The 70,306-nt window shown below is 56.3% G+C and overlaps 1 protein-coding gene across 1 annotated transcript; it reads right to left on the minus strand.

The window, feature by feature from the left end:
* Positions 1-23,337: 23,337 nt before the first annotated feature.
* Positions 23,338-57,453, minus strand: HS3ST2 (heparan sulfate-glucosamine 3-sulfotransferase 2). The gene is made up of 2 exons (XM_044980887.1): positions 56,654-57,453; positions 23,338-24,747 (listed from the first exon to the last, which is right to left on the minus strand). The coding sequence occupies exons 1-2, from the start codon at positions 57,154-57,156 to the stop codon at positions 24,129-24,131; spliced, it is 1,122 nt and encodes a 373-aa protein (XP_044836822.1). The 5' UTR covers positions 57,157-57,453; the 3' UTR covers positions 23,338-24,128.
* Positions 57,454-70,306: the final 12,853 nt, after the last annotated feature.

Genomic DNA, 70,306 nt, shown 5'->3' on the forward strand with positions numbered 1-70,306 from the left:
TGGGCCTGGGGACGGTGTTGGTGATCAGTGCCTCCACCACAGTCCTGTCTAGCCAACTGTGACTAGGTCTGCGCTTCACCCCAAAGCCCTGCCAGTCCCGCCCATTCCCGTCTTCTTTGGCTTGGCAAAGGCTTGGAGTGCGGGACAGTGAATAAACCAGCCAGTGCTTGGGCTGGGAAGAAACGTCTCTTACAGGCAGGTTCTTCTAGAATTGCCTATTGGGGTTTTTTTTTGCAACTTCCGCTGAAGCACGGGGCACTGGCTGCTGCTGGAGGCAGGATACTGGCCTCGTCTGACCCCGAACAGCAGTTCCTGCCGTCCCACAGGGAGAACAGGAGAGGGCTAAGAACAGAGCCGTGGGCCTGACAGAGCAGAGGAGATTATGTCAAACTTCGGTGAGAAATGGAGCAAGGAGCAGGGTGAGAGATGTCAGAGCTGGAGCTGCCCTGGCTTCTGGCTCAGAAAGAACAAAGAGAGTGAGAATACCAAGCGCTGTGTGGAGATGAAACACGAGGCGGGAGAATGGGGTCTGTGATCAGGGGCAAAACCGCAGAGCCCTGTAGGTCGTTAGCCACCTGGCAAAGGCAGAGCCAGCCGGAGGACTGAGCAGGGTAATGTCTGAACTAACGATAGGCCGGTGCCGATGAGAACAGAAAGTCTGGGTGCTTATCTGCATTGTACAAGCCTCATTGCTCTGCTGAATGGGGCTGGGAATCCAGTGAGATTTCAGCCATTTCCTGCATCCAGCTGCACTAGAGATGCCTTGAGACCAGCCGTCCTTCTCAGAGGATTTTGTCACTTGCATTTCCAGTCTGACATCAATCGGGAAACAGGCAGCTGCAAAAATGAACCCTGGTAATAATTAATAACAAGTTAGTTGAACTTTTTCACAGCTTGGGGAGGCGCATTCCTGGCTTGGCTTGAGGGAGGAATGAAGCTGCTTATTCTATTGAAAATGCCCCAGTTTAGCCAACGTTTAGACCCAGACCCACAGTTAGTGTAAGCTGATGACGTTCCATTGATTGTTATATAGAGCTGAGCCAATACACTCCAGCTGAGGATCTGGGCCTTAGACTGAATTATTAATAATAATTGTATTGATATTTATTGGTCACTCTTTACAATTTTCTTTATAAACAGAGTATGAAAGATTAATAAATGGCTAATCAGAGTCAACCAGGTTTATAGGCTGCTTATCACCATCTAGAACATATACAACTCATGTTTATAACACACTTATAACACATATTAATAATTGGTGAACTCTTTATAAACCATTTATAAACAGAACTTTAATATAAAACCTGACCTATCTGTTTCCCTGGCGCTGTGGGCTGACACAGCCCCGCATAACAGGGGATCTTTCCCAGAGAAGTGCTGGTCTGACCCAATATGGCCATTCTTATGTTCCTTGTCCCCAAGACCTACAGTCTGAGGACCCGGCTGGGACAGAAAACCCCCCAGAGAAGTACACAGAAAAGGCACAGGGAGGGGTATTGCAGCGGGAATGAGCCATGGCAGGGTTTTCAGGCCTGTCTGGCAGGAGGAGCGATGGCTCTTGTGTTTTAGGAATTGGATTTTCTAGCTGTTCTCCAGGAGGAGTCACTGCACTGATTGCAGCAAGATGTTTAATTAGTTGATCCAAATGCTGCGGCTGGTGTGTTTGGAGACTTTGAAATTCCAAAGCTGCCGAGGTCACGGACGGTTCCTTGTCTGATAGTGAGAAGGGTCAAACTATGAGCCAAAGTGGAGCCTTTACAGTTCTGTTAAGAGTATTCAGAAGGGCCTGATCCTGCTGCCCTCGGTAGAGACGGCAGGATCAGGCCCTAAAAAGGCTCGCTTTGAACTGATCTGGCTCAAACTCTTACGGGATCAGAAACCACTTCAGTTTACATTTATGATGTTTAAGTATTCAGGAGATGATGAATATTAAAGAACTTCCCGCTGGGGGTTCAGGCTTGAATGAACCAGTCTAAACACGGTGCACGCAACGGCCCCGCACAAGCTGCTCCGCATGGCTCTGGGGAGTGTGGGGACGCTCCTGGCTGTGGGCTGGGAGAGTCCAGTGGGATGGATGGTGGTAGCTGATCCCAGCAGACACTGCCTGCCCTACCCCGAGGCAGCGGATAGCAAGCAGGTCACGCAATGCGCTGGCTCTCAGAGCCTGGGAGCTGCCACAAAGGCTCGATTTGGACTTTAACACTTGGGGCCGGATTCGTCCAGCTGATCAGGAGAGGGGAACAGACGCTTCGTTGTTCATGATTCAGTGCGTAGCAAGCGCTGCCTGCTGGTGGGACTGGGACACAGCAAAGAACCAACCCCCCCCAGTCACAGATACCGCCTAGCACGGTATGTCTGCCTAGGACACTGGTTCTCAACCAGGGGTCCGGGGCCCCGAGGGGCCGCAAGCAGGTTTCAGGGGGTTCTCCAAGCTGGGCCAGAGTTACACTTGCTGGGGCCTAGGGCAGAAAGCTGAAGCCGGGGGCCCTGAGCCCTGCCACCCGGGGCTGAAGCTGAAGCCTGAGCAATGTAGTTTGCGGGGGCCTCTGTGGCGTGGGGGCCCCCTTAACGCCAGCGCTGGTTTTTATATGCAGAAAACCAGCTATTGTGGCACAGGTGGGCTGTGGAGTTTTTATAGCATTTTTTTGGGGTGGGGGGAGGGAGAGGCTCAGAAAGAAATAGGTTGAGAACCTCTGCTCTAGGAAACCAGCACATCTAGCATCTCACTCAGGCTCCCGGCCCTCTCGTTAACAGCTGATGTTCTGTAAGTCATTAGAACAAACCATGACTCTGCTACAGAATCCCCTCTGTAGCAGTTAGGTGTGTTTTTCCCATTGTATATTTGTGTGGCTTGTCTAGCTACATGTGTCACTTGTTTTTGTGGTTGTCTCTGCTGGCCTCAGAATAACTCAGCAGAGTTTGACTGTAGCATCAAATCCAAGGGCTGTCGCTGGAACAACTGTTATAGTGGGAGTGATGAAACCCTTATTGCCACTGGGGCAGTTCTCTAACTCCAGCACCCCGAGAACTCCCTAGTTCCAGCACCCCGATCGAATCTGCCTCTGCTGCACTGTGGTTACCTACATGTTAACGCCACTCCTGATCTGTCTACCCATCCCCTGCTCCTGCTCCCCAAGACGGCTACCCCGGCTCCCTGGAATGTTTGCATTGTTGTTACTCCTGTGCAGGAGATGTCAGAACAAAGTTATTTTACTCAATGGTACAGTGAAGCAGAGCTGGCCCTTGTCCAGCGTGCAGGTCTTCACACAAGGCTCTAAAAGATCCAACCGTATCCAGCCAGCCGTGCTCCATCTGGGAGGTTTAAAGTCAGAGCTACTGTGGGTGAAAACTAAGCGACGTTTTGTGGGAGGAAGAAATAGCAAAAGGTCTCTGACTAATTGGAGCTGGCAAACATTTCCCAGGTCTGACTTGCGAACCTGAAAATATTTACATGGAGATCACATTTAATGTGCAGCCAGTGCCCTTGTTACGGAGGAGAGAAAACTTCTTCATTTAAACAAAATGCTGAGAGTCCGTCCCTTCCTGGCTCTCAGAATATTTCCTAATTATATGTCTCCTTCTCTAACCTTGTGTTCCAAGCGCCAGGTGGAGGAGAGCAGCATCATGAAAACCGTTAAAAATGCTCCGTTTCCTTTGCGAAGCAGCTCAGGGTCGCTGCGGTGGGCACCGACTGGAACAGGCGTGCCCCATGTGTGCTTTGGGTCAGGATGTTGGCATGCTGCTCTGTCTGTTCCAAAGGACTGCGTGGGGTGGAAGGAGAAACCATCCCCGGATGGGATGGCCCTTTCTTCTAGTGATGTTCTGGTGGCATAGAAGAATACGGTGGTGTCATCTGATGCTGGGGTACATAGATTTGTCAAGTCTTTGGTTTTATGTGTGCTGTAAAGCCTGTGTTAGGATGGTGCGGGATAGGTCGTAGGTAGCTCCGTTGTAGAGAGTAATGTTTTACTCGAAGCTAGTGTTAGAGCATATTGGGAATGGACCCTTTGAATAGAAAAGGGGAGCTGACTCTCTGCTGATCATTTTGTCCATCCCGCAAACACCTTGCAAGCTAACTTGCAAACCTAATGCAACGAGACGGGCCTACAAAGTAACCAGGAGGGGTTGAGGCAGCGTCCTTGCAGACCAGCTCAGGAAGGGTATTGCATGCTTAGGGGACAGCATGGCAGAAAGTACAGGGAGGGAGTGGGAGAGGTGGGCAGCACAAAGGATGGAGGCTGGCCGTGTGGGTGGAGAAGCAGGGAGTGACAAGGGACAAGGCTGGGAAAGTGGGAGGGGCAGGCCCTGGAGGTGAGCAGAAGATGCTTGAATTGGATGTGCTGGAAAAGGGGGAGCCAGCGAGTCTGCTGCAGGATTTGCACAGGACTCCTGAGCAATGTGTGCTCTGGGGCAGCCGAGTCCCAGTGCTGCCGTGGGGTAGATCAGAGGTCAGGGCCAGGCACACTGGAAGCAGGGGGAGTGAGCGCCTGGCTCTGCTCTCGGGAACCTCCCTCCCTCACAATCAGCCAGACCAGGGCTGGGCGCGAGAGCGTGTCTGGCGCGAGAGCCTTTGAAGAAGAGATGGCGTCTGCCTGGCCAAGAAGGGGAAGAGCATCTTCGTACACTGATTAGCCAACCTAGCGAGGAGGTTCAATAGGAGCAGGTGGCCAAAGCCCAAAGTACACAAGGGTGACCTGACAGAGGGTTAGATGTTGGGGGGGACACATGGGATACTCCAACAGGATCAAAGGAGCAACAAGAAGAAGATCAGTGGGGGAATCTGATCAACACTGTAGGTGTCTGTACACAAATGCAAGGAGAATGGGGACTAGGCAGGAAGAGCTGGACGTATTAGTCCATAAGCTAAAGTGGTTTAACTGGCATCCCAGAGACTCGGTGGGAAAAGTCTCATGACTGGAGTGCTGGCAGAGAGGGGGATAGCTTGTTCAGAAAGGCTAGGCAGGGGACAGGGGAGGAGGTGTGCGTTGTCCCTGAAGGATATAGACACTTCTGTGGTCCGGAAGGAGGTGGGAGACCATTTGAGGGTCTCTGGGTAAAGATAAAAGGGTTAAAGAGAGGGGTGAAATCAGGAAGTCTAAAACAAATAACAGAAATATCCGACTCACAAGACCTAGTAGTAGTGGGGAACTTGAACTACCCAGGCATCTGTTGGGAAGGTAACACGGCAAAACACAAACTTTCCAATCAGTTCTCGCGATGTGCCAGGGATGCCTTTTCGTTCCAGAAAGTGGAGGAAGTAACCAAGGGACGAGCATTTTAGACTGGATTCTGACCAACAGGGAGGAAGTGGTAGCGAATCTGAAGATGAAAGGCAATTTGAGAGACAGATCGTGAAATGAGAGATTTCATGATTCCTAAGGCAAGGAAGGTGTGAGAGCAGCAGAACAGGGATAATGGACTTCAGAAAAGCAGACTTCAACAAACTCGGAGAACTGGTCTGTAAGATCCTATGGGAAGAAAATCTAAGGGAATAAGGAGTTCAGGGGAGCTGGCAGCTCCTCAAGGAGGCAGTATTAAAGGTGCAACTGCAAGCTATTCCAGTGCAAAGGAAAGAGGAAGAACAGTAAGAGTCCAATATGGCTCCATCAGGAGCTCTTTAATGACCAGGAAATCAAAAAGGGATCGTACAAAAAGTGGAAACATGGTCAGATAGCTAAGGAGGAGTGCAAAAACCAGCACAAGCATGTAGGGACAAAATCAGAAACACCTGGCAGGGACATAAAGGCAATATGAAGAGGTTCTTTAAATACATTAGGAGCAAGAGAAAGACGAAGGAAAGTGTAGGTCCTCTACTTAGTGTGGAAGGAGAGCTAATAACTGATGACATCAAGAAAGCAGATACTTAATGCTTATTTGGCTTCAGTCTGCACCACAAAGGTTAATGACAACAACAGAGTATTAAGCGGGGGAAGGACTGCAAGCTAAAATAGGGAAAGAACAGGTCAAACAACATTTAGCTAAGTTAGAAGTATTTAAGTCAGCAGGGCCTGATGAAATTCATCCGAGGGTACTTAAGGAACTAGCTGAAGCAATCTCAAAGCCATTAGCAACTCCTGGCGGATGGGTGAGGTCCCAGAAGACTGGAGAAGGGCAGGCACAGCACCTATCTTTAACAAGGGGAACAAGGAGGACACAGGGAATTATAGACCAGTCAGCCTAACTCTAATACCTGGAAAGATACCGGAGCAAATTATTAAACAATCAATCTGTAAGCACCTGGACGATCATAGGATTACAAGGAATAGTTAGCAAGGATTTGTCAAGAACAAATCATGCCAAACCAACTTCATTTCCCTCCCTAGGGATTACTGCCCTAGTGGATGGAGGGACGCAGTAGACATGATATACTCTGATTTTACTAAGGCTTCTGACACAGTCCCAAATGACATTCTCATAAGCAAATTAGGGAATTGTGATCTAGATGAAATTACTATAAGGTGGGTGCATAACTGGTTGATAGATCATACTCCGAGAATAGTCATCACTGGTTTGCTATCAAACTGGGAGGGCGTATCTTGTGGGGTCGCACAGGGCTTAATCCTGGCTCTTCTACTAGTCAGTATTTGCTTATAAAATTTGCAGATGACACCAAGCTGGGAGGGGTTGCAAGCACCTTGTAGGACACGTTTAAAATTCAAAATGACCTTGACAAATGGGAGAATCGGCCTGAATTCAACAAGATGAAATTCAATAAAGACAAGTGCAAAGTACTTCATTCAGGAAGGACAAATCAAATGAACAGCTACGGAACGGGGAATAACTGGCCAAGGGGTCGTTCTGCTGACAAGGATCTGGGGGTTCCAGTGGATCACAAACTGAATACGAGTTATCAGTGTGCTGCAGCTGCAACAAAGGCTAATATGATTCTTGGGAGTATTGCCAGGAGTGTTGTATGTAAGACCCGGGAGGTAATTGTCCCGCCTTGCTCTGGTGAGGCCCCAGCAGGAGTACGGGTCCATTTCTCGGCACCACCATTTAGGAAAGATGTGGGCAAATTGGAAAGAGTCCAGAGGAGAGCAACAAAAATGATACAAGGTTTAGCAAACCTGAGATGAGGCATGTTTAGTCTTGAGAAAAGAAGTTTGAGGGGTGACCTGATAGCAGCCTCCCAATATCTTAGGGGCTGTTATGAAGAGGAGGGTGTTCAGTTGTTCTCCCATCCACTGAAGGTGGGACAGGAAGTACTGGGTTTACTCTGCAGCAAGGGAGAGGTAGGTGAGATATTAGGAAAAACTTTCAGACTCTAAAGGTAGCTAAGCTCTGGAACAGGCTTCCAAGGGAGGCTGTGGAGTCCCCATCATTGGAAGCTTTTAATAACAAGTTGACAAACATCGGTCAGGGATGGGCTCGGTTCACTTGGTCCTGACACAGTGCAAGGGGCTGGACGTGATGACTTCTTGAGGTCCCTTCCAGCCCTGCATTTCTATGATTCTATGAATACAGGAGACAAAATTGCAGAGGGTTCCGACCCAGCCCTCCCTTCCCTGATCCAGCCAAATGAGAGCATTTCCTTGGCCTTTGCTGCAGTTAAAGCATGGTAAATAAAACTGTTCTTGGTCATTTTCTGCCCTTCCTGCAGACAGCAACAATGGGACCTGACAATAGAAGCAGATGGTTTTGCAGGGGATGTCTGTTTCCCATCTAATTGACAATTAGCGAGAATCGCACCCTGCCTTGTCATTTGCATGTTGAAAAGGAACACCGATGATATGAAATCACACAATTCCTGTTCATCGCAGAGCCTATGTGTTGCTCCCTGTGTTATTCTGGTCGGAGCGCTGCCGTTTGGGCACAGCTGCAAATCCTTTATTTCAAATAACCCCCTGAAGTTGCAGCATTTCTTGGTGGCAGCCCTGGCTGTGACAGAAGTCTTTCCGAGCACTGTTACAATGCTGCGGCTCACCTTTTTGCAGTGCAGGCTATTTCTAGCTGGCGGAAGAGAGGCCAGTGTTTGTGAGACGTGGGTGCAGATGAGGGCCTCTGTTGGGATCTTGGACTCCAAGGCAAAGCAGGCATCTGATGGTTTCCAGTATAAGCCAGCTTTGCAGAGCCTTTGAAGCTGGCTCAGTGTAAAGTGACTCCAGGTAGGATCATAGAGCCACTGGGATAGCAGGGACCCCAAGGCTCATCTGGTCTCAGCGCCTGCCAAGATGCAGGATTTTTATTTCTAAAGCACCCAAGACAGATGCTATCCAGCCTCCTTTTGAAAACCTCTCATGAAGGAGCTTCCACGACCTCCAGAAGCGTCTGTTCCCTTGTCCCAGCTGTTCTTACAGTTAGGGAGTTTTCCCTGAGATTTAATCTAAATCTGCCGTGCTGTAGTGTGAACCCATCACCCCTTGTCCTGCCCTCCGTGTCAAGAGAGAACAACTTTTCTCCATCTTTTCAATGGCAGCCTTTCACGTATCTGAAGACGGCTCTCATGTCCCCCTTAATCTCTTCTTTTCCAGACTAAACAGCCTCGGTTCCTGCAGCCCTGGTACAGCTCTGGCTGTCAAGGGCCCACCAGGTAACTTTAGCATGTACCTGGGCAGTTCAGCATAGACTCATAGACTTTAAGGCCAGAAGGGACCATTGTGATCATCTAGTCCAGAGGTGGGCAAACTACGGCCTGCGGGCCATATCCGGCCTGCGGGCCCATCCTGCCCGGCCCCCGAGCTCCTGCCCTAGGAGGCCAGCCCCCAGCCCCTCCCCCACCGTCCCCCCTCCCCGACAGCCTGAGCCGCCGGCGCAATGCTCTGGGTGGCAGGGCTGTGAGCTCCTGGGGCAGCAGACCTGCAGAGCCCGGCCTGATCCGGTGCTCTGAGCTGCACAGTGGCTGTGACGGCAGGGGTGGCAGCGTGGCCCGGCTCCAGCAGGGTGGTGCTGCTTTAGCACTGCCAGCCACCGGTGACCCAGGCAGCGTGGTAAGGGGGCAGGGAGTGGGGGTGGGGGTTGGATAGAGGACAGGGGAGTTCATGGGGTGGTCGGGGGCAGGGGTGTGGATAGAGATTGGGGCAGTGGGGGGGGGGAACAAGGGGTTGGATGGGGCAGGGATCCCAGGGGGGTGGTCAGGAATGAGAGGAGGGGTTGGATGGTACGGCAGCGGGGTTCCAGAAGCAGTCAGGGGACAGGGAGCAGGGGTATGTGGATGGGACCATCCACCAGCCCAGCAGCTGCTGCAAATCTTTCTTACAGCTTGAACTGCTTGGTTTTTAAATGGGTATTTTCCTCCTCCGTTTAGCACCTATAACTACAGGTCAGAGTGAACTGGAGGAAATGTTAATCACATTAAGGGACTGATTTAACACTACAGGCAAATTAGCAACGGGGCTTAAAGTCTTCCCCCTCCTCCCAACAGTACCTGGCGACGATGTCTAGCTGTCTGCACCCCACAGCAGAATGAGCTAGGCTGGGGATGGTGTTTGAGTCTTTGCGCAGACATCCCCACTTTCTGGGCAGAGCCTTCACACACACCGTGCCTGTGGTTTGCTGAGGTTTCATGTAACTTATGGCCAGCGCAAGGTGGCTTTGTCAAATGCCAGCAGAGCATGTGTTCGTAGCCATGTGTGCGCCGGGCAGCCCCGCAGGGAGGTAGCTGGCTAGTCTATATTACGGGTACAAGGGCAGTGCTATTTCACTACAGGCTGAACTTTAGTTCTGACATCCTATTACTGAAATCTCGTCCCCCTCGCTGTGCAATCTGGGGTTAGCATTTTGGACTTGGCATGCACATTAATCACGGCACCGAAAGGTCTGCCTTGTCACCATCTTTGGACATTTTCATCAAGTCTTCACAGTATATTGGAGCAAAGTGCACCGTCTCCCTTAACAAGTACATAGACGGCTTCAATTATCAAAATTATACACTGGCCGTTACAATTTAGATGCTAGCTTATAAAATCCTCACTCAGAGAAAATATTTCCCCCCAAACTCTCCCGGTAGTTAAACAGCGGGGAAGCTGTGCCGGGCTGCAGTGTCCTAATGGAGGAAATATTGAACAATCAGAGATAATTGGCTTTGAAACAGGGAAGTCCAGCTCCCACTTAGGGGCACTGAGTCTTGTCTGAGAGCATGCAAATAACCTGAGACAAAAGCCATATTAGCTCAACTAGCCCATCCCCCTCACAACCTGGATTGGTCCCTACTCCACATTTCTAGCATTTCATCCAGTCCACTTTTCCATGTGCCAAATAACGGGGCTTCCACTGCTTCCCACGGGAAACTCTGCCACAGCCTGACACAGCTCACTCCCAGGAGGTTCCCTGCACACACCCAACCTGCAGCCCTTGCATTCCTGTCTGCAGAGCTTGGGAAATCCAGGATTCATTCCATTTCCATGGCCTCTGTCACAGGGATGGGGGGGCTCCCAAGGTACCAGCTGCCCCTAGTGTAAGGGGAGACTGAAATGACTGGGTGTGGGAGGTTCCTGGCGCCAGGGAGGGAGGGAGGAGCACATGGGGCCGGAGAGCCTCTGCTGATAGACAGAGGGGGCCGTTTGATACTCAAGTGAATCCAAGCCTCACTGAACAAACAGCAGGAACGGAGGGTGAAGCACATCTCATAACAATGCGTAACAAGCTCCCTCGGCCGCACCAGGACTATCAAGGACTGGCTGTGGGCATGCTGGGCTTTGCAGACTCATCCATGGACCAGGCAGTGACGTGCTGTGCAATAACCACAGCTCTGGAACCATTTAAATACGTGGCCTGGAAGATCTATGGCCAGAGAAGGCACTTTACTGAGGCTGGAACAATCCTACTTGAACTGCAGCTGAGCAATGGCTGGCACAAGGGTTCCAGCTCATTGGTGCGATGCACATTACAGGCTCGAGGCCTTTCTGGGATCGCAGAAAGTGCTGTGCGCGGATCTGTTGGAGCACAAAATAGCCCGAGCAGACGTTGACCTTCACTCACTGCAGCTTTGATTGCTCTTCTCCAACCATCGCAGGTGTTCCTGAAGGTGCAACTTTAACCCTTAGCGTCTGATCCATCCTTGCACGGGGAGGCCATGGGCAATAATGGATGACAGGCTTCTCTGTGTCTATCAGGTATTCTCTGTCAGATGGCATGCAGCCCCACAAAGCCCTACATGTCTGCACTGTGTCTGAGCCCGCTGGGGAGCTGCCCCCGTACCAGGCCATCACAGGCATCAAACAGGAGACAGCCAAAAAGCAACCACCACCCAGGCCTGCCCAGTTCCATGCTAAGCTCTTCATTTGAGCAAAGGAGGCGGCGAGGCCGGGCGGTTAAACCCTTGGCATGGTAGTCGCACTGAGCAGAGCAGTGTCCGGTAGCAACACTGCTTGATCCATGTCGGAGAGAAGAACTAAGTACAGGTTTGGAGCGTGATCCCTCCCACGTGGCTTTGGCTCATAGCCTGTCACCCCTCTGCATTCTGCTGCTCCCTTTCCCTTGCCTGGGGCGGGCCTGTGACTCCAAGGGGTTGGAAAAGTTCAGGGAAGTTTCCAAGCCTTTGGTTACGTATCCAAACGGCGTGTTTGCAATGTGTGAGGTGCCCCCCCCCAGTGTAGGCAGGCAGCTTGTCTAAGAGGGGTGGGGTGATCACACAGCCAAGACAAAAGGTGCAGAACTCCCCTCCCCTCCCTGGCAATGTGCGTTGGAATCCTTGTGCAAGAGCTTCTCATTGCCATGAGAGCCTCAGGACTCGGAGCTTTGTGCCTTGTGTGGATAGCGCTCAGGCGCTGAGCCCCTCTGAAGGCATCACTCAGCTGCCCCCTCCGGAGAGGAGCCAGGAGCAGAGGGGCATTTCTAGGTGACAGATCAGCATTGTGGAGGTGTCCCTGCATCCCATTACCCGTTGCTTAGGGAAACACCGAACGGCCCGACTAATCGGTTTCAGACGCCAGGCTGTGCTGGGGCTCTTACCTCTGACCTTGAAGACAGGGCTGAGGCGAGAGAACGATGCCGTTTGTGCCAGTACCTGCAGTGCTGCTTCTTGCTGTCCTTGGAACCTCCTTTGTGTTGGCCGAGTCTGGTAACAGTGTGAGCGCGGAGCAGAGAGAACGCAGCTCAGGCCACACGTAACGATTAGGTCGGATATTACTTGAAAGAAAGCGAAGTTCTCTTCTGAACTATCAGTAAACAGCTGGCAAAAGTGACTTCAGCAAGAATGACCCAGGAATGTGCTGTATCAGGCGCAGCTGAGGCTTTCTGTTTTCTCCTTGTGTGTGTGTCTGGCTAGCCCCGGCCGTGCTATATCACGCTTACCTGTCTGTCCCACCTCGTGTTCCCCTTGGAGACCGTTACCCGCTCCAGACCTGAGGAGCAGCACCAGTTTTGAAAATGGTTTTGTAACCGCCTTTAACGCCGCTATGGCCGCACGCACGCCACGTTAGCAAGGCGTACAGAGCGCTCGACTGCAGCCGGGGCTGTAGCGGAAGCTATTTAGCATGGCTCCTTTCTCTCAGACCCTGGCCGATAAGTCTGGCTGCCCATCCCGTGTTAGGTCAGTCTCTGCTCTGTCACCTCACAAGGGAGTTTCGTCTGCATGCAGTTACGGTTGCTCACCATATGGCAACGATGCATTAGGCCTGATTCTGAGCCACACCCAGATAACACTTGATTGATTGAGCTGGGCAGAGAAAGGTAATTCCATGTCATGGAGGATTTGGATATTTTGAAATCTGGTTTAACTCCAATTTGGAACAAAACCCAAAATGTCGTGCAAAAGGGAATGGGGCCCCAGTTTCAGGACAGTCTGCCTGCCGAGCTGCCCCAGACCCAAAGACCCTGGAAACTCGAGGGTTCTTGATGCTGAGACAGGCCAGTAGGTGGGCTGCAGAGGAGCTGGGGGGGTGAGCGAGCTGCCAGCAAGTTTCTGTTGGAACTTCGTAGAAATCAAACTGTTTCTGAAAAAGGTTTTGATTTTGACAAATCGGCAAATGCCAATGACAGAATGTGATGTATCCACTGCCTGATGTGGCGTTACTCCTGATTACAAAGGGTGTGTCAGAATCAGACTCACCTGTATAAACCCCAAGACAGCTCTCATTGGAATTCCTAAGTACCTGTGAGAATAACTGAGCTTCAATGTATAAATCAATAGCTAATTTGAAGAAAAAAAAGGAACAACACTATAATTTAATGCTTCAGCAAAGGCTAAAGGGATTGGAGCACAAAAAAACCTACTCTTCCATCTTTAGCTTGGCGTGATACTTTAAAACTCACACGGTACCTCCGTAGGAGCCATTTCATCATTGGGGGAAATTACATCAGAGAAGAAATTGACATTCTGCTCTCTGAGATCCCTCAGCCACCTGCATTAGGGCTAAACTAATTGGATCCAACCATCTCTTTCCATCTGGAGAATGAGCAGTTTCCTTCTAAGGCCTTTTGCATTTGGAACAAGAAAAAACACAAATAAGAATATTTTATGTTGTTCAGTCTGGAGGATCCGTTACAAAGGGTCAGATATTCAGAGGAGAGCACGACCCAGTTGTCACTATACATATAATAATTCCATCTACAACAAAACTGACATGAACAAGATGTTCGGGCTGCCTGGCTGAGTACTCAGCTCGGGAAGTGCTTGATTTAAAGCTGCGTGGCTAGTTTCTATGCATTACAATAGCACTTTCAGTCCCAGGATCCTCTATTGTTTCCCAGGTAAGGCACTAGTGTCTCACGCCCTCTCCTTGCACATGCTTCGTGTAGCACCGTGCACCACAGTGTGTCTGCTAAACCAGCTGTGAAAGTCACTTGTATGCATGAGGCCAGTGTGGCCGTGATCGAAAGCCATGGAGGTCCAGGGGAGTCTTTCCACTGACTTCAGTGCGGTTTGGTGGGGCTCATGTCACACCCGGCACCCTTCCCTGTGTGCCTTACAAGGCATGTCTCACCAGGAGGCGGACGACCCTGCATGGGATGATCGGATAAATGTCACTGGACGTGTTCTTTGGGAAGCAGCACATGGCCATGTACTACAGCCGGTGCCCTAAGACATCTAAGGGAGCGAGGCACAACTCACTCGGGCATTTCCTTGTCTTTTGGAGCTTTGCAGTCTTCATTTTTTTTAAATAAAGTTTTTTTGATGGAAATTCCTAGGTGTTTTTCCTTACTCCTCTCCCCCCAAATTAGAAAAAAGGAAAGATGCTTCTCCTGCTGAGGTTCATAGCAGGGAGCACCTGGCCAGTGCACGGAGTCTAACCTAGAAGACGCCTTCCCAGGGACAGTAAATTCTGTTCCCTGCTGCTTGTTGAATGAACTGCTGGTCCTGCTCTCTGCGCCGCAAGGCAACCCGCGGGCCGTGTGCCTCCACTTGGAATGCTCCTAGGTGTGTCAGGCAGAACTGTGGGCCGGTAAAAGTGGGCTGGGCTGGGCTGGGCTGGGCGGTCTCTCGTTCTGGGCGAGAATGGCTGGGAATGTCTGTGTCTGTCAGGTGGCAGCCGTAGCCTGCTATGAACCTCAGCGGGGGGTAGGGCTTGCTGTGCTCTTTTCTGAACTACCCCTCTGGGCACGTGGGCGAAGGCTGCATCGCATGAGCCAGGCAGGGCTCTCCTTGGCCCAGCTGGCTGGAGCAGTGCTGAGCTGGTCTCTAGCGTGATTCCCCTCCTCTGGCTGTGAGGGGCTCGTCCCAGCGGGAAGCCGCTCTGGCCGAGCCTCAGCAGCATCTCACTAGCTTTGCAACAGACCGTTAGCAACCCCGGCTCACTCTGTGCAAATGCCTCAGCTCGAGCCTCTTCCATTTCCGGCCCAGCTCTATCGTCTACACTAATGCTTTGGAGCTGCATTTTAAGAGCCCCTAATGTGATAAACATTTTCAGCTTTACAGCCCTTCCTGGGCCCTCATGTGCTTACCCTTTAGACATCTAACACTTGGTTGAAGCACGTCTACTCCCTCCGTTTGTAAGGCCAAAGGTAAAGTAACTGTCTGATATTGCAGCCCTTCCCTCATCCCCCCGCTCTATTTCCCACGCATACGCTATTGTCGGGAGGCTCAGCCTTGGGCCTCCTCTGCAGTAGGTTGGAAATGGCTTTTCTGCCAGGAGTGTGGGATTCGTGGGCCTCGTTGTCAATGTTTCTCCTTTTCTTTGAATCCTGTTTTCCTGTAGGAATTCTCAATCTTCCAACTGCCCCCAGCCCTGGCTTTGCATCACCTCGACACTCCTCTCCTGGCCACAGGGCCTTCGGCAGCTGCGCCTAACCAATAGATTTGTGTGGGAATAAATGCAGATAGGGCTCTCGTTAGATGTCCATTAATGACTTCTATTTTTCCCTATGGACAATAACCATTTCCCATGAGGTCTCTCAAACCCATTCCCTCAGGTTGCTGTATCTGCCTCATGTAATGCTAGTTACTTTGAAATATCCTCCCCCCTTTACCGTTGTGGCTGACACCCTGAGTGCACAGGACAGGGCAGTGCAGATGGGAGCATTGCTCCAGGGCAGGGAATTAGGACAGGGCCTGGCTTGCCAAGTTCATTGTCCTTTCCTGGCTCTGCACCTCTACTCAGACCTGCCTTGGGGTTCTTCAGGGGCTCCAGCCCCTGTATCAGGGGGTTGTTTTCTGGGACTTGGCAGATTGTTTTCCCATCAGTAGCAGTTCTACAGTGGCACTTCTGGCAGAGAAGTCGTTGATGCACCCATGACGCTTTGTACCTCAAAGCAGCACCCTGGAACCCCCGTATTCACCACTGTCCTATAATGATGATATGTTGTGTACAAAGTCTGCCTTGTGAGGTATCATTTTAAAAGTCTTGATCTGTTGAACGTTAATATCCTGGTGGATTGTATGTGCTGTCATTGTGTGTGAGGTTATGAAGTATTGCTGTATATGGTACTGAAATATGTTGCAAACACCCACAATCAGCCTTTCGGGTACAACAGTGGAGCACCCAGAGATCATTAATGGTTCAGCAACACCCATCAAGGAAAAATCCACTATCCCAGAGACTGCTTGACCAACGGGAACTGCCTGAGCCCCATGTCACAGCAAAGATCTTTCCAGCAAGCTGGAAGAAAGTATAAAAGAAGGGAAGTGACATCATCACTTGGCCTCTCTCACCCCCCCAACTCCACACCTGGAGGAGGACAAAGACTTTGAACTGGGGAAGGGTGGCCACAGGCTCGTCTGTGTGGTGAGGATCTGTAACCTGCTTGTATCATCTGTCAGGGTGACACTGCTTGATTCAAATCCTGCTTATTTGTAGAACTTAAACTGCAAATTTATTTTTATCAATAACTCTGACCTCTGTGCTTGCTCCTTATGATCACTTAAAATCTCTCTGTAGTTAATAATAAATCTGCTTTGCATTTTACCTCAAACAGTATGTCTTGGTTGGAGTGATTGAAAAATCTCAGCTCTGTTTACAAAGGCTGGTGTGTGTCCCTTCCACGCTGAGCGGGGGAGACCTAGGGAACAAGCTTACACTGGCCAGACTTCTGGCTTGTGCAGCAGGGTACAGTTCTGGGCTGCAAGGCTGGGGAGCCGGGCGGAATTAGCTGGAATCTCTCTATTGATGGTTGACGAGTGGCTGGGAGCTCATTCATGGAGCCAGTAGCGGGGATGTCTGTGTATGTGCAGTGCCTGTCAGAGGCTTGTAGATTGACGTCAGCATCACAGAGGGAGAGACAACCCAGTTGGTGGGAAATAAGGGCCCAGCAGTCCCACAGTCCAGGATGCACCCTGGGAACCCCGTCACAGCCCCCCAACAACTGCCTCTAGAGCACATACACAAGTCAGTGGAGGAGTCTATTTGTGGCCCAGGTGCAAGTGTGTTTACTTGTGTGCAAGAGCCTTGGGTGTGTGTGTGTGAGGGAGCACACCTGCATGAGTGTGCACATGCACACACATCTGTACAGCGTGGGTCAGGCTCTCTTGTTTCCTGTGCTGGCTGTTTGCTAAAAGCAAAGCAGGGCCCGACGATTCCATGGACGCAGACAGGCTCCTGCAGGGCCCTCCCTACGCGAGGCAGGATAGGAGGGCTCCTCCCCAGCTCCCTTCCCAGGCGCGTGTGGGGAGGAGCTGTCGCAGGGGTAGCGTCGGCCCAAGGAGGGGCCCTGCAGGCAGTTGGGGCCTGTTCTCTGGGCGTGTTTTCACTGAGTTCCCACGGAAGGCGGGACTAGCTGGGAGAGGGCAAAGCAGCCTGGGCTGTAACATGCCAACAAGCACGCGGCTCCTGCCTTCCTGCCAACCGTGGCACTGCCACGGGCACGTCATCCAGCCGTGGGCACAGGAGCAGCGTGAAGTGCTCATGGCCTCCCCTCGGGTGCTACTCGCAGCCGCCTCACAGTGGAGCCATCGGTTGGGTTACAGCCTGGAGCAGTGCCCCCCGTGCGGGGTATTGGCTGGGTCTGGCCCCACCAATAGAACGTGACCCCTGACACCTGCACCGTGACCCACGCAGCCTGGTGAGTGCGTGCTGTTACCTGCGACGCTGCAGCCCTGCTCTGCAAAGGGGGGGCAGGGAGGGAAGCCTCTGTAACCCGGCTGAAGGTGCCCTCAAAATGTCCCCGCAGCTTCACGGCGAGAGCTCCTTGGCATGTCCTGCCCTAGAGGGCTGGAGTGTTACTGCCGGTGTCACCGCGTGGTGCTGTTACAGTCTGCTCGCAGGAGAGCAAGGTTTGCTCCTTGGGGGGCACGGGGCTGCTAGCTTTCGTTACACGAGGGTGGCTTTGGAGGAGGGGAGCTGTGTGAGCAGCGGGACGGTTCTGGAGGCAGAGCTGCTCGCCGAGAGCTGGGCTGAGACTCCTGGAGGAAGGGGCTGCCCTGTGTGCCGTGGGCCGAGCTCCCCTCCGGACTGGTGTGTGTGTACATAAAGCAAGTGACACGTAGCATGCGCTCAGGTGGCTTCCTAGTGCTGGAGAAAATCTGCCAGGCCCCAGGGACCTGCTCCCCCTTGGCAGAGCAGGGGCAACAGGATTCTGCTGCTGAGAGCTGTTCTGCACCTGCTGCATTTCATGCCGGGGCGGAAGCACTGCGGGGGTGTGTAACTTAGCCTTGTGTGGTGTTTGTCTAGGTTAAGATCACGAGGTGCTTCTGAAGCCTTTGGGGATGAAGTGGCCGAGGGAAGCGTAAGCTCATTCTCACGTATTATCCGTTGTCGCTATTTACCGACCTAGCTGCAGATGGACCCATTGGGTCTCCAGTACCATTTTCCAGCCTGCTCCCCTCGTCACCAGCTGCCCTCTGAATCCCATCTGACTGGCAGTTCTGGGGAGGGTGCTGCAGGCAGCCGGACCAGTGCCACTTGCAAGCAGGAATAAGCAGCCTGAGGTGGGCATGGGAAGGCAGCTTTCTCCCCAGTCTCTTGTGACTGCTCGGCTCTGTCCTTACCAATGGCAGTTTAACAGCTGGTGGGAGCATCTTGCTGCTACCTGGTTAGGCATTTTGGGAGGGGCTGGGGACTGGAGCAGAGGTTTTTACATGCTAATGCTGCGCTTCCTTTGGCACCAGGAGACCAGTTCAGCTGGGCGTTTCCTGGCCTCCTTTGACTCCCCCTCAGCCCCCCAGGGGAGAGCGGCTCAGTGGTTTACAAAATGGTACTTTAAACTTTTTTACACTCACATGGAGGAGGCTGGAAGCAGCGGCCACTCCACTGTGATTTAGATGCGAGTGGTAAATTGTAACCTTTGACAGAAATAGCTGAGATTTACTACAGAAATCAATAGACAATTCACACAGGCCAGCACTTGATGAGGCAAATAACAGTTCACCACCGTGCCGGCAGGCGTCCTCCTTGACAGTGCGTGAAAGGGGCCACTCGGCCCAGCAGCTGGGCACAGGCTAGTGAGATGGGTTGCTGCAGGAGAGGCTTGGGCCAGGAGTGTGTAATTACACAACCCCCTCTCCCTTGCCTAGCTTTCCTGAACACACACGCAGTCACTGACAGCAGGTGGGAGAAGACTTAAGCCAGCGGTAATACTGCCCAGCGCTTAGAGATGGGGGCTTCTATTGCCAAAACACCCTACAGACATTCATCAGGAGCCTGGAGACCCCGGTGACGGGTGTGGTCTAATGACCTGAATAGACTGGACTGGAATACACCAGCCCCATGAGGCTGGAATTTGTTCTGAATCCCAGTTTTGCAGATGGGGAAAGCGAGGCAGGGCTTGGTCAAGGCCACCCCAAGGGCGGTGGTAGAGGTGGGGTTAAAACTGAGGCGTTCCTGGCCCCCCCGCTTGTGCTCAGCCCTCTCCTCTATTTATGAGCACCCCATAAAGGAAGTTGGGGGATTCTCTGGGCACGACTGGCTCATACAGGCATGTGCCTAGCTGGAGAGGAGAGGAGAGGTTATCTCCATTTGCAGGCTGGGCTGCTGGAAACCCTGCTGCAGTGACCCCCAGGTAGCGGTGTAATGTGGCCAAATCAATGAGCCTCTGTGTGATGGGAGGGGCCCCAGGTGTGACTGGTTAGGCATTTTGGGAGAGGCTGGAGACCCTGGTCACCTGCAAGCGGGATCGAACCTGGGACCTCTGGAGCTAAATGTCTGAGCCTCTACTGCATGGGCTAAAAGCCACGTGGCCCTTAGCTCAGGCTGTAGCAGACGCATTAATCTCGATGTGGTCTCAGGGCCGCTAGAGGGAACAGACACCACACCCAGGGGGTGTGCACTGGTTGTGGCTCTGGGGTGCCAGCATATCTGTGAACCCACGTGAGCCGCCCGGAAACACAGAACAATCTGGAGCCCGATCTGTCACTGTATTTAGAGAGGGTGGTGTGACGGCCCTGGAGAACAGCGTCCTCTCCTGACGCAGCCTGGGCAGTGGCAGCACTAGCTTCCCCCATTTGCTGCCCCTGCCCTGTCCATGGCCCATTTGATTGGTGGCCTGTGATGAGAGGCTGCCAGCCGTGGCACCTGGAGCCCGTGGTGATGGGTGCGTCACAACGGTCAGGCTGTGGAACTCCTTGCCAGGAGATGTTGTGAAGGCCAAAAGTATAACTGGGTTCAAAAAAGAGCTAGATCCATTCATGGAGGACAAGGCCTTCAATGGCTGTTAGCCAGGCCGGTCAGGGACGTGACCCCCAGGCTCTGGGTGTCCCTAAACCTCCAACTGTCAGAAGCTGAGAGTGAACATCAGGAGATGGATCACTTGATGGTTACCTGATCTGTTCATTCCCTCTGGGGCACCTGGCACTGGCCATTGTCAGAAGACAGGATACTGGGCTAAATGGACCTTTGATCTGCCCCAGTCTGGCCGTTCTTATGTTCTTAGGGTTTAAAAGACGGAGGTGGCCAGCGTGCCAGTTTAATACCAGTTGGGGTCTGGACACTGGGCCAGGCCACCAAGCAGGTTTCACTCAGCGCATCGGAGCCGCTGGGCAGTGACTACTGACCTGCTGGAAGCAGCGACCCAGGGTGCAGATGGGAGCTCCTCTCCTGCCTCTCACTTTATAGGTCACAGGTAGCGCATCTTCCTAGTGGCCCTTTGCCCAGGGGGGAGGAGAGGGGGCATCTTTCCGGCAGGGGCCTCGTTACAGGAAGGGTTGTCTGGGCGGGGCCTATGCCCGGGAGAAGCACAGACTCCTCCCAGGTAAAACAGAGGGTGTCTGGGGCGTTCGCTGGACGGGGAATGAGGTGCTAAACCAGGGATGTGGCAGGTTGTTCACGCTAGCGGGCGCGTTTTATCCCTGCCCTGCTCTAGGCCCCAGGCACAGCTCTACCAAATTCAGGGCCTGTGACATCGGGTCTCCCCCATGACAGCTGGCTATTGCCGGGGGTCACGGTATTGCCACCCTTTCTGCTGTGCTGCCAGAGCTGGGCGGCCGGAGAGCGGAGGGTGCTGGCCGGGCGCCCAGCTCTGAAGGCAGCGCTGCCACCAGCAGCAGCGCCGACGTACGGATGGCAATATCCGGCCCCCCTTACAATAGCCTTGCAGCCCCCCCGCACCCTCTTTTGAGTCGAGACCCCCACGGTTACAACACCGAGATCTGATCATGTGAAATTTAAGATTTTAAAAATCCTACGACAGTGAAATTGATCAAAATGGACGGTAAGTGTGGTAGGGCCCCTGCCATTGGGGCAGTGTTAGGGGCTTTGTCACATTGGCCCTTGTCTCGCCAGAGCTGAGGGCATCGCGAGCCTCTTCCGTGGGTTCTGCATCCTTCTGCCACAGCAGGGCAGGAGCCGGGGGAGCCGGCGGGACAGTGCTCACTGCAGAGGGAATTTCTGCCAAGTCCCTCGGGCCATGTTAAACGATTGGGGAAAACAAACCATCTGGTCCTGGCTCTAGCTGACAAATTAATTAGGAAAACACAGACGTCAGTGTCTGTGCTGCGGCGTCTCCTGAGGCAGGCAATTCCGAGGCACCAGGACGCTCCATCACCCACTGCACGTGCTCAGCTGGATCAGTGCATGGTTTGTTTGAATGCACTAATTCAGCAACTGCCCGGAGCGGGGGTGTAACTTTCCTCCGTCCCCGCCACCCCGGGGATAGTTACGCACGGCGACGTGTGGGAGATTTGACTCCGCTTCTCTTTGCAGTGAGAGCAAGGGGCCTGGCCCAGCCCAAATGGGCTGCGTGGGCCACGGGGAGGAGAAGGCGGGGAGAGGATTTGAATTAAAGAATTAAGATGAGAAAATGACCTACGTGGTGTGAATGGTTTGGAGCCACCATCCAGCCAGAGTCATGGCCCTCTTCTAAACCATCCCACTAAGTGTGGCCGTAACGTACCATTGCGTGTGACGCCCCAGTCAGTAGCTAGTACCTGGCCTAAGGAGAAGGTGCTACCAATCGGACCCGGGCCATGGGCTCGTTTATTCGCTGTAGGGCTGCTCATGGACGCCCTGCGGGTAGGAGCAGGGCTCTGGCTGGGGCAAAGGCCGTGTCACCTCTAGGCCGGCATTGGGCTTGGCCTGAGGATGGGGCACGGCGAGCCCTGCCTTGACCCAGCGCTGGCTCTGTTCAGCCTAGGCCAGGCAAAGCGAATAATTTCCCTCTGCCGGTGCCCCCCCGATCGCCCATGTCTGAGCTAGTCCAGCGCCGGGAACGGGTGGGCTGAGTGGAGCTGGGCGGGGCTAAGTGTGAGGATGGCATGTGAGGTGCAAAACTCACCCCCACAACTCTGCCAATGCCCCTCGATCCTGCCCCTTAGCCCCCCTGTGCTATGCCAGGCCTGGGCACTACCCCATCCCCCTGTCAGCTCTGCTGGTGCCCCTCAATCCTGCCCCACGGCTCCCTGCTCTCCCAGCACTGGGCTCCCTCTTCCCCCTTGGCTCTGCTGCTGATCCTGAGTCCCCACCCCACACCCCCCGCTCGTCTGGCGCTGGGCGCCCCTCCACACGGCTGTCACAGCACCGCGAGCCTTTCCAGTAACCTCCGGCCACGCCTCAGCTGGGGCCTTTGGGGGTTGGGAGCCTCCCTCAGCCAGGCCTTTCCCTCCCAGCGCATGGAAACCCCTTATTGCTCGCTGGGCTAGTCATGGCTTGTCCCACTCAAGGAGCAACTTGTCCCCAAATGACAAGGCCGGCCTGGGTGAGGCGCGGGGCTGGGAGCGGCTCACTGGCACTGCCGTGTGCCCTGCTGCCTGTGGGACTGTTTGCATGAGACTCAGCTCTGCCTGGCGCGTGGGTCACTCTCCTGACTGCTCAGGCCAAAGGATGGGGGCCTCGGGCTAGCCCCAGGTGACGTCCCGTCTTCCCTTTGGGGAAATATGGTCACCCCAGGCCAGCAAGAATCTCCTCTGCCAGAGCCACAGAAAAGCCTTGAACGAACCTGCAGATTTCTGCGTCAGCCAAGTTCCCCACAACCCCCCCCGACAGGCGCGAGGGACCAGGCTCATAAATGTGCTGGGTGCGCCTCAGGCAGAGCCCATCCGTCATGCTAAGAGCAGGCCAGGCACAGAGAGGGCCCGGGCCTGATGAAAGGAGAGTTTCACACCTGTTATCAGTTGGGCTCATTCAGTGCCTCATAAGTGTGGAAAACGGCAGCTCCAGCAATTCCCCCCCGACCATGGCAACCTGTCACCTTTATAGCCTGAAAATGCCGACTTTCCTCTGACTCCCCGCCACCCCGGGATACCTGGGGACTGCTCCCCCGGCGCCCATCCAGTGGGTGACACATCTCAATCCATCCTGGGTTGGACAGTTGGTATCTGTCCCCTACTACGTGCTCTGAGAGCACTGGTCCATATGGCCTGGTTTTCTCTCCCTCCTTTCTTCTCTGGCAACCGTCACTGCAGAATCTGGCCAGCGCCTGATGCATTGGCAGTTTTGCATAGTGTATGAGGGGGTGTTTGAGCACAGACCCCATGCTGGGTGCAGGGCGAACCCAGCTGTGGAAAGACCATTCCTAAGAAAAGTACCTCAATAAGGACCAGTTCTATTCATCTTTATTTCACAGGAAGTCACATGCTGAACAAGAAAACTAGTGGCAACAGAGTACCCGTACCAGCAGAAATCTGTGCTTTATTCACAGGACAAAGTATCATCACAATGTGGTTGGAAACATTTTTTTTCAAGCATACACATCACCATCGTCATGGGTACATACTTCGCTCAGGTGACAAAGGCAAAATGGAGAGGCCCACCCCAGCCTCAGAGGCATGGCTTCCCATGGGTCATAGAGCCCCATGCCGGCCCCAGCCCCTGCGGGCGTGGGACATTCATCCTAGTCCTGGTAAACTGGACTGCGCAGCGAGAGAGACTGACCCACCCAGAGCCCGGGAAGCTTTAGCCAGGGATTGCTCCAATTGGTGGTTATTTTCGGAACATGCACAAGGTACATGCCAGGTAGACGCTTGAGCCAGTTTGCGCATGGGCAGCAGTGTGTATCGACCAGCCATTATTAAAAATCAGATGGCCCGTGGCCTCCACACGGCCCATCAGGCCCTTTTCTGGCTGCTCAGGGTGTGCCCCCGTCACAGTATAAAAACCAAATGCAAAACAAGCCTCCCCCAGCCGCTGACAGAATCTGGTGAGGGCTTGGCTGTGTCCAGCGGTCTCTGCCTGGCACATGCTGGGCTGGGGACAGAACTCCACATCCTCCTTGGCCTTTGGCCTGGAAAAGCCTGGCCTCCCACAGGGTCCGGAAAGCCGCTCTCACCAGCACCCGCGAGGAAGGACAAGATGGCCGACGGAGGGGGCGGCTTGCACGTTGGCCTCCAGTTTGAACCCTCATGGAAGACTGCGGCATGCTGGCCTCACCACCACTCTGGGCCTGGACATTTATTCCCACCTGAAATCCTGCCCAACGGTTTCATAGAATTTAATATTATATGGTCTATAAAAGTCCCGGAGCTGCTCTATCACCTCAGGGTCTATCTGCACATGAGTTCTCCCTTTGGACTTGCCCAGGCAGCGTGGTAAAGTGCTGCTCTCTGTTTTTTTCAGGCAAGGAAACCCTTTTGTTTTGTTGAAGTAGAAGTGCTTGTCCGTGATCACCCGCTTGATGCCCAGGAAGTCCTGCACTTTGCCCATCTCCCCTGCCGGGTCTGTGATCAGCTTTTCCCCACTGACAAAGTGGATCTGGGAGAGGGGGAAGTACTGGAGCCAGCTCTGCAGGTGTACCACGTACATCCCAATGCGGATGGCGTTCCACGAGGTGTCCACCAGCCCCAGGCTGCGGTTCTGGAAGGACAGCCCTTCGAAGGTGGGGATGTCGGGCTTCTTGGAGAGCGTCTGCGTGTAGTCCGAGATGGCCCTGGTGACCGGGTTCCGCACCACCACGATCAGCTTGGTGTCTCTGGACATGTTGAAGATCCGCCGTGGGGCCTCCTTGGTGACAAAGTAACTGGGTGTCTTTTCCATTGTGATTTGGCTGCTGAGTGTCCTGGGCATCAAGCTTCTGTAAGCAAAGAAATGCACAGGTGAGGACAGGAGCTGGGACCCACACAAGGCGCTTGCAAACACAGCTCAGGTGTCCCAGGCAGACAGATGGACATTTAGAACATCTGTCTCAGAAATAGATCGAGCCCAGCTCAACGTCCCCACCGGGAGGTGGGTCACAGGGACACTAACCAGGCAAGTGCAGGAACTGAAAACAAGACGGTGCCTGATTGAAACTTCCAGAGGGATTGAGAGACGCCCAGTGGACTTGGCCAAGACTCGGGTTATCACCCCTACTCCTGTGAAGTCTGAAAGTGCCTTTGAATGACCAGGCCCTCAGACCTCCAGCTCAGCAGTGCACCTCCAGCACCACACTGCCCCTACTACCAAGTGGAGTGTCAGCATCAGCAGTAACGCGAAGAGGGGAGTGCGACCTACCGACTCACCCACATCATTTCCTGCTGCACCGGCGTAGGTAGTTCCTCTGCACCCCGCGCATGGACTCGAGCAGGATTAGGCCTTCACAGCAAGACCGGAACCTGGCCTCCCGTGCCTGACAAACATGCCCCCCCTTCCTCACTTGGCCAGCAGGGAGGGGCTCTGGCAGAGCCATGGGGCATGCAGAGCAGCAGTCATAGGGGGCTGCAGGTCAGGCCCGAGGGGGGGCATGGGCAGCGCTGCAGAAGGAAGCCTGTGTTGTGCCGGGACCGTTCTTCCTTCATCTTAAAGCAGGAAGTTCCTTTGCCGTTTTAAAAGAAAGCAGCTTGATGAGCCCAGAGCTGCCAGCGCAGCCATTCTGCTCACAGCCCCCTCTCCATTCACAAGCCTGGCTCCCCGGGAGCTGCAGGTCAAGCTTTTCCCCTTTGTTACTACAGCTCTTTTGCCATTTGCAAACCAAATTGCAGCTGGCGCCTTCCGGAATGCTGACCATTGCATTGTTTCACTGTGCCCTGACTGCATTAACGCGCGAACAAAGCCAGAGCACTGACCCCGGAGCCTGCCCTTACCTGGGGCACAGCGCCAAAGACAAACCAACCGGCCTCGAAGGGAGCCACAAGCCAGCCCTTAGCGGGGGGCCGCACAGCTACTGGCCGTGCTCTCTAATGGGTCCCCCAACACCACGCGGGCAGCCTGGCTCCAGCCCGGGTGCCCAGCTGCCTCGGGGCGAAAGCAGAGCTGCTACTCCAGTCTCCTCAGCCCTGGGCCAAGCCGGGACAGCTGTGCCGGCGGGGGAGAGTGAGAGGCAGCATGAATGGGCAGGGCCTGGCCTCAATGGGCCGCTCCTCGGAACCCGGCACCTGCTCCCAATTACCCCCCCCCCCCGACAAACTCAAGCCAGGCCTTGGTCTGACCCTGGGCCCGCGGTGGGTTTCCTCCTTTCCACGGCTGCTCCCGGCACCCCTCCACAGCGACAGCCCTGCCCTGGCCCAAGCTGCAGCATGTGTATCTGGCTGGGCTTGACCCTGCAGGGGCAGCTGATAGTGCTTTGCCCCCCGCAGCCCCTTTCCCAGTTGGGCTCATGGGGGCGGGGGCCCAGCAGCACCAGCACAGCCAAGTCGCAGGCCAGGCGTTGTAACCAACGGGCGCCTGTGCCAGCGGGGCAGGAGGGGGCCAAGACCCTCGGAGGAGCCCAGTGTCCTGCTGGCGACGAAGGGGCAGCCCCCGGCTCGCGATGGAGCATGACTCCGTTCCACGGGCCATGGGAGGGCTGCACAGCACCTGACGCCTGCACTCGCTGCCCTGCCCTGGAGACACGCTGCACCGGACCGGCAGGGACCCGGGACCCCCATCCTGCACATGTGCCGCTGACGCCCCTGCCTGCAGCAGCACTGCGCCTGATTTACACCGGGGCCCGGGCGTGGCGACTCCAGCCCCATGTCTGGCCCCCAGCTCAGGCTCCAGCTGTGCACCCAGCAGGTGCGAGAGCAGCTGCCCCACAGCTGTGCTCAGCGCCCTGGCAACGGTTTCCTAGGAACGCTCGCTAAGCACAAGAGCCGTATCTCTAGTGCCGTCGGGCCACGCGCTGGCTCCTTGGGGCGGCCGCTGCCTGCCTCCTGCGGCGCCGGAGGGGGGAGACCGGCAGCTCCCCGACACAAGCTAAAAACAGCGTGAAAGAAGCCAGCCCGCGAGCACTGGGGCCAAGCTCCTGGCTGCTGGGACGCTGCTGGTTTCCGCGGCGCATTTGGCCTGGGCTGTTGAAAGCAAAGTGCTGAGCAGTTCAGGAGCCAGCGTGGGGCTGGCTCTGGAGCCACTGGCCAGGTCGGGTGGAGGGGGCCATGCCCTGTGCAAACTGCACCTGCCTTCCCAGTGTGAGGCTATTGAAATCATGGGCTTGGACGGCTGAGCAGCGCAATCAAAGAAACCCATTGGCAGGGCAGATTTATCCCTCAATCTGGCGTATTATGAATAAAGGATTAACTCAATCAGGCCTGGACTTATTACCGGGTGGGTCGCTCCCAGTTCGAGCTGGGCAGAGCCTGCAAACCGTGCCGTGCCGGTGGGTGCCTGGCTGAAAGCCACCAGGCCGCCAGGTTTGCAGCCTGTCGTATTTGCTTTGCCACATGAGCGGGAATGGCCTGGGGGAGCGGGAGGACCAGGGCTCTGCACTGGTGCAGGCGTTTGCACCAAGGAGTTCCAGGCCACCACATGGGCGCCTCCCTGGCAGGGGGCAGGTGTGCCACCGTGTGAGATGGATGCCCCATGATGCCAGGGGCTGAAAGTGGCTCCTACCAGCCTCCTCCAACCACACCGATTGCTCAGCACTGAAGGCCACAAGCCAGTGAGGGTGCAACCGTGCGTCCATTGCTGGCTGAGCCCGGCTCGCCCAGCCCTGCTCCAGACAGACTAAGCACTCCCGCAGCTGCCAAAGCTGGCGATGGCAGCAGGGCGAGGGAGGCTGCTGATGCCCACTGCAGCCAACCCTATTTCCCACCCATGAGGCCTGGGAGCGAGAGGAAATGTGGGGACGATGCCTGACTGCTGTGTGCGCCATGGGGCCCTGCTGCTGTCAGAGAATGAGGGGATTTGGGGGAACGAGATCCTTGGGGTGGGGAGGGGAGCCCCAAGGGATGGGCCCACAAGGTCTGATCGCTCTCTGGGCTGCCCTGGGCTCACACCTCCGGGACCATGGAGATAATCCTGCCGTGGGCAGTGGCCCAGCCCTGGAGCTGTACTCAGAGACTGACCCCGTGTGACAGCACAGTGCAGGCCAAAGAACCACCATTTGGAGCACCGCTGGGTCAGCTCAGCGAGACTCACAGATTAATTCAACCTAATTATGTGCTCCAGGGAAAGTCTACAAGTGCTGGGGAGGAACAGTGGAGGTTCTCAGGCCCTCCTGGTGTGAGACCCCTCTGGGAGGGAGCCCATGGAGCAGGGTGGAGAAGGACCCAGCGCACGAGTCATTTTAATAGACAAGATCAGGTGCTGTGCAGTCTGACCCAGATTGAGGCAGACAGGGAAAGCAACGGCAGCCGTGCCGCCCGCGGTGATTCGGCGGGAGAGGGTCACACACTGATCTTACAGCCATGCCCTGGGTGGCCAGCAGCTAGAAAGCAAAGCATTTCTAGGAGCTACAGCCCAGGGTGGGGGCTAAGGGCTTGATCCTGGGAGGTGCTGAGGGCTCCTGGGACAGACAGGCACCATCAGCTCCACGGAACGGATGGGAGTTCAGAACACTTAGAACATCGCAGAACTCAGCTCTCCGCAGACAGGCCCATGAGCACTGGGTTTTCACAAGGGGCATCTCAGCAAAGCGCCCAGGGAAACTCAGGTTTAGAAAAGGCTTCTGCTGCAGGGACCAAAATTCCCAAAGGGAATATGGGCCACTGTGGGGGGCTGGCCAGAGCCCTCCTCCCCAGGCAGGGCGGGCCTGACCCACTAACCCAAGCCCTGCCTGCCCCCTGCGTGAGGCTGGGGTCGCTGGAGCCCGAGCTGAGCCCTCCCTCACTGCTCAGCCCCTGCCACCTCCACCTCCTACTCTTTTGGCAAAAGTGGGCATTTGTCCCATTTGCTCTTGTCAGCTGACCAAGTCAGCAAGAGAAAACGGACAAATGCTCCCTATTGCCACAGAAAGTCAGGATGGCCGGGACAAGGCTTGAAAACGGGATTGTCCCGCGCAAACGGGACGTATGGTCACCCTAGCATCTGCCCCAGAGTCTGCCCTGGGTGTCCTCCTGTGAGCAGTCCTGCTACAGGAGAGCAGCACTAGGGTCACGTGAAATTACTGCCAATAAACCAACCTGCTCCTCGTGCACAACTGGAACGTTCTCACCTACGGGCCAGGAAGTGACATTTCATCTTGTTTGCAAAATTCTGCAGAAAATGTAAATTGCTCAAGCCCAGAGTCGGTTTCGGTGGAAATGGACCCGTTACCTACCCAAGTGGGCAAAGCAGAGCATAGCAAGCTGGGTGCCCCCACCGGGACCCCACCCCACCACCCCATGCAGCCAGGCGGGTGCAGGGGCTTTTGACGGAGAAACACCAGTTGGTGAAAAGACGACATTTTGCAGGTGGGTGAACTGCCAAGATTGAAAAGGTGTAGATTTCTGTGAGAAAAGTCCCTCTCTGGGCCTTTCCCTCCTTTGATTCCCCGTGCATTGCAGGCATTATTACAGCTCAGAGGGGCCAGACGCGGCGCAGCCATTAACAGTTTACAAATAAGTGGTGGGGGGCAGCCCGCCAGCTGAGCAACCCCTGCACTAGGATCCCCTCTCAGCCCTTGAGGCAGGGTTCTCGGGCACCTGGCATGTGGGGGGTCTCTAAGTGCTGCCAACATCTAGTTGATTTCACTAAGTACGTCCCGTGACTGCATCTCCGTCAAGCAGCCTGCAGCCATGTGGCCAGCACACTGAAAGCGCCGCCCGCCCGCCCCAGTCAGCAATTACTGGCCCCCATAGTGCAGACACTCCTCCTCATTCCTGCCCCACGGGGTAGGGCCCGGGGAGTGCAGAAGCAGGGTGGGGACCCTGCTGTGCCACCACTCGTGGGGCCCTGGCAGCGCCACTGTGGCATTCAAGCATCTTTCACCAACACTGAAAAGGAAAGAGCTGCATGGGATGCTGCAGTGCCCACCCGGCCCCTGTGCATCAGGGACAGTTAAAGTGCTGGCATAACCTGCCGAGCCCCGCTTGGAGGGCAAGGATGCTAGGGATTGAACTTGGGGCCTCCAGAGCTGACAGCACGAGCCAGAGCTCCAGGGTGAAAGCTCGCAGCTGTAACAAACTCCCATCCTCTGGGGCCTGGGCCTGCAGAGGGACCCAGCCCATGCCAACCCGTGGGCTCCGCTCGGCCACGCGCCCAGCTGGGCAGGGCCATGCCATCACCTCGAGCGAGGCGGATCGGCCTAGCAGGAAGCTGAATAGCACTCAAGGCACAGGGCACGGGGGCATTCCTGCTCAGCTGCTGTCCCGCGTGCCCCTGCACATACCCACTGCAGGGGCTGCGAGCTCCTCTGAGCTTCCCCAGCCCTGCACAACCCCCTTGCCAGGGACACGGATCCGCCAGCGCATCCTGGAGAGCCTTCTGTTTGCATTGAGCGGGCAGGAGCACGAGGCTGGAGCCGGAACTCCGGAGCTTCGGACTCTTAACCCCTCTTCGTTCTTGCCATTAGCCCCACAGCTGCTGTCAGCATTTCCATCAGCCCCGAGCGTTGCCTTTGCCTTGCGACAGGCATGGCACCATAGCCCCACCCCCCCAGCAGGGATGGCAGGTGCCTTCCGCGGGTTGCAGTATTTCTATGGGTGTGTGCAGTGCCCATTCGCTCTACCAAATTTCTCATGCGAAAGAGAGCCAAGTAATTAGTTTGCATAAATTAACAGGCGTGTTCTACATCGGTACCAGAGCCTGGGCCTGGCTTAATGGGCCTGTCCCCCTGCCCTGCTTTAGCCCCCCTAAAATCCAGGTTATGATTCCTATTGTTTAATGACTGCCAGGAAATGCTAATTTAGTGCCAGGCCCCACTGCCGCTCTCGCTCACTCACAAACAAGTTTGTGCCGTAAATCAGGGCAGGGCAGCTTGAGAAGCGATTCACCATTACAAGCTATTGGCAGAGAATCATCAAACTGCTGTTTCATTAATGGCCCATCGTCAGGCTTGTTAGAGTTTCATTACGTGAGCTATTAGGTCTATGTATTTAAAAATGAAATTACACGTTCTAATCAATTATGAAAAATACAAAATAACTGCATAGTAAATTACTGAAATGAGACAAGGATTTTTTTTTTAAGCGGACGCCCAGTGCTTGCTGCAACGGAGATTGCTGAGACAACAAAACACAGCCTGACAAGAGGCATAAATCACCTCGGAAAGCAGGCAAGGGGGAGAAGCGTTATCCAGACTTCATCGTTACGGTAACGGTGGGATCCCAGGCCTGCAGCAGCTGGAACACGCATTGCAAACTTAATTACAGTTGACTTTAAAATGATCACTCTGGACTTCTGCACTGGCAGAGTGATTTGCATGCATGTAGCACGTCATAGTCTTCAGCTTTATTGTTCACAGGTAGTTTAGATTTGAAACCTGTCCGTGTCCTGCTCCTTGTGGAGCACACCAAGGGCTCACAGCAGAGCTCCAGCTTATGGGGATTGTGTGTGGGAGTGTGCTACTGTGTCAACAATCCCCTGTGCGTTCCCCTGTGTTACCCGGGCTCGTGCTAAATGAGCCACTCACAGGAGCGGGTCTGAGCTAAGGGCAAACATGGTTATGTCTTAACGACACTGAAGGGGGTGATCAGGGAGACGCGTTAGCCAGGCAGGGGGCTGCGCAAGGGAAGGAGAGGAGGAGGGGCTGAGCCTGCGGTTTGTGAAGCAGGACAGGTCGGGGTAAAAGGTTCCACCATGAGAGGTGGCCAGGGGAGCTACGTTCCTCTTCCTGCGCTATTGCTCCGCACTGAGGCTGGAGTGCAGGGAGAACGTTCAAAAGATGCTGCTCCTGCCAGACCCTGCAGTCAAGGGCAGCCCCAGGGAAAGAGGTTTCTCATGGTTCTCACTTGGGTCAATGCACTGGCCAAGAGCAACGGGTCCGATCCTGCTCTGGCTGCCCTCCCTGTGCCAGCCGGGCTGCTGGAGACTGAAGGCAGGACGGTGCAGGGTGACGGCCCATGCAGGTTCCTAAGGAGTTCAGAACCGGCCCGGGAGGGGCGGAGATCCTGATTTCAGCTGCTCCTGCGGAAAGTTAGGCCCAAATACAATTATGCGTCAATTGTGGAGCTGTATGTAACTGTCACCATGGAAATGTCCAGGTCCAATCAGACTCCTCTCCAGGAGCCTCAGACACCCCAAAAGCTCTGGGACAGCAGGTGCACAAGTGCCAGGGGGATGGGCCTGGAAGAGGAAGGACTGAAACATAAACACATCAAGCAGCACAGCAGCAAGTGCAGCACCTTGATCCACCTTGGAGCCGATTTGAGAGGCGGGGGGCCGCCGTCCAGCCCCAGCAGTGCCGCGGGAAAGGTCGAGGACACCCGGAGAGGAGCCACAGCGGATGCGCTGTTCGCCTGGGGCCCAAGTGCCCTGCCAAGAGGTTTGAGCCATTTAGACGCCTCTAGTCCTGGCCCGTCCCGAGTGAATAGCTTGTTCCCTTCCCCAAGCCGTTTCCTGCAGTCTCTGATTTTCTCACGTCATGAAGCACCCAGCGGTGCCTGTTAATCGTCACCTGGCTCACAAGGGTAGTTCCAAGTATTCGCTAGCCACATTCTGGGCTGTGAACAGACACACGCGTCACAAGATGCTGCCTCTCTGCCGTGACTGTTAGCAGAACTGCCACCATTCAGCTTCTGCATCAAACACCGGATGTATGAAATCCAGTGGGGCTCTCTGGGAGCATTCGCTCTACACCTGCCGTGTCCTTGACTGCTGCTGACAGCAAAGGCCTTTGCTAGAGTGCTCATGGAAAGTGAACATGCAAGGCCATGAATGCAGCACAAGCCACTGCATTGTTTTAATGGCGTGAATATTCCTGGTGTATTTCCCCAGCATTAGTGTTGGGAACGCAGTTTATTTGCTACTCCTGGCACCTGCTTTTCAGCATCTCCAGACATTCTGCTTCGTTTGCTTCTCATCATTCTTCCCAAGAGGCTAAAACGCAGCCCCCCAGAGGTATTTTAAGTGTCTGAAGTACCAGCGCAGTCCAGGCCAATCAAACTCTCTGTCTAGGCTACTGTGGATGTGTCCAATGGCACATGTGCCACACACGGTTAGAACACATGCTGCGTGCATGCGTTTCCTCATGCCTGCCTGTGCAGAGACATCCCAGGTCTGCACACACTGGGTCCTGGCAGGGGAAGCAGCGGGCTCCTGCCCTCACAGGGTGCATGCACTTGAGGACTGGAGCTGGGACTAAGGCACAGCACTAACAACCACAACACACCGGGGTATCACCCGAGATCACCCAGTCACAGCTGGACAGGCCTCTCCCAGAGAGATTGGAGGTTCTCAAAGTGCAGAGACAGGGACTAGCTGCCTGATGGGCTCCCCTCCAGCCTGAATGTGTCAGCTTCCTGAAAGCCCACTTGCTGGCACTGCCCAGCACTGCCCCCTCGCTTGCTCCTAGCACGGCCCCAGCTGTGCCTCCAGCCTCAGCACGCCAGGTGCTACAGCAGCCATTCAATCCCACCAGCCCACGGACTGCAGGGGACTCACGGGGAAGAGCCCACGTGGTTTCCCTCATGGGTTTGTTACTAACCCGGGGAGGGGGGATTTTCTAACACTGGCTAAAGGGCTGATTAGACACATGAACCTGGCAGCAGGTGCAGCACGAATTCCTCTTGAACGAGAGATTCTTTTTTATGATAGTTACGAAGCTTCTAAAGCCTTTTGGTGCCAGACACGAGCAGTAAAACTCACTTCAAGCTTTGAGACGTCAGGACGGTGTTTGGCCAGGTTACTGGAATGAGCAGAAGAGACGCCCTCCAGCCCAGTTAAGAGTAATCAGAGAGAAGCTGCCCCTGGTGAAGATACCTGGGGTGGACGGGAGTCTCCACTGAACTCACTGGGGCAAAGATTTCACCCTTGGTGGCCCCAAATCAGCTGTCAGGAGCACCTGCCCCAGACTGTATCGTGCAACCCAATAAAACCCAACATATTGCATGGACAAGCCAGACCCAGGGCTCGTGGGCAGGCACCTTCTCCACCTGCTCTAGAAGGAAGCCACACGCTGCACAGAGTGAAGGGCTCAACCCCCTCCTGGGGCCTGGCTTTAGAACAAACACGTCAAGTCAGCTCACACTCCTCCCCAGGCTTGGCTGCTCTTAGGGTTCCTTGCCAGGAATGCTCAGCCCGCCCCCTAGGTCCTCTACCTCTAGAGAGAGACTCCCACCTCCCCCTTACAGCCAGGTGGGGTAAGAGCCACCTGCCTTAACGAGTCCACACAGGATCAATACCTGCTAACAGGTCTGAGGTGTCGCAGGTTAACCTGCTAGCCGGGAACAGGCCTGCTTCACTGCACTGCACAGATGACAACACAGATACACAAGTCGATTCTATTTATTACCTTCTACGGAAAGCATAGACACTAAAGCTGGTATATTCTATCACGCAGGCTAAGCAGTGTTCACGCAGCTCTACCTCCTGCCTGGGAGCATGCGGGAAAGGAGGCTGAAGGAATGAAACGCCGAACAGGTGACTCAGCAGGACGGGATAATTCCCTATGCATCCACCGTATGGCAATTCTCTGCAATCTCTGGGGCTCCGTCAAAGCAGCTGCTCTATCCCCGGTCTCTCCACAGGCAGGGACTGGAGCAGCATGGAGAGGACCCAGCCCAGCACACGTGCTCACGTCACAGAGTGCCCTGAAAAATGGGTTCCTCAGCAAGAGGCTCTGGATCCACCGAGAGAGGAGCCGGGCGGGGGGGTCCCTACTGCAGTATCCCCAGCTCTGCACACACACATCGTGTCGGCCAGTTAAAACAGCCCAGCCCAGCCCAGCCCAGCCCAGCCGTGCATCGCTGCTCTGCTCCGGGAAGCCTGGCGGGGGCTGGGGGAGAAGCGGGCTGGGGGAGGGAGGGAATAGATCTAGGCTACAGCAGAGGGGTAAAGGGCCCAGCCTGTCTTGGTTCCTGCCTTTCCTGTGCCCTCAGGTTGAGCTAAAGAGGGCTGCTTCCAGCCAGAGAGGGGCCAGGGTTTCAAAGGCTCCTACCCGACTTCTAACCATGCATATATACACAACCCCACCCCCCTTTCCTGGGCTTGGCGAGCAGAGGGGACGCTGCATTCCATGCAGTCCCAGGGAGTAAGATCCCACATCTACCTGTCGGCAGCAAGCCTGGCTCCTCGGCCTCCCCATGCGGCTTACGGCCAGGCTGGCAGTCCATCAGCGCACGGCTGGAGCCACCCGTACAGCGGGCAGACTGCCTCCCGCAGTGCCCTGCCACCTTCCGCTGTGCTCAGGGGCACTGCTGAGCCCTGGAAGCTCTGAGCCGGGGGCTGCTGTTTGTATAATCACACCCCATGTCTGCATTATCAGGAGAGCACATCAAACATGGACGCACCCTGCCAGAAATCACGGAGCCAGGCCGAGTGCTTGGGCCAGACCTGGCACCGTGGCTCAAGGACGTCTCATTTATACCCTGTAAAAGTGCAGTTGACACAGCGGTGGCACTCGCGCTGTGAAAAATCCCCCCAGAGCATCACAGCCAGGCTGACCTAACCCCTGGGGCAGACAACGGACGAATGGTTCTGCCTGCCTAGGTACCGGCACCAGGGAGCAATGGAGAACTCCCCGCCGTCGCTGTGGGAATGTTTACACTCGGTGCGGCCGTGGCATAGCCAGGGCAGCGTGGCTGTGCCGCTCTAGCGTAGCCATGGCCTGACACCGTTATCCATGACAGCAGCACAACAGGCTTTGCTGATGGAAAGTCAGAGACTCAAGCAGTATTAACAACGCCCTGCACCCGTCTGCCATGGGGCCTGGTTTTTCATGCACCAGACAACGCTGATTCCTAGTGTGTCTAAGGCCACCAGACCGTGAGCTCCTGCTTGCTGTTATCCAGCACTGGGGGGAGCCCCTTGGACCAAGGCATGGCACGTCTCCAGCTGTTTAGTCTGGTGCTCACACAGCCTGTAGCATCAGTCCCCGAGGGGCTGGGCATGCTTGGGGAAAGCGGAGGTGGGCTTGGGAGGAGGAGCTGCCTACCGTTCCCTCCCAAACCTGCATCCTGAGCCACGCTGCTAACCTGGCCACGCTGCTCCGAGCAAGGCTTTTGCAGCCTGCCTATTGTGTGGCTTTTGCTAGGCACGTGGCATTGCAGCCCAGCGAGTGCTCCCACTTGGGCACTGTCAGGACTGGGGTGCCAGGGTTCTGGGCACTTTGCCAGGCTGCCTACACGGCAATGAACATTGCTGTTTGCCCACAGGTAGCAGCACCGGGCTGCGTGGTCGTCTTTCAGCAGCCCCAAAGCCAGGCTGCAACTGCACAGGATCCGAACACACAGCGGTTCAGACCAGACCCGTCACCCTTCCTAGCAGCAGAGCGCTGCTGTCCAGCTCACTGGCTGCGGGCAGAAGAGGGGACGGGCGCAGGGAGGTGGAACCAGCACTGCTTCCTTTCAGCGTGGCGTTGGTGCTCGCTGCTTTGTGCTACTGGGGAGAGCTGGGCCAAGGGGCAGGGCCAGGAGGCTGGGAACACAGGCCCTCGGGGGAGCGTCCCACAAGATGAAGGCTGTTGTTTCTGTCAGTGGCTAGGAAGTCACTTACCCATCAGGCTCCTGCGGCAGCTTTGTGCTGAAAGACTCACGGGGAGCGTTCCTGGCCTAACAGTCGCTGCTCCGCCCGGCTAGGTCACCCAGGCTGGGGGTGATGTGCCAGAACGTAACCACGCGCGTCTTGGGCCTGTCTCAGGCAGATCCTCCCGTGACCTGCCAACTCCTCCAAGTGGGCAAGGGGCACACACTGTGCACAGCAATCAGTGCCCCATGCTGCAGCAGAGAGAACACAGCCCTTGGCCAGCTGCAGTCCCGCAGCCCAATGGCCACAATCTAACTCCAGCATCGCCACCTCCCCCGCTGGAGACGTGACACTGGGATTCGCGAGGGGAAGAGAAGAGGCAGTCGCTACAGGTATTGAAAGTCAGCCCCATGTTCGTTAAACTGGCTTTGTTTTAATTACATGGGCTGCAGAGCTCAGGAAGAGTTAATTCCCCAGCAGCACCTTTCTGAGACCTGAATTATTAATTTCTTTCTAATTTGCCTTCAGGCTCCCTGTGGCCTGTACAACATTCCCACATTAAAGAAACACACGCGCCCTTACTGGCTGCAGTGCTTGGATGTCAAACATGCTCCAAACACCCTCCTAGGAATCAACTTGTACAAAAATTCATGGGCTGACGGAGATATTGCTGATAAGTATGTGCCTGTAACGACACATTACATCATGGCTTCCTTCCGCGGGGCTAACCACGCAGAACGATGTTGGGGGAGGCTCTTGAGTAAATATTTGCTCGTGTAGCTCGTTGTGTACAGAGGATTCACAGGGCTGAAGTTGACTCTTCTCACTGAAGTGTGTGTAATCCTGGGGTTTAGCCACATGCAGGTATAAAAACGAACCGTTTAGTTTAGCAAAACAGCGAAGGTGAGCTCCCCTGGTGGTGACCTGCTCCCTCCAGCTGCTGGCACAGCTCCGTTGCTGGTGTCTAAGAGATCTTCCAGGCAAGTGGAGCTGGGGAACATGGAGACAGCCAGGGCTAGTACCGAAGAGACAAATTTCTTCCCAATACAAGATGAGGAAGGTGCTGACATCCCCTTGAGACCTGCACCATGGGGTGCTGGGCCTCTGAAAGCCAAGGCTGGGAGGCAGCAGGACTGAGATGGAGCTTGCAAAACCTGCATGGAAAAGAAATAACCTACAAAAGACAAAATATGAACTCTGGAGACTTTAACATCTGAGACGACAACAAACACCTTCTGAAATGTACCTGTGCCTCACTGCAGCTAGACTGCTATGAATGCTGCTCAAGGTAGTACCCACGCGCACAGCGGGAGAAGAGACAGACACCGCTGGAGTGAACTGGAGATCATTCCCTACTGCACGTGTGACAGCAGTGCCCCTTGCCCAGGCTATTGCATAGGCGAGAGCATGCCCGTTCCCACGCTCCACGCAGCAGCTTGCACTGGCAGAAAGCAATAGTGATGGATGGCCTGAAGAAAGAAAGATCCCAGTGAGCAAGCCAGCGGTTACTGCCAACAGCCTCCCTCCCGCTCATCCCCTTAGCTCTCCAGTGCACTCTGCCTTCTCTGCTTCAGTTTTCAAGGCCACAGCTCCACACAGGGACCTGGGCTTTCTACTAACCTTTCAGGACAGGGGCTGCCTTCAAGTTGGGCCATGCTGGGTGCATCAGCCCTGCTTCCCAGCCGGTGCACTCGCCGACCCCTCCCACAGTCGCTAAGGCCGGGTCACAGCAGTCAGGCCATGCCCATGTTTTCAGTCATTCCGAACCTGACATTCAGGCTGACATTTCCCATACTCAGACTCTGCCCAAAGAATTGTTTTGTTTTTTAAATGAAAGTTTGAGCAGTGCTGGGCCAGGCCTCTGGAAGTCTGAGCTGTGGTTGGGGGCGGGGGGAGAAGAGGGGAACTTTCCCCAGCAGAACCCTGCGATACAGGAATTGATAAATAAATAGCAAGCGTTCATGCAGTTAGAGACTAATTGTGATGTGTTCACACATGCAACCTTACCAGACTCCTGGGCGCACGGACCTGTGCTGTCGTAGTGCCCTCCCAATGGGGGTGGGGTGGGTTTATAATGGAATAAAGCGAGCCAGGTTTCGTCCACCTATAGGTTGGAGGCTTTGGGGACTGTGATTTTGGTTTGACCCATGGTGGACATAAGGCCCATCTGTGGAGCTGAGGCCCAGATCCAGGTTAGGATGTGCAGGGAGATTCTGTTCCAGGGCTTTGCTGTGGCTCTGATTCTAGATTAAGAATCTCAGGCCTCTGTGCTAAGAGAGGTTGGAGTTGTTACCAAAGGATTAACTCCCTTTAATAAATGTTTATGTTCAAAGAATTTACGAGCGTGCTCACAGACAGATAATTAGGGACATTTCGATGCATGCCAGCAGTGCGAACACGGTAATTAACTTAGTTGCCGATTCATTTTTAATCATTTCAATGCTCTGGAGATGTCTAAGTGTCCTTTGAGCCAATAACTTCTCTTCCGCGGGGCCCACGTCCTTCATGCAGTGCAGACGCCTAATTCCGCTCTTTCTAAACAGCTGGTCACCGTGAAATTAAACCAAACCTGACAAAACAACACAGCAGCAGCGAGAGGAACCTGGCAGGCAGAACCAGCCTGGAAACGGGGTGTCTGCTGGCAGCTGTGCTTACGTTACATCACACTGCACAAGCTATACTGACAGCGTTCCAAGGACAGGCATTGCTAACACCCCCGTCTGGGAAAACACAGGCCTGCAAACAAACTGCTAATCTGCATATTTCTAGGGCCATCGCAGCCATGGGTTGATCCATGGAAGCCAGCAGCGCTCACAGGAGGGTGCGCAGGGAGAGGCACATGTTGAATGACCTGATTCACATCAGAATCGAGTCAAGAAGAAAGAAACAAGTACCAAGAGTAGAGGAGCCCTCCTACCCGCCACAAGCTGGGGACGTCCCACACCAAAGATGCCCTGGAAAACGTGGACAAGTCAGGCTTCATCTGAAGGCCAAGCAGGGCAGCAGGGAGCAACCAGGGCTGGGACAAATTCCCTTGGCTTGGCATCATCCTCTAATTCAGTTTCATTCCCTGTTGCTGTCGGCTCCCTTCCCTGTGGGAGGCTCTCTCAAGCCTTCGGCTCCAGCCTTCTCAGAGACAGCTCCAGCGAGCCAGGCTGGGGAGATGAACCTGGCTGGCGCAGGCCGTGCTTTGGGGAGCACCAGGTTACACAAGGACCTACGGTTTTGTAGCTGATGGACTCCGAGTGACGCATGGGCAGTCATGTGGCTGAGAAGTCCCTTGGAAAGGGCAGTGTTTGTCTTCTGGGGCTCCCACAGGAACGTTTCCTTGCCTGCCAATCCGGCTCCCCCAGAATTGCTCCATTTTCGCCAGCAGGGGAAGGTTTTGGTCTCTCAAAGTCACTAATAAACTTGCTGTCTGGCTGCTGTGCTGATCCATACGCTGCTTCCTGGGGAGCTCTTGGCCCTGCTGCCTTCAGAGCACTGCTGCCAGCACCGAATCGGAGGGCCCTCCTGATGGGAGCCTCTGCAAAGATACAGCTGGGACTTGCTGACAGCTGCCCTGTTCCATCAATCCCACCAAGCAAACGAGGGGCCTGCATCTCAGCTCCAGCAGCTCCCACATCCTCCTCACTGCGAATACAGCCTAACTCGATATTCTACCCCCGGGGGAATTCTGCGCCACTGCGCACACGCAGAATTCATGTCTTCCACGGAAAAGACATTGTGCCAGCGAGGCAATGCGGTTACGCCTTTTGTCCACCAGGGGCTGCTGTGGTGCCAGGCCAAAGGGCAGCCGGCTCAGCCAGCCGCAGCCAATGGGGGGAAGAGACTGAGTTCTGCACAGGGTGGGGGGTGTCACAGATGGGCTCAGAAGGGCTAGTGGGGAGGACAGACTTGGGCAGGGGCTGAATGGGAGTGGGGGTGCAGGGCCACATGGGGACAGGGGTACAAGGCCACATGGGGGTGCAGGAACACATGGGGATGGGCAGATGTGCCTGAATGGGAGAGGCTAGGGGTCAACCAGGGTCTGCCTGGGGGAAGCTTCCCAACAATACACCCCCCCCCCCACAAAAAAACCCAACTGTTCCATACCCAACAACCCTCCAGGTTCACTCCCAGGCTCCTTCCCAGCAATTACCCTCTCCATCACCCCGCCCCCGCCAAGCCTTCGCGCTGCTTCTGAGGGGTGCAGGAAATAGATTTCTGTAGTGCACTTTAAATGAATTATTACTCAGAGTTCTGTATTAATATGCCTAGTAAGGAATCGATTTGTCAAAAAAACATTTCCTGAATCCTTTTTGTTGTCTGTTGAAATAAATTACCAAAATAATTGAAACTGGTGTGATTATATTGTTATTTTGACAAATAAACTATGCACAATTTTAAAATATTGTAGGCAGAATTTGTATGTTTTTGGCATAGAATTTTTAGGCACAGAATTCCCCCAGGAGTAAGATTTCCCTTGTAGGGATTCAGGCTTTTCTCATGCCACAGCCTCCTGGACCCAGCATGTTGTGCGGCCACACGCGCTCCCAATGCACTACTGGTCAGCCACTGCCCCCTCCTCGCCTTCCCTAGCCCGGTCTGCTGGGCCCTGGCCTCTCCTCACTGAGCCTCCGCTCCCCACCCTGACCCCAGCTCTGGCCTCTGGCCCGTCACACGTGTAAATCCAGAGAGTGACTCCAAGTGGCACGCGGGATCGGAGGCAGGGTTCTGAGGGTGAGTGATGAATGGAGGGGCCCATCTACGGGGCTCTCTCTGCTGTACTTCCCCCGCCCCTCCCCGACCTAGCTGCCTTCACTGCGTTGAGCCTCATGGAGACTAGAGCTCCTTGGGACCGAGCCTTGCCATGCACGCTGCAGGGCACCACGCACAGAGACACCCAGGCAGGTACGTCACGCCCTGTAGGGAAAGGAGACCCGGTGATGCCCGAGCCCATTGGCGCTGTCAGAGCCGGAATCCCCTCCCCCGAGCGGCCCAGCTCCTGTGCCCGCATTGCTGCTTCGGCGTCAGCTCCCCCAGGCCGCTCCCCAGTCCCTCGTTGCTCTGGGTTTGTCAGAGACCAGGGAAGCTCTAGGGAGGGTAAATCGGTGCTGGGCTGTTCCCAAGAAATGGCTGCAAGGCTGCAGCCTTGTGCTCCTGCCCAGCACCACGGTCGGTGCGGATGGAGGACAGCGAAGCAGCCCTTGCCAGGCCCCCCAGGCTAAGCCGTCCCAGGGCTCCCAGGCAGGTGCAGCAGGGTGAGCTACGCTCTGCTGGAAACGTTCACCAGACACACGGACAACAGGGGAGTAGCTACACCAGAGCTGGCTGCAGCAGCGGGCAGGACGGGATGCAGCCTTCTCGGGGGAGGAAAGCACTAGGTCAGTTCATTGTTAGGGTGGCAGGGATGGGGCGCAAACGAACTCCAATTTGAGCAGCCGGGGGAGGGGGCCAGAGGGCAGAGAATAGCAGAAACCTCTGGCATTGGGAAGCACCAACACCAAGCCTCATATTGCCAGCGTGCTCCTGGCCCCTGCCTGCTGGGGTGGCCGGAGGCGGCTGCTGCGGAGCAGGCTGGGGGGGATGGAGCAGTGCCTGGCTTTCTGCCCTCGTTTCGTAGCTCAGCTGAGCCGTCGCTGGTGTGTTCCCTGCTGCCTTGCCAGCCAAGCGAGGGGCCAGCTCCTGAGGCAGCCATGAGCCGTGCCGTCCCCCCTGCCCCCCAGGAGGATAGACAGGGAAAGCTGTGCCCCACGCTCCCCAGCACAGCCGGTCGCCCTCGCTGACAGGCTCAGTGCTGGCCTCCTGGCTCCAGGCCGTGTCCCCAGCTGGGCAGCAATCGGGACCCCTGCACCGTAGGGCTGCCTGGCACCGTGACCGCCCCATTGCACTGGGTCTATTTTCTCTTAACAGCGTTTCCCAGCGGTGGGCCCAAGCCCTGGCACAAGGAAACGTCCTATCCCTGTGCGGCTTCCCCCATCTTCACGGCTTCCCAGCAAGCAGGAAAACAATTCCCAGTCGACGCTCATGGAAGAGAGAGCAGTTCTGGACGATACACACAGCGCTGTGTGTAAGAGGCCACAGCCCAGAGCTGGCGCCTGGGACAGAGCGAGAGGATTCAAAGCCAGCCCAGACAGGCAGGCAGACGCTGATCTGAGTAACGGTTTCCAAGAGAGCTGCTGGGCACGGCTTGTCATGGGGCATTCACTCCCTGCACTGCCAGCCCTGGCAGATTCCCTTCATTAACCAAACAGCCCAATGACAATAATAAGGGGCATTCCCGTCCCCAGGGGCTCTGCTCTGCTCGGCTGGGAGCCCACGTGCTCCTAATTAGGCTACTGTCAGGTTTGAAGCACTAAAACCAGGAATCAATTAAAGTTCACAAGGTCGGTGTCGGACAGAATGTCACTGAGCCCTCCAGGCGCCAGAGCTGCCAGCCGAAGGATGGGCAGCTCCCAAGGGTATCCGGGGGGCCTGTGCATGGCTACGGGGCCCCTAGGGCCAGGCTGCCCTTGGGCTCGGTTTTGCCAGAGCAGCCCTTGGCTTAGCATGCTGCTGCTGCCTCTGCTCCCAGCGACTCAGGCAGGGCGAGCACTGGAGTGAGACGTAACCCCTGGGGTACCCCCCCCACACGGCCCCAGCTGCAGGAGTGAGAAAAGGGGCCCCCAGCCTCAGCAATTGGAGTCTCTCTGCCCCCTTTTGAGCTGCTGAGAGGCCCAGTAAAATCTCCAGCCACGTGTCCCCTTTCTGCTCCGCACGCTCTGTACAATCCCCCTCTCCCAAACCCTGGTCTACTGGCCTGCGACCTGCCCCCCACCCAAAGAGCCGTTCCCCACTTTGCCGCTGAGCGGCGCCTAACCTGGGCTGGAGGCGTCCGGCCGGGACGTTCCCATGCGTGAATATCCTATAAACAAAACCACCAAAGTGCCACCCCCGCTCCCGCCAACGCTGGAGTGGGTGAGCTTCGCTCCCACCATACCTGTCAGAAGCCAACAGGAGCAGCACCAATGCGGGCTCCCAGCGGGGGCTGAAAAGCTTTTTACTAGTCACACAAACACTCATCAGACAAAGGGTCATGGACACTCTGTAAAAGCAGCAAAGAATCCTGTGGCACCTTATAGACTAACAGACGTTTTGCAGCATGAGCTTTCGTGGGTGAATACCCACTTCTTCAGATGCAAGTGGTGGAAATTTCCAGGGGCAGGTATATATAAGCAAGCAAGAAGCAAGCTAGAGATAACGAGGTTAGATCAATCAGGGAGGATGAGGCCCTGTTCTAGCAGTTGAAGTGTGAAAACCAAGGGAGGAGAAACTGGTTCTGTAATTGGCAAGCCATTCACAGTCTTCGTTTAGTCCTGAGCTGATGGTGTCAAATTTGCAGATGAACTGGAGCTCAGCAGTTTCTCTTTGAAGTCTGGTCCTAAAGTTTTTTTGCTGTAGGATGGCCACCTTAAGATCTGCTGTTGTGTGGCCAGGGAGGTTGAAGTGTTCTCCTACAGGTTTTTGTATATTGCCATTCCTAATGTCTGATTTGTGTCCATTTATCCTTTTCCTTAGAGACTGTCCAGTTTGGCCGATGTACATAGCAGAGGGGCATTGCTGGCATATATTACATTGGTGGAAGTGCAGGTGACTGAACCGGTGATGTTGTGGCTGATCTGGTTTGGTCCTGTGATGGTGTTGCTGGTGTAGATATGTGGGCAGAGTTGGCATCGAGGTTTGTTGCATGGATTGGTTCCTGAGCTAGAGTTACTATGGTGCGGTGTGCAGTTGCTGGTGAGAATATGCTTCAGGTTGGCAGGTTGTCTGTGGGCGAGGACTGCCACTTTCACAGGCCTTGGGTGGCAGACCAGTCCTCGCCCACAGACAACCTGCCAACCTGAAGCATATTCTCACCAGCAACTGCACACCGCACCATAGTAACTCTAGCTCAGGAACCAATCCATGCAACAAACCTCGATGCCAACTCTGCCCACATATCTACACCAGCAACACCATCACAGGACCAAACCAGATCAGCCACAACATCACCGGTTCAGTCACCTGCACTTCCACCAATGTAATATATGCCAGCAATGCCCCTCTGCTATGTACATCGGCCAAACTGGACAGTCTCTAAGGAAAAGGATAAATGGACACAAATCAGACATTAGGAATGGCAATATACAAAAACCTGTAGGAGAACACTTCAACCTCCCTGGCCACACAACAGCAGATCTTAAGGTGGCCATCCTACAGCAAAAAAACTTTAGGACCAGACTTCAAAGAGAAACTGCTGAGCTCCAGTTCATCTGCAAATTTGACACCATCAGCTCAGGACTAAACGAAGACTGTGAATGGCTTGCCAATTACAGAACCAGTTTCTCCTCCCTTGGTTTTCACACTTCAACTGCTAGAACAGGGCCTCATCCTCCCTGATTGATCTAACCTCGTTATCTCTAGCTTGCTTCTTGCTTGCTTATATATACCTGCCCCAGGAAATTTCCACCACTTGCATCTGAAGAAGTGGGTATTCACCCACGAAAGCTCATGCTGCAAAACGTCTGTTAGTCTATAAGGTGCCACAGGATTCTTTGCTGCTTTTACAGAACCAGACTAACACGGCTCCCCCTCTGATACTTTATAAACAGACGTCCCTTTTCCAGTTCACAGAGGTCATCCACGAGGGAGCAGGAACAATGCCAGTCACGTGGTTCAAACTGTAGCAATATTTACGGAAGAGCAAACGAAAGAGGAAAACTCTGGACCAGCCTGTGGGTAGTTTCACTACAGATCTCTCCTTCCGCCCCAGCTCCTGCTCCATTGAGTGCTGGGCAAGGCTCGCAGGCGCTTTGCCCAGCCAGAACCCCACGGCGGGGACGTGGCCGGCAACGAGGAGGGTCTCCACTTCCCAGTGGTTTGGGTGCTGGGGGTAGGAGAGCAGCAGCCGTTTGCCTCGTTGTCACTGGGCCAACATCTGGGAGATTCCCTTGGTTCTCAGCCCCGTCGGGAGCCGACAGATCTGGGCACCAAACCCCTGGGTTGTCTGCTCCGTTACAGGGAACGAGGGACGACGAGACTGCGTGTTGGGGGGCAGCCTGGAGCTCCCCCCGCCGCCTGCCCCTACCCCATTTCAAAGGACCACCCCCCCTCCATTTCTGAGCAATTTTTTGTAGGCGAAACAAACACGGATAATAATAATAATAATAATAATTAAAAACCACATAATAAGCTACAGCTGCTGTAATTATTCCCTAATTAAAAACTCATTTATGAGATAAGTTATCCACTCAATGTAATGTTCCAGCACATACAAATGCACGTGGTGGTGGTGGTGGTGGTGGTGGGGGGAGACGTATGGAGGAAAGTCTCCAGATATGCCTGTCACCAAGAACACAGAGCTTTGGTGTTAACCGTGCCTTGCCCAGACAGCAATGGGGGATGGGGGGGGAGCGCCCTGCCCTCCCCAAAGGGCAGCTACAGCTCCTATCTCCCTAACGTGGCCGTCAGAACAGAATCCCTTGCACAGTGTGTCCAGGAGCATCCTGCAGTTTGCTGAGGTCTGTCCACGTCGTCATTAGCACAGCTGAGGCAGAGCTTCAGACACATCTGCACCCGCCATGGGTACTGGTCTCCTTGGTGCGTTCCTGGGGGAGGATGGGTATTCACCCATCAGCCAGTGAGCGTCCATGCAGGAGTCCCTCTTAGGGAGAGGTTGCTGGACCAGAGGCACCATGGACACAGGGCTTGAGGGCCCACTGGTCTATTCTGGTGCAGCAAATCCTGAAGTCAGACATGGGTCCCTAGGTATTCAGGCATATGTGGCTGAATAAAGCCTCTAGATGGAATCTGCTGTCAGGAACAGGACGCCGATGTTACACAGCTCTGGGTAGTGGCAACTGTGACCATGTAACAATGGCACCTTCTGACTCAACAGGCCGGCTCCTTGCATGGATTCAGAGCCCACCTGCTGGCACAAGCAGGAAACCCAAGCACTTCGCCCGCAGAGCCAACGCAGTCACCCGGATTCCACTCCGACTCGCACGCAACAGAACATTGCATCACGTCCGAATTGTGCAGTCCTTGTTACTGGTAATGCTGAAGTCAGAAAGCGCAAGCAGGCTGAGCATGCAGCCCTGCCTGCTAGGAAACCCATCTCCTAACACACACGTCTGCTGGAGCATCTTGCATGTTCAGGAGTCACAGAGAGGCAGACTTTGAACCCCATAATGCCATAATTAGAGTCACTGCTCCAAATATAACAGCAAATTAAATGGCACTACCTTCCGTGTGTTCTGGGAAGTACTGAAGGTTATTGGCACGCTACGCTTGCAGCAGGGAAATAGATATTTTGACCAGGATTGGTAATGAATCAATATTCCGCAGTCACTGGCTATTTGGTTTCTGCTGTCTTAACACAGATCTTTCAAAAATACCGCTCGGGTATTGTATTTCTGGCTAATGAGGTGGATTAAAGAGGCTGATGGGAATTGGGAAGGGCATGGGTGCATTGGATATGGAGTCATTAAATAGACAGCTCTGGTGCAGCACTCGCTGTGCATGTTAATATCGCGTGGAGATTTGGGGCCATGGAGAAGGGCGAGGGAGAGATCTGGATCAGGGTCATTGAAAAAGACACAGCCTTTTCTCTGTCTTTTGTGAAACCGGCAGCAGCACGGAACTAGCTGGTTTGGATAAGCAAGATTTCTGGTGCCTTCTGGAAGGGAACTGTCATGAGTCTAATCCACCACATGGGATTTTGCTGCCTCCATCTCAGATTGCACTCGCGGGAGGCAAAAGGTGAATGGAAGTGAAAAAAACAACTGACCCTTTAGCAGTCTCATGGAAGGTCCAGTGTCTGGTTCTTGTTTTCATTAGAGCAATCGGCTCCTCCCTGTCAAACCTCAGTCTGGGTCATTTACATGCGAGGGCCTGAAACCCAAAAGAGATGCTTAGGCAGTACTGTGGTGAGTGTCAGAGAAATGCCCATAGGAAGACAAACCTGGTAACTAACCTATAAAATATGTAAGGTGTGGATGCGAATCTGTCATAAATTTACTTTGCTATGAACAGTATTGTGCTAAATAGAGAATAGCCCAGGGAAGGGAAATCAGATGCTCCTGTTAATGAAAGAGTAAGGGGGTCAATTCAATTGAAAGGCAACCAAAAAATAGATAGAAGCAAATACATTTTCAAACATGGCACAGTTAGTCTGTGGAACTCATTGCCCCAAGCTCTCAAGAGGCCAAGACCTTAGCAGGATTCATATAAATGGATTAGAGTTTTCTATGGACAGCAAGAACATCCACAGTTATACTATAGAAGACTAAAAGAAGACAAGGGATTTAAACCTTCATTTTTCAGGGCACAAACCAATCACTTAGTGTCCAGGGTCATGATGAAATTTCCCCTATGGACACAAGGTTCCTGCAGCTGGTGCTGGTCACTGCTGGGGTAGATGGATGCAGGTCTAGGGGTCCCTCTGTTCTGTTACAGCGACTTGGCCAAAAGGACACAACTTCTGGCCAAGACCCGAACAGTCCAGCTTCTGCCGGCTCAGCCAGCAGGGCCAGGCAGGGCGGACCCCAGTCAAGGCCTGCCCAGTGCAGCTCCGAATGGTGAAGCCTCCCAGCTGAGACCTGGTTGGTGCAGCTCACGCAGCGGGAGGCAAGGCCGGGCTACTGGCCACGCCCCGGAGGAGCCAGTCGGGGTCTCAACTGCGGTGAGAGGCATGAGACACGCCTGGCACGGCTGCGCCAGATGGGAACCCTGCTGGCCGGTGAAGCCTCTTCGCGCAGCCTTGTGAGTCTATGTCTCAGGGACGAGGCGGCGGGCTGGCAGCTGGGGTATCCCACGAGTCTGGGAGAAGTGGCCTCCTCCACCCTCAGCCCGTGTGCTGGATCAGCACGGCCTGCAGGGGCTCCCAGGTGCAATAGCCAAGGTAATAAAGGATGCTGGGCTGGGCAGGTTAATTACATTAGCTGCGCGTCTCTGGAATCCAGCTGTCAATAGGAAATCTCCTATTCACTGCCCTGGGTCTATTGGCAGAGGAAGGGGAGCTAATCATGTCGCTGAGGTTACAGAGCTCACCGACCGGGTCTACTTAATTGCTCCACTTTGAGAGAGTAAAATCAATCCAGCGTTTTAGACTTTGCGAGCTGTGCACTTACGTCTTGGCACATATGTGAGAGACAAAAAGAATCGAATAAAACCCGGGAAGTGTCATTTAATTGTTTTATCTGGCAAGATCTCTGCATTGATCCAAGCACAAACCCAGACCTCTGGGCAGCAGTTCAGCTGCTCTTCCTGCACGGTCAATTCGCATTCATCAGGCCGGCAGGGAGCTGGCACCACCCGGCTCAGCAGGTGCCCACTGCCATCCTCAGAGATGGTGGTGCTAAATTATTAATGGGAGTCGGCTTCCTCCTTGTCATGGAGCAGTCAGCTCCCAGCAAAGGCGGCCAGCCCAAGCCCAAGCCGGAGTGATCTGAAGGCGGGAGAGGCCAGTTATCCATTATCTTTAATCCCGCTGCATGTCACGGCTGTCCGTTGGGAAGCCTGGCTCCTGGCCCAGCGCTGTACCACAGGGGCTCCCTGCACTGCCGAGGATCACAGAGCCTTTCCTAGGGGACTGGTATCCTCAGAGGGGGCCATGGCAAGCCGCCGGGGTGGACGAAGAACAAGCGCCCGAGCGGTGGCCTGGAACATGTGACCCCTTGCTGTGGGGATTGTCTCTTCCCTCTGGAGTGCTGGGATGGGGGCGGGGAGGCATGGCTGGCGCTCTGGGTGTGTTCGGTGGGGGACTGACGGGAGGGGGTGCAGGCGTAGCAGACCAAGTCTAGGAAGGGGCTCCAGCCCACGAGCAGCATGGAGGCTGGCCCGGGCTAACTGAGCACGTGGTTCACGGGTGTTTTGGGCAGAGGATGCTGGAGCAGAGGTGGGCAGGGCCCCGCAGGGAGGATGACGAACTGAAACCAGACCAGGCACTGAAATGCCCCCATGAGCATTACTAAGGTGCTGGTGCCCTGTCAGAGGGGGATGCACATTAGTGCATGTCACAGCTCGGGGGACGCAGAGGCTTCCTCTGGCAGATGCACCCTTGCTGGCTTTGCACAGAGGAAGACAGTGGCTTTTGCCGAAAGAAGCCGATCTAGCAGGGGCCCTGCAGGAAGATCACCAGCACCCCGCCCCCCAGCCCCAATTTGCAATCCCCTCCCCTGGCACTGCCACCCCACCAGCTGAAGAGAACATGGTGCAGAGGAGCATCAGCAAGCCAGGCACCCTGGTGACTCAGCCCATGCCTGGCGTGGTCCCACTGGGTTGGCTCCAGGCCACATCCATGGCCTGCCCACTTCTCTGGGGTGAAACCCAGCCCGGGTCTATGCAGTGCTGGGCATGAGTCAGTGAGAGCTGCTCGCAGGCGCCTCCAGAGCTCTCTAGCCAGTCCATGGGGAGTGGCACTCGCTCAGGGCTGGTGTGCAAGGGGCTGCTGTCTCCACAGCTGCAACCTCTGCTCTGGTGCAGCAGCCTCTACTTCAACACTGCTCCATAAACAGCCCATTTCACCGTTGGGCAGACTCTGCCCTGGCTCTGCTTGGCACCTCCAGCAACCGTGCACGAAGCCAGAGCTCCATTAGGGTGCAACATGGTCTCCAGGGACGTGGCCGAAACCCAGCTGCTCAAACAGACTGGGACAACAGCCCAGGGGGGAGGGGATGGGCCAGAGGCCACAGCAGGACTGTCACCGCTCAGACTTCGGTCACCCTAGAACTCTACAGGGGCTGCTGGGCTGCCCTGGCCCGGTCCCTTTCATCCTGACCTTACATGGCGTTAACCCCCATTTCACAGATGAGGACATGGAGGCACAGAGCAGGGCAGGGTCTGGTTTCCAGAGGTGCTGCACACTCAGCACTGGGAGCTGCAGGGGCCTGGCCCCTTTGGCAATCAGACCAAGGGACCTTCCCATGTCATGCCCACAGGCAACAGCAGGGTCGGCTCCTGGCACCCAACCCCCTGCTCTAGCCACGCCGCTGCTGGGCTCGACGCAGAGTCCCAGGACTGGGACACGAGGATGGGAAAGCTGCCGCCCCTCGCTGTGCCCACGGAGCGTCTCCCTGGCTTGCTCCCCCGGGCACACGCTTGGCGTGCTGGTGCCTGGAGCCGCCCCTGGGCCCAGGACTGGGACACGAGGATGGGAAAGCTGCGGCCCCTCGTGGCACCCGCGGAGCATCTCCCTGGCTTGCCCCCCCGGGCACACACTTGGCGTGCTGGTGCCTGGAGCCGCCCCTGGTCCCAGGACTGGGACACGAGGATGGGAAAGCTGCGGCCCCACGGGGACTGGAAGGGACTTTTCCGCCTTCCCGAAGCCCAGCCTTGTCTGGGCTCCTGGCCAGTAAGAGCTGGCAGGACTCAGTGAAGCTGGACGGGAGTCCAGGCTCTCAGCAGGTTTTGGCAGCTCCGGGGCCGCGGAATTGATGTGGAATCATTCACCGGGAGAAGGAATCCTGAAGAGCAGCGAGGAATGTCACCGGGGTTAACGAGCCGCCTCAGCAACCGGGGGACTCCCCCCGCCAGCACTGGCCTGGGAGCTCAGGAAACCCCGTCCCTCGCCCAGGAGGAGGACACGTAGGGATCGCTCAGCGAGATCACTACCCCACCCCCAGCAGAGCTGCCCCAGGCAGGGAAGAGCTTCGCAGCAGGGTAAGGGTCTGGCCCCTGCCCCCACTGCCTGCATCCTGAAAGGCAGCCTCCTTCCCTGGCCCGGGCAGCGACGGGGGGCAGCAGATGGCTGCAGGGTTCTGGGCTCTGCTCACTCCCGTGTTTCCTCTAGTAGCACTGAGCTTGTCCCATGTGCTTCCCGTGCCTGGCCCCAGCCTGGTGGGGAGCCCAGCTGAATTCCCCGCGCCCCCAGCGTTAGAGGCTGCCATGCTGAGGGGGCCTTTCCTGCTCTCCTAGGCCGGCCGCTCTGCCTGGGCCCAGCTGTGGGATGCCACAGGGGACAAAGGCCCAGGTCCACGCATTCCCTGGCAGGGCCCAGCTGTAGTCTGAGCACTCACCACGTCTAGGCAATCACTTTCTCCGTGCTACAGGAGAGGAGACTCTGGGTGTGCGTGGAGCACAAGGAGCTTTGGGGGCCAGTGGTTCCTCGTGCCCAGGCGGGCGTTAAAAACACCAGCTAACAGGAAACAGAGGGGGACAGGGAGCCCACAGCCCAGCTGCCATGACGCGAGGAAGGGAGAGGGCCACTGATTGCTTCTGAGTGGGGAGCTCGGCTCGCTTGCCAAGCAAGAGACTCACAGGGCAGGGCTGCTGGGGTGTGCAGGGGACCCCAGAGCCTGCGGACACATTGACAGCACACAAGAGTCAAGTGGGAGCAAAGCTCCCCCTCCTGGCGTGCGTGCACGGCACCAGCCCACATGCTGAACTCCCAAAACGTGCTCCAGCGCAGTCCCGAAAGCCCAGGGGCCGGAGCAGCTTCCCCAGGCTGCAGGCAGGGTCCTGGCCAGGGGAGGTGCAGACTCGTTGTATGGCACTTTGGACACTCCAGGCACCCCTCAGACAACACCCTCCCCCCGGTACTGCCTGAGGACGGCCGGGTCCCCACGCTGGAGGCCAGTCCACTTTTAGACAATGAATGATGTGAGACAGTGCACTGCCAAAGCCGGGGAGCGGGGCGCAGCCGGCACCTGCCGGGGAGAGGGAGGCAGGGGGAGATATGGCTGCTCTGAGTCTGCCCTCCCCAAGCTAGGGAACGGAATTGGATACAAGCACAAACGATCCCCAGGCTGGGCAAGAAGAGAAAGAGGCGAGCGCTCCAGAATGGCCCCCTCCTCTCTGCCCGGTGGAGGTGGCTTCCCTAGGCGAGCGGCAGGAAGAGGCTGCCATTTAACAGAGTTAAAGCAGGCTCCTGCGCTATTTATAGCGTTTGTGCTCCACTTTCCCCAGCCTCCAGCAGCCTCAGCAGCTCTGCATCCTGCCCTGGGAGCCCAGGGCAGCGCTAGCTAAGCCACCTGAGAGCAGGTGCTGATAGGAGAGTCTGTTCAGACACCTGCTGCCTTCCCTCCGCTCTGGGCTGGATCTAAAGCTACTAGCAGCAAAGGGAGCCCTGGATTCCCAGACCCCATGGGAGCACAGCTCTCCCCCGGGCTTTGGAGTCGCTGACGGGTTCCTGCATCACTCGGATACAGAAGCAGACACATGCAGACATGGCTCCCAGCCTGATAGGACATGGGCCTGCAGGCAGATTTAGGAACACAGGCCACAAGACTGGAAAGGACCTGCTGGCCATGGAGTCCAGTCCCGGCGATTTCAGACAATCCCCTTATATAATCCCTGTAATAAATTTACCAAGCTCCAGCTTCAAACTAGGTAGGGTGTTTGCTCCCCACTACGCCTATTGGGCGGCTGGCCCAGAACTTCACTCCTCTGAGGTTAGAAACCTTCTTAGCATCTCCAGCCTAAGCGTATTCCTGTGTCCTTGTGCCAAGACGGTCTTCTAGCTTCAGCAGCTCTTCTCGCTCCCTGGGGTAGTTATTGAGAGCCAGCAGATCCCCTCTCAGCCTGCGCAGGGTGAACCAACTACGATCTTTTATTCTCCATTCCTAAAACAGGCACTTCCTTCCCCTGATCCTCTTAGCAACCGTCCTCAGCACCTGCTCCAGTCTGAATTCATCTGTCTTGAACGTGAGTGACCAGAACCGTACACACTCTTCCAGAAGAGGTCTCACCGGTGCCTGACACAACAGCATTAATACCTGCCTAGCGCCACTGGAAATATCTTGCCTGATACATCCTTGGATCACACTTGTTTTTGACTTGAGATGGGCCCTGTTTTCTGACCATCCCGTTCCTTATGCTGCAGAGCATCATTCATTTCCTGCAATGTTCGAGCTGGGCAGGAAACGGTTTTGTGAAAATGTTATTTCAAAACTAGCCTGTTCTGCACCAGGATGGAACAGAGACCTTTTGAACTGTTCACTAAAAAAAGAGATCAAGATCCCAGAATACCCAATAGTCACTGTGTGAGTGTCTCTCATTTTGACCAGAAATTCCATCCTGGACCTCAAATCGTTCTCTACAAAATAGTCATCAAAACTGGTACGTTACTCACAAAAAGTGCCACTTTGAACCAATCTGCATTTTCCAATGAAAAACAATGTCAAAAAACTCCTGAGCAGCTGTACACAGTACATCACCCCAGGGCCAATCTTCCAGACTCAGAATGGGAGGGTTTGACAGAGCTCATGCTGTGCTCCAGGATCTCAGCTTTCTAAAAGACAGAGCAGATCTCCAGCCCTTAAGGTTGTGGAGAAACCCTTCAGAACATGGCCCAAGTACAAACAAATGCTGCAATGCCTGCCTGAATCTGCAAAGAGCCTGGAATAGCTCTGTGGGTGATCTGCCTCATTCAGCCCAGGGGCATTAATTCAGCTGCCCAGGGTAAGTGTCTGCATAGCAATTACTTGTTTCACTGCTGATCAATACCCAGACGGAAGGAGAGGATCCTGTTCTGAAGCTCTAGCTACGCAAATGATTGTGGGTGACTGCTCCTGTTGGCACGGTAAGCACCATGGGGAGCCAGCACCACTTATCCTTCCCCCCAGCCCGGGGGCCAGCAGAGCCCATGTGACCATATTTTAAATGTCAGCACGATCTCCTGACAGGCATCTCATTTTGGCACCACAAAAGGGTGGGCTGTGGAATACCACCAATGCCTCCGGGCCCCCATTTGACACCTGAGCCGTGTCTGACAGCTCCCGGGGGCTTCCTTGCCCCACCAGCGAGCCACTAATGGAGCCGTGTGGGAATGGAGCAGGGCTGCCCGCCCACAGGGCCACTGCAAAGGCTGCTTCCAGCCACCTGGCTCCTGTAGGCACCAACTAGTGCAGGGAGCGCTTTCCTTCTGCATGATTCATTAGTGGATCGCAGGCCTAGCCCTGCCCACAGAGCCCTCCCTCCTCACGCACGAGAGGCATGAGAGCAGAGCAAAGGTGACAGGGGCTCTGTGAGCACAGCCCCCCCGCAGTGGCTCAGATGGGGATTCTGTGCAGCAGGTACTCGACACTCCAGCACGCATCCCGCCCCCGAAAGCAGGGAGAACAGTCTGGCAGCCATCCCACTGAACCGCAGGGGTCTGAACACAGAGGAGAGGGGGTCGCACCCGCACACAGGCTGTTCTTACCCAGCGCCCAGAAACTGAACGGCTTGGGATCTCTTAGTGCCTCCGCATTTTACAAGAAAGCCTTTTATTTCAATTCAATTCTTCCCCGTCTCCCTCTGTCTCTTCCTGGAGATGCACTGACTACCCGCTAAGGTTTGATTGATTAGAGATCTCAGATATTTAACACGTATTTGATTTCAGGAAGCAGACAAGCGGACAGAGTACATGAGATATTGCACTTTTGTGGAACCAACAGCAGCAGCTGATTTCAGGACAGCTATGGAGCAAATCATGGGTAGTAGGACTGGGATCACAGAGGCAGTGGAGTGGCCACCTGGAGTTCAATCTGTTAGATAACAGCCCATACAAGTTGTGAAGGTCCCTTCACCTTAGCAATGGTTTAGACAATGAGCTGGGAATGTCACGGTTTCTGATTGGCTCCCAAGGCAGCCAGCTATGGGATCTTCACACAGACTAGAGGTTATTGCTGGTGTATCTCACAGCTGGAAACAGATAAGCGCACAGTGGGACTTTTTGCTCCTCCGACAGCCAGCAAGAAGCGTTTCACCCCTAGGCCAGGTTCAGCGCTTCTTCCTGAAGCAACAACCCCACTGAAGTCAAGCAACAGACTGATCCATTCTTAGCCCCCAAACCCGACCGGGGCAGCCCGCTTGCATGGCCATACACCCTGTTCTGCCATTCTAGGGACGAGCTAGTCTTGTGACACCCCCCCCCCACAGTGATCGGGTGCTAGGCAGAGCGCCTCCCCCCCGCCGCCCGCCGGATAAACCAGCCTCAACCCTCCCGGCTACATGGCAGCCCTCCCAGGGTCTCTGAGGCAGGGAGAGGCAGGGACCGGGGACCGGGGAGCAGGGCGCAAGGGAAATGACCAGGCCGAGTGAGGCCGCTGCGGGGAGCAGGAGCTGGGGAGCAGCTGATGATCCCTGGGGTGGGCAGACAGGGCCCAGGCACGACCCAGGGGCCAGCGCCCAGCCCCTCACGTTCCAACACGGGCCTGAGGGGCCCAGCCTGACCCCACCCCGCTGGGCTGCCCAGTGCTGCATCTCTGGCCCCGCAGCGGGCTCCCTGGGGGTGACAGGTCCCCTGCGGTGCTGCGCGCCCCAGACGCTCAGCACCCCCGAGAGCCGGCCTGATCCTGCCTCCTCTGAGGGGCAGCACCCTGCGCGAGCCGCTCTGGGTGAGCCAGGACGGGGCTCTCCCAGCGGGCGACGGGGCCCGATCCTTGGCAGGGGTCACCCTCAGCGCTCCCCCTACAGCCCAGCGCGATTCCCGCCCCCCCGGCCGGGGAGCCGCCGGGGCGCTGGGATGGAGAGACCGCGGGAGACAGGGCCGGGTTCCCCCGTCTCAATCCAGCACACGCGGGGCCCCGGTACAACGCCCCCCCCTCCAGCCCCTCAGGGGTCCATAGCGCAGGGGCGCGGGGATCCAGCTCCAGCGGCCGCACAGACCCCGCTTCCCAGGGCCAAGCCCGGCGGCTCGGGGTGCAGCGGGCCCAGAGGCGCCCCTGCCGCGCCGAGCCGGGTGCGGGGCGCGACTCCCAGGTCCCTCGGGTCCGGGCAGGGGGCCCCGGGGGTCCAAGGGCCGTTCCCCGGCGACCGGGCAGGACACCCGAGCCGGAGCCAGCCGACCCGCGGCCACAGGGATCGCCGGGCTCCAGCGGGGCGGCCACAGACTCGGCCGGGACCAGGCGCCAGGTCCGGGGAGCCACCCGCTCAAACGCCCCCCCCCGCAGCGCGCCCCCCCGGAGCCGGGCGGGGGACCCCCCGGAGGGACCCCCCCGCAGCGCGCGCCCCCGGAGCCGGGCGGGGGGACCCGCCCCCCCCCGCAACAGCGCGCCCCCCCCGGAGCCGGGCGGGGGGATCCCCCCCAGCGGCGCCCCCCTCCCCGGAGCCGGGCGGGGGGACCCCCCGCAGCAGCGCCCCCCTCCCCGGAGCCGGGCGGGGGGACCCCCCCCAGCGGCGCCCCCCGCCCCGGAGCCGGGCGGGGGGACCCCCCGCAGCGGCGCCCCCCCCCCCCCCCCGGGCGGGGGGCCCCCCCCCAGCGGCGCCCCCCCCCGGAGCTGGGCGGGGGGACCCCCCCCAGCGGCGCCCCCCCCGGAGCCGGGCGGGGGGCCGGCGCTCACCTGTACCACTCCAGCCCGCGCTCGTAGTGCCGGTCGAAGAAGTGGGGCTCGGTGCCCACGGCGCGCACCTCGGGGTGCACCCGGATAAACTCCAGCACGGCGCGGGTGCCGCCCTTCTTCACCCCCACGATGAGGGCCTGCGGGAGCCGCTTGCTGCCCAGCTTGGCGGGGCCGGAGCCGTTCCCCGCCGGCGGCGCCTCCCGGCCCGCGCCCCGGGGGCCGCTCCAGGCCGGCTCCCCGCTCCGGCCGCGCCCCCAGGGGCTGGCGGCCGCGCCCCCCGGCTCGCCGGGCTCCCGGCCGCAGGAGCGGGACTTCTGCAGAAGTTTCTTGGCGCCGGCGCTGCGGGCGGGGAGGCAGCGGCGCTCGGGGCCGGGCAGGGGCCCCCCGGCGCAGCGCAGGAGGCTGTAGCACAGGCAGGTGCCGGACAGGGAGAGCGTGAAGATGAAGAGGAAGCGGCGCGTCAGCCTGCGGGAGGGTGGCCCGGCCCGGCCGCTCAGCGCCATGGCTCCATGGGGCCGGGGGGCGCGGCGCGGCGCTGCCCGCGGCGCATGGGGCTGGGGCCGGGGCCGGGCGGCGCGCAGCGCACCGAGGCGAAGGCAGGCTCCGTGCCCGGCTCCCCGCGGCTCCGGGGAAGCGGCGGCTGCCGGGGCATGTCCCGCTCCTAGGAGGAGGGGCGGCCCGGGGGGCTCCGCACGCTGCCGCTGCCCCTGCCCGCGGCCGCCGCCCCGAGCGCCGGCTCCTCAGCTCCCATGGCCGGCCCCTGCAGCCCGAAGCCGGGGCGCCGCAGCCGGCTCCGGCTTTCTCTGTCCCCGGGAAATGCCGGGGCAGCGCCGGTGCGGCTGCTATTTAAGGGGCCGCCTGACGTCAGCGCCTCCCGGAGCCCCCACGAACCGCCCGAGCCAGAACCGCCCGGACCCCGAACCTCTCACCCCGAGCCCCCAGCCCGGTCCCCAGCCTCTCACCCCCACCTCCCCCGAGCCCAGAGCCCCCATCCCTCACCCCCAGCCCGGACCCCGACCTCTCACCTCCACCTCCTTCCAATTCAGAGCCCGCATCCCGAGCCCCTCACCTCCAGCTGGACCCCACCCTATCACCCCCACCTCCCCCGAGCCCAGAGCCCAGAGCCCCCATCCCAAGCCCCTCACCCTCCCACACTCCAAACCTTTCATCCCGGCCTCACCCCAGAGCCGGCATCCCGAGCCCCCAACCCGGACCCCGACCTCTCACCCCCACCTCCCCCGAGCCCAGAGCCCCCATCCCTCACCCCCAGCCCGGACCCCGACCTCTCACCTCCACCTCCTTCCAATTCAGAGCCCGCATCCCGAGCCCCTCACCTCCAGCTGGACCCCACCCTATCACCCCCACCTCCCCCGAGCCCAGAGCCCCCATCCCAAGCCCCTCCCCCCCAGCCCCTCCCACACTCCAAACCTTTCATCCCGGCCTCGCCCCAGAGCCGGCAGCCCAAGCCCCTCAGGCCAGACCCCGAACCTTTCACCTCGGCCTCACCCTAGAACCTGCATCCCCCCAGCCCAGAGCCCCATCTTGCACCCCTCAACCCTGGCCCCACCCCAGAGCCATCACCCTGAGCGCCTCATCCCCCTCCCACACCCCCAGGCAGGAGGAGCCCACACCCCAAACTCCCTCCTCCACCCCAACACCCTGCCCTGCCCTGGAGTTCCCTCCTGTCACTGACCCTCTCACCCGGCTCCACCCCAGAGCGTGCACCCCCAGCCTGCAGCCTGCACCCCCTCCTGCACCCCAGCCATCTGCCCCAGCCCGGAGCCCCCTCCCTCCCTCCCCCCCCTCAAACCTCTCACCCCCACCCCAGAGCCTGCACCCTCCTTCCGCACCCCCAGCCCTTTCTCTGCCCCCCAGCACCCTCCCGCTTTTCCTAGGCTGCCCCAGCCAGGTGGCCCTGCTCCCCACGAGCCACCTGCAGCTGCTTGGTGAAGATGCTCCAAATTTGGCTCCCTTCTCCGGGCAGTCTCGGACTCCGGGAGCCTCCATTCCAGCCTCTCTGAACCGTCTGGGGTGTGTCTACACTGCAGCAAGCCCCCTGCTGGCCTGGCTCAGTGGACTTGGGCTGTAACATTGCTGTGGAGACATCTGGGTTCTCTACGTCCCTCCCCCTCGTGAGGGCCCAGCGTGTGGGGGTCAGCCAGCCCCCCCCAGCAATGTTCTAGCTCCACTGCCAGCCCCGGTCAGGCCCAGGGGACAGCCTGGGTCTAACTGCCGTGTAGACACACCCGCCCACACCTCCTCCAGCGAGTGGGACCCAGCAGCGGCTCCCCTAGGTGGCTGTGCAGGCCAGGGATGCATGTGGGGTTAGCGTGGTGTGGGTGCGTCTCTGTCAAGGGGGGGTTGGCCTGGCCTGGCCAGTCAAGGACGCGCTGTGCCTCAAGGTCTGTCTACACTGTAACGTTAGCACGGGGTTAATAAAACTCCACTTAGCAGATCTGGGGCTTCAGCATCTACCCAGCGTTATGCCGGCTGAGTGTAACCATCCGTGCTCCAGACCGCCTCGCGCCTCCCGAAACAGGGCCGCTCTAGCACTTTGTTCGCTGTGCAGCGTGGGGAAACGTGGCTGTCCGGAGCTCAGACCCTGGCTTTGCACTGCAGTGTAGACACACCCCAGGGTTGCAAGCAGCCTGTCACCCAAACACACCCTCCTCTCCCGCTCTGCTTTGCTCAGGCGCCCTCTTGTGGTGGCTCCTGGCGAGTGTGAGGGAGGGAGCCCGGAAAGACTCCTGCAGGATGCAGACAAGCCCGGGGCTCGCTAGCCTGTGCCAGGCACAGGGCCTCCCTCCAGGGAGCAGCAGCCCTGCTGCAGGGTCAGGGCCGGGATTGCTTAACAACTTGCCGCGCTGTTGGCTTTCTCCCCCGTGCGTCTGGCGCTGCTTTCCCAGAGACAGCCCGGCAAGACCTCTGCCCAGCGCGCCCGCCACCCTGCGTGGGGAGATTGGGGGCGTGGTGCCATCGGGGCAGACAAGGGCAGAATGCCCATGGGCCCCTGGAAACTAGCATTAGGCACATCTGCCTCGCCCTGCACCAGCTCCAGGGGAACCTCGTGGCAGGTCCCTGCCTGCAGAGCTGCTGCCCGCTCTGGAATGGGCAGCACATCTCGGGGACGGGGTTGGCGAGCGCTCTGGGCACACAGCTCATGCTCTGGAGAGGGGGTCTGGCTGTGTGAAGGGACCCTGAGACTCTCTCCATCTGGCTGTCCCTGCCTCCCAGCCTGCTATCTCTGCCCCGCCCAACCAACCGTCCCTGGCAGGCCAGAGCAGCAGAGGGGCTGGGCAGAAGCACGCAGGGCTGCCTGGGGCGGGGGGCAAGTGGGGCAATTTGCCCCCGGCCCCGCAGGGGCCCCCACGAGAGTTTTTCGGGGGCCCTGGAGCGGGGTCCTTCACTCGCCCCGGGGGCCCCGGAAAACTCTCACGGGGCCCGGGCCCCTGGAGCGTCTTCCGCTCCAGGTCTTCGGCGGCAATTCGGCGGTGGGGGGGTCCTTCCGCCGAAGACCCCAGGCCCCCTGAATCCTCTGGGCGGCCCTGGAAGCACGCAGACTGGAGAGAAGGTGGGAGGCCAAGGGGTGCTGAGAAGTGAGAACAATTTTGCTCTGTAAATAGCAGTGTCAGGGAGCAGGTGGTGGACGTCATGGGTTGGCAGCTGTTCAGTGGCTTACCTGTAACGAGTTTGGGAGGTCTCAGTCTACTTCCCAGGGGACAGGTCTGCATCACAAAAGCCATCAGTACAATTCCCTCTTGCTGGAACTCTTGGCAGGGACTCCGCGTGAATGGAGAACACGTTCCCCTGGATCTGTGGGGACTGGGTGGCAGCGCTCGCTGGGCAGCGCACGTGACGCTGCGTCTGCTCTGTGCATAAAGAGAGGCTCTTGGTCTCCAGGGCTGTCAATCCGGCACCTTTCACCAGCAATACATTCACTGCAATGAAGAGAGGCGAGCAGTGAGCAGAGGGGTGTGTGAAAGAAGGTCTCACGCTGTGTTTCGACATTGTGTGCTACAAACCTTCTCTCCCAGCACTTTCCTGATGATTGTCACAATTAGGAGATTAATTGAGTGGAATAGATCCCTGCTGACAGGGATTTTATAAGCCAAGATGGAGACGGGCTGCTTCCCGGCATGTTTGTCACTGTAACTAGCTTTGATTTCCTGGACCCAAAGCCAGTTTTGTAGACGGCAAAACAAAGACTTCAGGCGTCATGAATGGCAGGGCCGCCCGTGGGGGCACGATGCAGTGCAGTGCCCTGCCCCACAGGGATGCTGGGCAGGCTGTGAACACAGCCGAGGCCGTGGCGAAGGGCTGGCCTGCTGTAACAGCTCTAGGTCAGTGCTGCGGGGTACTCGGCAGCCTTCTCCGGCTGCACGCGCGCTTCTCAGTTAGGGCCAGAGATCCTGGGCTGAACAGGGCTGGTTCCTGGGCATTTCTTGACTTAGTGTCCTGATCTTTCCTCCCGTATGACATAAGGCAAAAATAACGCCTGCAGCGAGGATACTCTGCACAACAATCCATCCCTTCCATTCACTTTCCAGCCCTACAGAGCTTAGCCAGGGTAGGTTAAGGCCTATGCAGGGTTGCCATAAATAGGTGACCCAGGAATACCAGTAACGTTATAAGCTGGTGGACCGGCTGATGTCTTGCTGCAGAAGCTAGGAAGCTCCCTACTAGCCTGAGTTACCCGTGCTGGGGCCCTGCATCTCTGGAACGCTGAGCAGCAGCCACGCGTGCACATTTCCGAATTCCAAACTCACCGGAACAGCTCACACCAAAGACCCAGACCTCAGGTTGGCAGCTCACTGGAAGCCTCTGCTCCGTCTGCAGCGGTGCTCCGAAAAGCAAATGAAACGAAAGTGGACGGGAAACGGTTTCCCATCCCTGGAATACTTTTCGTTTCCCCCCCATCTCAAATCAAGAGGAAAACTTGAAATCTTAAACATTTTTGCAAACCCCGTTTTTTTTCCAGTTTGGATCAATTGAAACATCTTGTTTCAAAAATTTTGAAATGTTTATTTCTATTTTGACCTTTAAGAATTTTTTTTAGTGTAGTTAGTTTAAATTTTGAAGTAAAAAGTCATTTTGAATCAGAAAAACTGACCTTTTCATTACGAAAATGTCAAAATGAAATGTTCTGACCACTTTGAAACATTTTTTTGAGTCGTAACTGACCCTGATTTGCAAAGAGTTTCAGTTTAAACAAATCAGCAGTTCCAAAAAAAAAAAAAAAGTGTTGTTGTTCAATACCCAGCCCGCTCTAAATAAAATGTTTGGGTGCATAAGGAATGGGTTGGGGAATAAAACAGAGACTATAATTACAGTGCTGTTCTAAATCAATGGGTCGCCCTCATTGGGCATACTGGGCACAGTTCTGGTCACCTCGTCTCAAAATGGATTTTCCAGAAAGAGATGGGCGATGACAGCAAACGGTGGCTTGCAGAGATTGAACAGGCTGGGACTAGTTACGGTACTTTAGAGAGGAGACATAATAATGGGATACAATATCATGAATGGTATCGAGAAGTATTGGTATTGGGAATGTATATTCACTTTTTTTCCATAATTCAAGAACAAGGGAATATTCAATAACCTTGAACAGCAGCAAATTTAAAATGGATGAAAAGAAAGTCTTTTTTATACACAGCATGCAAGTAGCCTGTGGAACTCATTGCCATTAGATATCACTGAGGCCAAGACCCTTAGCAGGATTCAATAAAGGACTGGACGTGACTGGGGGTAATTAGGACGTCCAGAGTTACATTAGAATGGATTAACCCTCCCCCCCCCCACCCACAAAGACAACACACTTAAAAAGGCCGCCTGCTTCAGGGCACAACCAGTCACTACCTAATGAGGGGTAGAAAAGCTGTCCCTGGGGAAGGTTGCTCTATACCGCCCATAATGGGGTTTCTGAGGCAGCTGGCGTGGCCGCTGCTGGCGCCATGAGGTTGAATTAGAGGGACCCCTGCTCTGACCCAGTCTGGCCATTCCTATCTTCCATGAGTGAGAAAGACGATTCCGCTAGAGATGAGCCTGAACCAAAGGCCCAGATTTTAACATTGAATCTGAATCCAGAGGTTGCAAATGGTCCCAATCTTTTAATGTGACCCAGTTCCAAACCACCCCAAATTCCTGAAACCCAGAGCTGGTTCCTAGTTTTGCAGCTCGATCCATCTCTGTTTAATGCATATTCGATGCTGCTTCTGTCTTCAGACTCGAGGAGGTGGCTCTGAGGATGTGTTTCTGTAACGGCTGTACCTGTTCTGTGCAGATACCTTCTACTGAAGAGAAACCTGTTGTGTGCCGTCCAAAGTGTGAAAACCAGGCCTGTTCCTTAACAAGTTCCCATCACATCACAGGCAGCCTTTCCTCTCAGTTCATTTACAAGCAGCAAAGGGATGAATATCCAAGTTTGTCTCTGTCGTGGTAAGAGATGTGAGTGCGCACAGTCATCGCTAATTGGATGGACACAGACGGGCAGTGGGGCAAGGTTCTGGCAGCTCCAGGTGGAAGTGGGGTTCTCGATAGATGAGTGAGAGCTCTGCCTCTGTTTGGGGAAAGAGGCTCCATTTCCACTGCCCCATCTCTCTGAAGGGGACTGATGCGGCCCTAGGGAGGAGCCTTGGAAAAGAAGTGCACCCTAATGACTGTACGAATGGGCATTTGGAGCAGGGGCGGCTCCAGGCCCCAGCACGCCAAGCGCGTGCTTGGGGCGGCATGCCGCGGGGGGTGCTCTGCCGGTCGCCGGGAGGGCGGCAGGCAGGTTGCCTTTGGCGGCATGCCTGTGGAGGGTCCGCTGGTCCTGCGGCTTCAGTGGAGCATCCGCAGGCACGCCTGCGGGAGGTCCACCGGAGCCACGGGACCGGCGACCGGCAGAGCGCCCCCCCGCGGCGTGCCGCCGTGCTTGGGGCGGCGAAATGTCTAGAGCCGCCCCTGATTTGGAGCCTCTCTTGCCCTGGCCTGCATGTGTAGGGTGCCTGGAAAACACTTTGAGCCAATGGAACTGAAAAGTTATTGATTGTCCTGAGATTGCTCAGTGTAGGCCTGGCTTGACATGAGTGACTGGCCATGGGGAAGGCCACACCTCCTGGGAGACAGGCTTAGGGAGGCGAAAGGACCAGCAGGCTGGTTGCAGAATGGCTGCACTAGCTAAGAGAAGCGGGACACCCGGGGAACCATTTACAATGGAGAAGGTAAGTCAGAAGTGGAAAGACGAGGTAATGAGGGAGTCGGCTGTGGACAGAGCGTGCCGTACAGGGATCGGCTCCTGCAGTGTGACCAAGCCAATCCCCAAACACGTCCTGCGATGGAGCGTGTAAATGTATAGAATGGAAGAGATGGACGGGGTAACTGTGGATGTGCCGCACACCCTACGCCCACTCCCTACGCTCGAGCCTCATCAACTCAAGTGTAGTTTAATTGTGCCCGCCCCCTTCCACACACATGCGGGGTGATTTCTCAGGCTGCTGGTGCTCAGCTCGCTCTGGCTAGACCAGGAGGACTGTCCGCAGAGCCAGTTTAACAACAATAGTTATTGTCTCTGCTTTCTCAGCACAGAGAGCTCATTCAGCTGCATAAAACTACCTGTCTTGTGACTTGGGAAGAGGGATGATAATAGGATGAGATAGGGCAAAATATGCGAGTCCAGCACAACAGGATGCTGCCAGCTCCTTGCCAGCCCGTTCAGGGCCGGATGCTGCTGCTTTGGTTTATGTAACGTCATAGGATGAGTTCAAATTTAAAGAAAAAAATGTTTCCTGAAAAGCACCGTCCTAGCCCTGTGTTCGGGTGCCAGGAGTGACACAGGAATTGGATGGGGATTTTGCAAAGAGGCTATTGAGGAATAAAGAATCCACTAGCTCAGAAGAGTCCTGGAGCCATAGGACAGTGCCCGAGTCCCTGTGGGACAGGAGTCCTGATGTGATCATTAGGTCCCCAAGGAGCACTCGGGTCTGGGCCGTTTGGCTCGTTTCTGTTTTGTGCATTATCAGCTGGAGGAGGGCTGGGAGGGCTGGTGAGAGCTGCCGAGCGTGAACGTGGTGGCGACGTGTAAGAACAGACCCACTGGGAAGCTTCAGAGCTGCTGAGCCCCTGCGCTGTCAGGCAAGCGCGTCCCAGTGAGTCTGTGCCTGGCGGGGCGGAGAGGAGCAGTCAGAGCCCAGCTGGGATAGGTCAGTCTAGTGCCATTCATTTCAATTGGCAGATCTCCAGCTGGGGGCCTGGCCCATTGGCTGCAATGGCTCTACCCCCATTTACACCAGCTGGGGGCCTGGCCCATTGGCTGCAATGGCTCTACCCCCATTTACACCAGCTGGGGGCCTGGCCCATTGGCTGCAGTGGCTCTACCCCCATTTACACCAGCTGGGGGCCTGGCCCATTGGCTGCAATGGAATTATGTTAATTTACACCAGCTGGGGGCCTGGCCCATTGGCTGCAATGGATCTACCCCCATTTACACCAGCCGGGGGCCTGGCCCATTGGCTGCAATGGAATTATGTTAATTTACACCAGCTGGGGGCCTGGCCCATTGGCTGCAGTGGAATGATGTTAATTTACACCAGCTGGGGGCCTGGCCCATTGGCTGCAGTGGCTCTACCCCCATTCACACCAGCCGGGGGCCTGGCCGCTATATCTCAAAGCCAGGTGCCCTGCAGAAAGCCTTGCGGAGGTGTGGCAGCGACTTCCAGCCCCCGCCGCGGGTGCCGTTCTGGCCTGGCTTTTCCTCCCAGGTGCTGAGTGGGAGTGGTGCAGACCTGGCGGATGTTCTGAGTAACACGGACAGGAAGCAAGAGACCTGAGCTGCTACAAAGAGACAGACACCTGGCAGGCTCGCCCTGTGCAGCCTGCGGTCCCGGCCCCAGTGTGTGCGTGTGTCTGTCCCGGCTCCTCACCAGAACAGCCTGCTGCTCTAAATCCAGACCCTGGTGCCTGGCCCGAGGAGACATCATGGGAGAGCAGGTGGGCAGGCTCCCCCATGCCCGGGCACAGTGGCACTGCCTGCTTCTGCTGCAAGGGGCACTGCGGCCACAGAGCCGGGGCTGGGATTGGCTCCCAGGGGATGACACCAGGGCAAAGAGGGTTTCTGTGGCCTGTAGTGAGGCCGGATCTTAGCTCTCCTCCTGCCACACATGGCTGTGGGAGGGCCCTGCGAGCGCGGGAGGTGCTCTCTGACCCAGCCTGCGGAGATGTGCAGCCGTCCCAGGCACAGCTCGCTGCATGCAGACAAGGGTGTGCGAGTTACATTAGCCATTAGGGGTACAGGGCGGCCGCTCTCAGCTGCTGATTCGGGCCAGCCCCTTTGCTGTGGCCGCAGAACCGGGGTCATTCCAGTCTTCCCCGTTTCCTGACAAGCAGCCAAAGTGAAGCTGCAGAAAAGCTGTTTTCCCACCTTTATACATTTCATTATCTCCATGTGCTGATAAGCCTCAGCAGCAAAGACGCTGCTTATGCCCCGGACAGGAGAGGAGCCTGGATGAATACAGCTGGTGCCTGTCGCTGAGCTCCCCCAGCTCTCCCCGCTTGCAAGGGGGACGTTTCAGGACGTTGACGTTTTGCTTTCAGTCTTTGTGTTCTGCAGGGTTTTTCCCGTGACACGTTTGCAGTTTCCATCAGACATCACATAAACAACAGCTTTGGGGCCCTCCTGCGCATTTCTGGCGCCGGCTTTTGTGCTAACGGGAGCCACAGGGAGCTGGGCCTGATTCTGATCTCACCTCTGCTGGTGTAAATCCACAGAAGTCGTTGGAGTAACTCCCATGTCAGGGAACGGAAACAGGCCCTTCGAGGCTAGCGAGAGCATCTCCCCTTTCCGGACACTAGCCGCAGTTGTCAGGCCCTAACTCACTCAGGAGACAGGAGCCCTCTCCAGCGGGGAGGCCACGTGTTCTGGGAAAGCATGAGCTCCTGCCCCGGCCACGTCTCTCCTGATGCCCTGTTCTTCTTCACCCACCTCTCAACCTGAGAGCTCACTTTCCACCCCCAGCCATGGGGGCTGGAGCTAGGGGTGCTGGGGGGGGGGGTCACACACCCTGGCTTGAAGTGGTTTCCATCATATCCAGGGTTTAAGTTCGTTTCAATGGCTCCCTGCCCACCTCCCAGGTACACATTGTTCCAGCGCCCCGGTCCCAGGTTCTCCACCTGTTCCCCCAGCGCCTTCCCTTGCTAGCTACTTCCCTCCCTTGCTCATCCTGTCCCACTGCTCCGCCTTTGTACCAGTCCTCTCCAGTACCCCCATCTTCTAGCCCCAGCCCCATTCCCCTCCTTCTTCTCCCCACCCCTCTTACAACCACTCCTTCGTCTCCTGGCCCCCTCCAGCCCGGCGTCTGCCCTCCGCACTCACCCCGCATCCTCCCCACGGCGAGTCGGGGCTCCCCCAAGACCAGGGCTGCTCACGTCATTGTCCTTGCCCAGCTCCCTGACCACCTCACTGCCCTCTCCGAGCCCCTCCACCTGCTTCCCAGGCCAGATTCCCACTTCTTGTCCTACCCCCTCGGCTTTTGTCTCTCCTCGTGCCGCAACGCACGCCCCCACTGCCAGCCTCGTGCCTGCAGGCCCACCCCTCCCCCGGACAGCTCCCGGCTCTGCCTCCACGCTGCCCCTTGGGCAGGGAACGCCATCCCTGAAAGAGTCCGTGAAGCCACCACCCACTTCTTCAAATCCCTCCTCCAGACCCACCCCAGGCATGAGCCGACTAGCGGCCGTTGGGAGCCCCAGCGGTTGGGAAGAGCTAATGCCATTCGCTTTCATATTAATAAAAGACAAAGTGTGAGTGACTTGCACGTTACTGACCCAGGTGACCACGAGCTCTCATGCCATTGCCCTCCTGCCTGATACACTCACTGTGATATCCTGTGGCATGTTCTCCAGAGCACAGCCCAGGTCTGACTGTGCCTTTGTGCAGCGCCCAGCACCACGTGGCCCCAGTCCTGACTGAGGTCTCTGGTTGCTCCCACGGTGCACAGAAGAAATGCTAGTGATAACGCTTCCCGCTGGGGTTTGTCAGGGAAGGAGTCTGCAGCCAAATGCGAGTCTAGGACATCCTAGGCTCCCCTCCGGCACAGGCAGCCTGTCAAGCCCCTTGGAACAGGAAGGGCTATAGAAATGCAAGGGATTATGGAAGAGATTTTTACAGACGTAGCAGAGCGAAGATCTGTGCGAGATACACATAACACTATTCTATAGGAGAAAAGGAGGCCAATAAAATACATGCTGAAAATAGCAAATAAGATTAAAGACGATCTTTTAGCCTTGATGTCTTCAGGTTTGGAGAGAAGAGATCAAGGTTAGAATTTATTTCCACAGCCTAAAAAAGACCTCGGGGCCGAAATGGCAGGGCTAATCCATTTGTCTATTTCTAACGTGTTTGTCATTCGCCAGCGTTTGATTCTGGCACCTACAAGCTGACGTATTTTTCTAATCCTGCTGGAATTGATCCCTGTATTATACACATCCCATGGGTGAGTTGGGAACTCCAGGAGTCACGAGGCAAAGTTGGGGCTGCCGTGTTTCCAGCCAGGTGAACTTGGAAATATGCATTTATTCAAGCGCTTGCATGAGAGCAAAACCCACTCTGTGTTTGAACTGGTCTGAAGCACTTGCCCGTCTAACACAAGGATCAGCGCAGGCCTTTCTGACGCTGAGAGACTGGGTCCACTTAGGGATGTTAAAAGAAAACAATGGGCTTTGCTAGCGTGTTCTGCTGCATTGTGACTAGAGCGAGGGAGTTGCTAGATAGAGGCATCAGTACTGGGGTGAACGAGCCACTTTCATGAGCCCATTTATTCTAGTTTTACACTGGAACGGGGCCCCCTAAATAGCCTCACTGTATGTGTCCATCAGCAGCCGAAAACAAGAGTCTCATTAAAGGGCTGATACAGTTTGTTCTCGTTCAGCAGAACAAGCTCGGCTCTCGGTGATCTGGGTGCAAAGCTGAAGTCAGGAGAGCGGCTCCCGATGGTCACTGGAGCAGGGTTTGGCCCAGTGTGTTCAGACGGGGCTCAGGCTGCCATGGCTGTATCCTGACACCATTCCCTGGTCTTGCTGCTTCCAGCCTGGCCTCTGCTCCATTCAGACCAGGAGATTTACTGAGGAGAGGGGACCCAGTGCAAACACCAATGAATTTACTGCAGCGAGTGCCCTGTTGTGCTCAGGACGGGGCAGTCAGGAGGTCCCAGCTTGTGCCTTGCTGGAAAGGAGGCTCCCCAGGCACGTTGCTGAGCAGGGGACACGTTTGTGAGCTGGGCCATGCCCAGGCTCCACCCGCTTTTGATTTAGCCGCCAGAAAACACTGATGTTTGCAAGTCGAAGCTCCTGCAAAGATGGTGGCCCCAGCGAAGCCGGCTGGAACCAGGTTTGTGGCCTGACGCTGGCGCTTCCCTCCTAGATGGGGCCTGTGACACACAGGAGGTCCTGCAAGATGGCTGCCACCCTGAGGAGGCACAGAAACGCCAAGTGCTCCCAGAGACCCACACCTCACTGTCTCCTGCTATTGAGAACCCGGCCTGGCTTGGTGATTCCCCAGCCTGCCGAGGCCCAGCACCACCTGAATGACCTGCAGAGCCGCCCGGGAGGCATCCTGTTCGCTATGGTTAGTACAGCGAGAGCCAGGCAGCTCATGTCTTGGGCCAGTGTGACGAAGTGGGACTGGTCTTACTGGGGGCTGGGTACAGATCCTAAGTATCTAGCAGCAAAAGTCCATGCAGCCAAATGCCTGACGTTCTGTCGCCTAGCAACGGATGGCCGGGCCCCTCCCTGCAAAGGTGCTGGCTAAAGGTGTTGGAGACAAAGGGGTCAGGTGACCTCCTAGCCTGGGAAAGAAGCTGGGCAGAGAGGAGGGGCCGGAGGGGGTGGGGCAGACTGGAGTTGGCTGGAGAAAAGAGGGGAAGCAGGGGGACTGGGCTCTGATCCCCGAGGGGGGCTGGGAGGCCCCAAGATGGACCTAACCGGGGGGATCCGGTTATCTGTGCCTGCAAGATCTGTGGTGGACTGTGTTCCTGTCGTCTAAATAAACCTTCTGCTTTACTGGCTGGCTGAGAGTCCTGGTGAATCGGCAGGGAGCCCGGGGGTGCAGGGCCTGACGCCCCCACACTCCGTGACAGCCAGCTCCATTTCTTTTCACTGGCCCATGTCCCCCAGCAGCGCGTGGAAGGCGGGTGGGATATTCGCCCCATGAGCTGCTGCTGTTTCTGGTTCCCTGGCCTGGGCAGGCTGTAATGCAGAGCAATGTACCTTTTCCTCAAGCCACTAGTTAATTAGCACCACAACCAAATTCCAGACCTGCTGGCCAGCTCGGGAGTTCTAAAGCGCCAGGATCTCCCTGCTGCTGGAGCCAGAGGTTTCTGTCCAAATGAGGCTGGAAAGTGAATCCCCAAAGCTTCAGTGTCATGACTCCAGGCTGAAACGTCCATAAGCCTCACAAATCGGTTCTGAACACAACGTGCTCCAGACGAGGTCAGGGGCGATGCATTTCCTTCTGACTCCAGGTCAAGCTACTTTAGCCGCAAATCTCAGCCGCTCGCCCAGCCGGAGTCGCTGGGCCTGGCCGTGCTGCAGAGCCTCATGTCATTCGGAAATACATTTCTAAGCAGGATGGAATGGTGCTTACGAGCGAAATGGCTCCCCCGCCCCAGACTTAATCACTTCTAG

The sequence above is a fragment of the Mauremys mutica genome, chromosome 11 (assembly GCF_020497125.1).
Source record: "Mauremys mutica isolate MM-2020 ecotype Southern chromosome 11, ASM2049712v1, whole genome shotgun sequence".
NCBI lineage: Eukaryota > Metazoa > Chordata > Testudines > Geoemydidae > Mauremys > Mauremys mutica.

Excerpts from the sequence above, each read along its gene's own strand:
- HS3ST2 (XM_044980887.1), bottom strand. The coding sequence starts at position 57,156 with ATGGCGCTGAGCGGCCGGGCCGGGCCACCCTCCCGCAGGCTGACGCGC. Across the intron at positions 24,748-56,653 it reads CGCGGGCTGGAGTGGTACAG|AAGCTTGATGCCCAGGACAC; the intron begins GTGAGCGCCGGC and ends CTTTGCTTACAG.